General features: G+C 38.7%; 5 protein-coding genes across 8 annotated transcripts; 3 read left to right on the plus strand and 2 right to left on the minus strand.

Moving 5' to 3' along the window:
- Window positions 1-1,056: 1,056 nt before the first annotated feature.
- si:ch1073-456m8.1 (leucine-rich repeat flightless-interacting protein 1) lies at window positions 1,057-9,624 on the plus strand. Of its 2 annotated transcripts, none has more exons than XM_042406351.1 (6): window positions 1,057-1,394; window positions 1,699-1,773; window positions 5,030-5,065; window positions 5,322-5,483; window positions 5,668-5,751; window positions 6,787-9,624. In XM_042406351.1, exons 1-6 carry the CDS (start codon window positions 1,296-1,298, stop codon window positions 7,348-7,350), a joined length of 1,020 nt encoding a protein of 339 aa, XP_042262285.1. In that variant the 5' UTR covers window positions 1,057-1,295; the 3' UTR covers window positions 7,351-9,624. The 2 variants fall into 2 exon arrangements, with proteins under 2 accessions (XP_042262285.1, XP_042262284.1); XM_042406350.1 differs by having other exon boundaries at window positions 1,058-1,394; window positions 5,027-5,065.
- Window positions 9,625-10,452: 828 nt separating this feature from the next.
- Window positions 10,453-20,607, minus strand: avil (advillin). The gene is made up of 20 exons (XM_042407601.1): window positions 20,562-20,607; window positions 20,307-20,415; window positions 20,004-20,078; window positions 19,634-19,830; window positions 19,444-19,552; window positions 19,246-19,356; window positions 17,839-18,044; window positions 17,651-17,729; window positions 17,374-17,472; window positions 17,122-17,275; window positions 16,900-17,000; window positions 15,968-16,105; window positions 15,649-15,807; window positions 15,305-15,484; window positions 13,048-13,205; window positions 12,772-12,916; window positions 12,049-12,237; window positions 11,894-11,962; window positions 11,327-11,434; window positions 10,453-10,881 (listed from the first exon to the last, which is right to left on the minus strand). Exons 2-20 carry the CDS (start codon window positions 20,364-20,366, stop codon window positions 10,768-10,770), a joined length of 2,451 nt encoding a protein of 816 aa, XP_042263535.1. The 5' UTR covers window positions 20,367-20,415; window positions 20,562-20,607; the 3' UTR covers window positions 10,453-10,767.
- olfml3b (olfactomedin-like 3b) lies at window positions 16,373-31,016 on the plus strand. Its single transcript, XM_042407602.1, has 4 exons — window positions 16,373-16,414; window positions 25,197-25,501; window positions 26,516-26,801; window positions 27,968-31,016. Exons 2-4 carry the CDS (start codon window positions 25,403-25,405, stop codon window positions 28,750-28,752), a joined length of 1,170 nt encoding a protein of 389 aa, XP_042263536.1. The 5' UTR covers window positions 16,373-16,414; window positions 25,197-25,402; the 3' UTR covers window positions 28,753-31,016.
- A 689-nt stretch (window positions 31,017-31,705) lies between these two features.
- On the minus strand, window positions 31,706-36,003 carry cdk2 (cyclin-dependent kinase 2). Its single transcript, XM_042407303.1, has 7 exons — window positions 35,311-36,003; window positions 34,279-34,356; window positions 34,053-34,173; window positions 33,789-33,959; window positions 33,423-33,524; window positions 33,110-33,313; window positions 31,706-32,728 (listed from the first exon to the last, which is right to left on the minus strand). The coding sequence occupies exons 1-7, from the start codon at window positions 35,424-35,426 to the stop codon at window positions 32,624-32,626; spliced, it is 897 nt and encodes a 298-aa protein (XP_042263237.1). The 5' UTR covers window positions 35,427-36,003; the 3' UTR covers window positions 31,706-32,623.
- An 836-nt stretch (window positions 36,004-36,839) lies between these two features.
- Window positions 36,840-50,124, plus strand: pmela (premelanosome protein a). Of its 3 annotated transcripts, XM_042407736.1 has the most exons (13): window positions 36,849-36,881; window positions 41,710-42,687; window positions 43,836-43,931; window positions 44,030-44,176; window positions 44,426-44,560; window positions 45,492-45,653; window positions 45,764-46,048; window positions 46,154-46,996; window positions 47,098-47,268; window positions 47,375-47,477; window positions 48,179-48,384; window positions 48,467-48,557; window positions 49,542-50,124. In XM_042407736.1, the coding sequence occupies exons 2-13, from the start codon at window positions 42,627-42,629 to the stop codon at window positions 49,693-49,695; spliced, it is 2,454 nt and encodes an 817-aa protein (XP_042263670.1). In that variant the 5' UTR covers window positions 36,849-36,881; window positions 41,710-42,626; the 3' UTR covers window positions 49,696-50,124. The 3 variants fall into 3 exon arrangements, with proteins under 3 accessions (XP_042263672.1, XP_042263670.1, XP_042263669.1); XM_042407738.1 differs by lacking the exon at window positions 41,710-42,687 and having other exon boundaries at window positions 36,840-36,881; XM_042407735.1 differs by lacking the exon at window positions 36,849-36,881 and having other exon boundaries at window positions 40,623-42,687.
- The last annotated feature ends 1,168 nt before the right edge of the window (window positions 50,125-51,292 follow it).

A 51,292-nucleotide genomic window follows, 5' to 3' on the forward strand; every position in this document is an offset into this window, starting at 1 on the left:
TCCACAATAAATATGAACACTATAAATCTGTGAGTACTGGTGTTTTGCTTGTTTTAACCAAATGAATACCCCTTGCCTCATCAACCCCTTCCAAGCATGTAGGAGAACCTATGATGAAACTCATGAAAAATACGAAAGACCCTCTCTAGAGCCAGTGTTTGGTTTGTCTGTTCTGGGCTACTGTAGAAACACAGCGGTGCAACATGGTGGCCTCCAGAGGAGGAGGACCAAGCCCCCAGGATCAGCGCCAGGCTGTGAGGCCACTTTGACATAGCTGCCAAACTGTGTAATTACAACATCACGTGATGCTATTGGGCCCAAAAAGACTTTTTCCCATAGACTTACATTGTGAAAGAGACGTCTGTAAATCAGCGGATGCTTTTTTTTGAGCATCACAACCCCCACAAAATGACTCGTCTCACTATCAGAATTTGATCTGTTTGGTCTGATCACATTTCGAAAGTCTAGAAGAGATGCACAATGGAATTGTTTTATCCTCATTCAGGTTAGCCGGAGGGCTAAACTGGAAGTAAACCGGAAGTAAACCGGAAGTAAACCAACTCAGCCAGCGAAAGTCACTAGTGAGCTTGCTCAATGGGCCCAACAAATGCGGAAGCAATGCAGAGGAAGTTGAACTTTTTTGACTTCTCGTGCCACTGAGCAACTTTCATAGGAATGAATGGGGCCCTGCCTCCTCCAACACTGTATCCAGTTCTCTTTATACATCCATGCTCCATGGAAGAGGACCTGCTGCCTATGTAGATATAAAGGGCTCACTCTAAGGTAACAAAAACACAACAATTCTTATTTTTATGGGATTATACAATAATTAAAACATATTATATTCTATTTCTGCCAAGTCCATTCTGTTAGATACCACTAAATCTTACACACTGCACCTTTAAGTGCTTGGGGACCTTTTTTTAAGTTATTTAGGAGAACAATGAGTTAAAATAAGAACATAATTAAATATTTTTCATATCTAAACATCATAATAAATCTGTTTGGGGCCCTTTTAGTTGGGGGGCCCATGCAGTTACCCACCTTACCTGATGGTAAGTCCGCCTCTGGGCGTCAGCATGACTCCGGCTGATCTCTGACTCCTCCGTGTGGGCGGAGCGAGGGCGGCGTTAAAGACAGCTCGAGCCCCGCGGCAATCCGTGGATCCCGGCCTGGGCGTCGTCTGTACACATCACCGCAGCTGCGTAGGAAACAAGCACGAAAACAGCACTTCACCCAGGGAGCTCGGAGGTGGCTGTTATATAAACAAAAAACTTATATAAAACATTAAAAAAATGCATTCAGTCACCCTGGACGGCAGCGGCTCCCCGAAGAAACGATCGTTTTCTCGGGGAATGAGCGAGGATGAGTCTCTGCGCAGCATCATAAAGGAGGTGAGCAGACAGAAATCACGGTAGTGTTTGTTTACAGCTAATGCAACGGCTGTGTTAGCTTAGTTTGGTGTCTTATAAACGACTTAACTTCAGCTAAAATGTAGTAAGTGAGAAGTTAAGCCGTTGTGTTTCCTGTTAAGTGTGAACAGCGTCTCTCATGGACAGTGAAGAGTTGTTGTTGTTATCGGGCCTGTCTGTTAGCTTGATTTCACCTCCCCGTTGTTAGCTCGCTTCTTGTGTTTTCGTTCAGACTATTTGTGATGCTAGGATCCACCTGAGATATGTTGATGTCCTCTTTTATCAGTCTGACAGCTCATCCAGGCGCCTTACACGAAGCGACAGCCGGGCAGGCACCCTGAAGAAGAGGAGTGACAGTCAGGTAGGTGCCAGATAACAACCAGTCCATGGTGGTTCTGGTTATCTACAGTTCAGGGGCGGATTCAGTGATTTTTGGGCCCCAAGCAAACTCTGTCTTTTCTATAACTGGGGATGTTGGTATTGGCAGTGGGAGAAGAAGTACTCAAAACTGTTTTTCTAAAGCAAAACTATTAGCTATCAATAGTAAAACTATTAATACTGCACAGTAAAAGTACTTTAAAAGTCCTGCATTCAAAGTTTTACTTAAAAGTGAAGAGTAAAAGAGAGGTTTTATTAGCACAATGTACTTAAATTTATTTAAGTCTGTTCAAGGTGGAGCTTTCAATTCTATTTTATATAAGGAACCGGCTATGGTAATGTAACCGGTGTAGTCATTTACAGACTATTGACACGGGACGGGATTCTGTGCCAGTAGTCCACAGACTGCTGGTCCGGACTGGTTAGACTTCTGATACTACTGATAGTGGTTTGTTCTGTTGGTACAGAATGGGTTTCTGGAATTTATTGCTGGACCTCTAATAGACCAGTAACTGGACATTGTTTACAGTCACATCAGGCATTTTAGTGCTGTTAAACAGGACATTTTTACCACATTTTACTGTTTATTTCCCGAACTTTTACCAGATGGTTTTTGTGCATAAACCTAACCATTCTAGCCCAAACCACGGGACGGATTGGCAATCAACAATTTGAATTTGATCATGTGATCTTGTGCAATCAATACCAATGTGCATGCGTAGTAATCCCGTACCTACAATAAACGGACTATTGGCACAGAGGAATCCATTCCTTTAGCCATTTCCTTTATATAATGTTGGATAGTTTAATCAATAATGATGCATCATATTGTTATTGTTATATTTAGTGAGTAAAATCTGAATCTGCAACATAACCAGTAACATTTATCTGGCAGGTAAATGCAGTGGTACAATGTTTTCCCCTGAATTAGTATGAAGTATACAATTTTTTTAAGTGCCTTTGGGGCCTTTTGTAAGTTATTTCATGGTTACAATGACTTAGAATAGTAACATAATTCAATCTTTTTTATATCTAAACTCCGTTTAGCTGGAGGCCCCAGGCAGTTGCCTATCTTGCCTAATGGTAAAGTCCGCCCCTGTTCTAGTTGTCTCTCATGACTCAGTATGATGGCATTCAGGTGTTATGATAATACATGAGCAATGGTGGAAAGTACTACTCATGTACAATTTTGACATACTTTATGTCAGTATTTTCTTATTTTTTTATATTGCTGCTGCATTACATTTTGTACTTTTCAAAGCTATAGTTACTAGTTACTTTTCAGATTATGATTTTACATTACAAAACATTGCAAACCTTTGTGTCTAGTTGGACCCCCTTGGTATTTCAAATGCTATGAGTTAGCAGCTCCAACAAAGAGTTACTCCCAGTTAGATGAATTATTTACATAAGTGTTCAAGATCGACTTATCAGAATCATCTTTATGGGCCAAGTTTGTTTACACATTCAAGGAATTTGACTCCGGTTTAGTAGCTATCAGTGTACTGACATAGAAAAACAACACAACAATTTTCAGAAATATACAAAAGGAATGACTTTATACAGGTGAACTTATCCCATGTTTCACAAAAAAAGCAAGAATAAAGAAAAGTTCAAAATATACAATACAAGTACAAATTTGTTTAGCTGAACTTTGTGCGTCTTTCCTGCCCCATGAATCATCTCATGTCTCCTCACACTTATCTTGTGACCCTTTGGAGGGGCCCGGCCCATAGGTTGGGAACCACTGGACCTGATTAGACTAATCTACAATAAAATACTGCTTACACATTGTTACATACATATTAAAAGCCTAACAATGTCATATATAGTCATATATATCAGTCACAGGGAACATTTTGCAGTACTTTTGGTGCATTTTGCTGGTAAGTATTTTTAAGACTTTGAATGCAGAACTTTACTTCTAATAGACTGTTTGTTTGATTGGTATCTTTAAGTGAAGTATCTGACAACTTCCTCCACCATTATACTTAAGAGAAAACTCAGTTTCTGCCTTGGTGACTCATGTCACAAAGATAAGTTTTAGAGCCGGAAAATCCAAACTTGCATTAGGTCAACATGTCGGGACACAATGTGTCTCTGTCAGGATGTTTGGTCAGAAGGTTCAGATTGTATTTTTAAAAATATAATGCTATCTCTGGCACTGTTTTCAGTTACCACTACTAGAGTTAAAGTCTGTGGAAATTAATCTTAGTCAAGTCAAGGTTACAAGAAATTCTGTGAGCTGATTAGGAATTTCAGCTATATTGCTTCTGCTAATGTATTCATCATACTTTATCACATACTTTATTTTTGGAGCTGTTATCAAACATGGTGCCTCTGTAGTGTTTAAATAGGGTCACAAGTTTTGATAGCTGTGATTTCTGCGCACTGAAATCTGTGACCCCATTAACCACATGAAAAGAAACCTAACGAGGTGAGATGTCGCTGCTGTACAGACAGACTTATACACGACAGTTCCTGCTGCTACAGCTATCAAATACAAACCATGTGGGCACCATATTTGGTAACAGCTGCAATAAAAAATAAGCAGTATATGATAAAGTATGATAAAAATATTTGCAGGTGCAACATAGCTGAAACTTCAAACTGGGTCACAGAATTGGGTGCAACACCAGTAACCATTTTGAAGTTTTACTGTGAAAAATAAAACGTCACATTCTTTCTCAAAGCACTAATGATTTTCACAGTAGGAAAAGCACAGGTGTAACTAATGATATTAATGATAACTCTGTTGCATTTAGCTGTCCCAGTGAGCCAGCATTAACTATATGCAGCCATGATTCATGTTACTAATTACAGCTGTGCTGTTCCTGGTATGATATTAAAATGTCTGCCTTCCATCAGCATCTCAATAACATAAACAAAGTACCACAACATTAATTGCAGCAACAAAAATACATTTACGTATAATTTAACATATTTGGAAATGGCTATTGCACAATCCAGCACCACGACATACTGCCTGTATGAAGATTAAAATGATTTGTGAACATTTGTGAATCAACTCTAAAGTAATTTTGAGGCCATAATTTGTGGGCAATATGTTGTACAAAGGGTTTGTGTTATTGTTAGTGTGTGTGTGTGTGATGGGACCTCAGCAAAAGATCCTATATTGCGTTTTAGAGCATGTTTTTCATCATTTAATAATATATATTAATAATAATGAATAACTTGAGTATTATTTGCAAAATAATTTTTTTCCCTCTTTTCAGCAGTCTGACCAGGACCTCTTAATGGGACTCCCAGAAATGGTGACTATTTCTTATTGTTATTGTAGTTGTGATGAAGTTTATTACTATTTTTAAAGTCCACAGTCCTCTCAGGTCTAATGATAGATCTCTAACGCGAGAAACATTTCTTTACATATGGAGGAATTGTCGTGGTTCCAGATGAGGCCTCCCACTGATGGTTGCCTCTGAGAGCTTGCTAAACACTTGCACACCCACTAACTGGCATGTGTTCTTCTAATGTTGCCCACACTGATCTGTAACCGTGTTTGCGGTATAGCTGGAGCTGCAGGCCAGCTATGACGAGGTGGTGCAGGAGCTGCGTGGGCTGGAGGTCGAGCGAGAGGCTCTGTTGTTCCAGGTGGACGTCCTGCAGGACACACTGGAGGGTGTAGAGGAGCTGCTGGCCGAGGCCCAGAGGGAAGCTGGACAGGCTAGTTTGGTACGTGGAAGGCCTCTCCAGAGCTGAAACACCACATAAACACTTCACCTCAGTCACACAAAAGCATTTAGTATTCATTTTAGACTTTAAGCAGTCTTCATCGTCTTATGTGAAGTTTGTTTTTGTCAAAACTAACAATCTGCCGGTCCTCTCATGATGCCACTGTTTCATTCTGCTTTTATAGGAGTTGGAGCGAGAGAGGGAGGCCAAGAAGAAACTGGAGAGCATGGTGTGCTCCTTGATGCAAGAGGTGGAGAGATTAAAAGAGGTAATGTGACATGTGAAAGGAGAACATTAGATAAATCATCACAAAATGCTTCTTAAATGTAATTGACAGTGATATGAACTGTAAGGCACTGAAAGAAACACAGATGTTGCTGATAACATTAATGAGGGCTTTCTATTCAAGTGTCAAGTGAGAACATTATGTAACATTACAGAGGTGCAAAGGTTTTACATTTGTGTTACATGTGGAACCTGTTATGTAACAGTTTGTCAAGAGCATGATGGCTTGTTATTGAATGTGATTAATGGAGGTTTTGTTTTTTCCAGGACATCTAAGAGCCTTAATTTTTCTCTTCCCACTTATGCTTTTGTCACTATATTACTACCTATGGTGGACATAGTCATACAGTAAAGGCATAACATGCTTTTTTTTCATTTATATTCTGTTATAACGTTGGATGTCTATGTTAAGCATAGTCAAAGTTCCAAAACCTGAAGTATGTAAAAATGCTGCCTGAAAGTCAAAAGCCCAGAGTTCAGTCTGCTCTGAACGTTCTGTTTACATTACATCTACTCCCCCATCAGACTTCAGATTGCTCGCACATGCCCATAAACAGCCGTCCGTTCTGTAGCCTTTTTTGTTAATGTTGTTTCTTGGGCTGCTCTTCTTGTGCCCTTGCATACTTCACATGTATGGGTGTATTTGGGGAGTTAATATTTTGAGTAAAGAACAAGAAAAAAGCAAAATCCAACTACTACTGTTTGTTAATAAATATTTCAGTACAATAAAATTCAGTGTTATTTGAATTTCAACATTAAGTATTTAGTAGCTGCAGTAAAGACATTGAAAACAAAATGCTTCTTAAATATAGATGACAGTCATATGAATTGCAAGGCACTAAAAAAAAAGCCTGCTGAAATGTTCACGGAAACAAATTGTAAAATGAAGTATAATTGCAGTATATTAGCATGCATTTAGAATTAAAATTCATTTAAATACATTTTTAATGGAATTTCATTTTATTTGATCTGAATGTGCACTTCATTTGTTAACGGACAGCTAAATGTCTCTTTGCAGGAAAGGGATACCAAATCATCTGTTCCTGTGAACACCCATGAAAGTGTGGACGGGGAAACGAGACAGGGACGGCGAATGAAAAACGATGCCAAGGAAATGATTCAGGCTGCAACCAGAGACGAAAAGGACTCCTCCCCGTCTGAACTTCACAGCAGTGAAAGCAGCACAGCCGTGCCGTCATCTGAGGAAGCCAAACAGGATGAAGGGGCAGAGGATGAGGGGAGCGTCTTGGCGAAGCCACGAAGGATTGTCAGTAAGCCCCTGGGCCACGTGCCCTCCCTCGCACTGGACAACCCAGGCTCTGAAGACGGGGTCCTCCGGAGGCCTTACAAAGACAGCGATGAGGACGGACGGGATCCTTCTCCGGACAGGAACGACTCAGACAGCACAAGTGCCTACGAGGACGCATCTGCTGAGACTCCGGAGCGGGACCAGATCTTCCCAGGTGACGCAGACTCTCTGGAGCTGCCTGATGACTCAGCAGCTAAAGAGGGAAGTCTGACTAACAGCTGCGAGGGGGAACTCCAAGACCCCAAAAACCCTGAGCTCTGCGTTGTGTCTTAACTTCATTTGTTTTATCTACTAGGGCAAAAGGTCACATATAGTTATTGATTATTTGATAAAATTCAAGAGCTCTTTGATTTTCAGTTCAAACACCTTTGATATTTATGTCCTTAGAAAACTTTGAGGTCAACTATAACGTTCAGAGTTTTTAAAACACTGTAGTTTTACAACAAAAAAAAAAACTCAGGATCCAGGTGGTTTACTAGCTGCAATCCCACTCATGACTACTTTATATCATTTGCCAATAAGTAAATTTCTTTTTGATACGTCTTAACTTTTTTTTTTTTTTTTTTCTACGTGATGAGACATGGAAAATACTCCATGCTGCTTTAACTGTTTATCTGTTTGGTAATCTTTTAAGAAGGTTAGTTTGTTTACGTAACAGCTGCCAGGACACAAAGCAGAATTTACTTGTATACAAAATACATTGAGCTCCATAAGTATTTGGACAGAGACTGTTCCTGTCTCCAACTATAACTACATTACATTACTTTTTTTCTTTTCTTTTTTTTTCAAAAAGGGATGAGTGCAAGCTGTAATATGTTTGTCTCATATACCTGAAAGATAAGATCAATTTAAAATGATCTGCATTTAAAGATATGCAGTCTGGCTTTCGTCAGTTGCAGAGCTCACTGTAAAGAAGCTTTAGGTCATGTTTGACATTGATGATTGATTTTTGGAAGTTAATATCAGATATAAATGTTAATAGGGTCATAAGATAAGGATTTTTTAGAAAGGGAAAATGCTTCACTGATCTTCACAAGAACAGTTATTTTTTTATACTTCATATGCTCCTTTTTTTTTTTTTTTAATAATTTTGAGGATTTAGGACAATTGATTTGGCTGCATTTGCACTTTTTAAAATTCTTGTATTGTGGCATAAATTTGTCAGATTACATTAGAAACAACATTCCCTTAACAACCAAACCCGTCAGTGAGGAATAATCAGCTGACCAGCGGCAGGCTGTATTCTCTCTGCCTGCATGATACTACTGTATGTTTGCACATTTGCAGTGGATCTTGCTGAAATGAGTCTCTTTGGATGTCTTCGACTGCTGTACACACTTTATATTTAATCATAAGGAATTGCAATTTTTTATGTTTATTTTTTACAATGTTACAATTCATTTTTTTTATGCTTGAGGCAAGAATGGGCCCATCCACCTCCTTTATTATTGATAGTTTGCATGAGCACCTAAGAATGTATATTGATTTCCAAACTGCACATGAATTGATCTGTCATTCTTAGTACTTTTGCACACAGTACTTTCACGCATAATTCAAGTAATACTTTGATCTACATTATTTACTGCAAGAATTTGTTTTAAAGGGATTTTCAAAATCATTAGTTTCTGCAGATCATGCATTATTCTGTCATTCTTTTTTTTTTAAGGTGGAGCCTTTGCAAAATTAATTGCAATTATGAGGAAACACATTGTGTAACACTCATCTTTTTTATAAAATGTAAAGTCCCAAGAACTAATTTGTACATGAATGTTTGCAGTTGCTTCATTTAGCTGCATATCATCTTGTGGGTTTAAGCCTATATTTTGAATTTTGTATACTGTCTCATTTGTCTTTTGTATCTCTTTTCTCAGTCTGATCTCAACATAACGCTGGTTCTAATGCTAATACTTGATTATCTGTTGTGCTGTCTACCGTGATGCACAGAGCATCCGAGAATCAAACAGCTTAGATGACTGTTTGATGCTGTTTTTCCACAAAGTGAGTTGATAGGATGTTACTGTTACTGTTATACACAGGTGCTGGAGTGGTGGCATTATTGTTATCTTGAACAATCAGGTCATTCGCAACCAACACGTCTGACATTTCTGATTAAACATCCACAGTCAGTGGTTGTTTATGTTGTTGTTGTTGTTTTATTTTCCTCTTCATTTCCTTCCCTATCAAGGGATTTGGTTTGTTATGAGTCACTTAAGTTACATCACTCTTAAGTTCTTATGTTAAATTGATCAAACATCATGTTTAAAAGTTCATTTCACAATGTGTAGGGAAATTACTTCCCTGACACTGGCACAGTTTGACATTTTGAGCACACATCAATGATTTTTTTGATAAGTAATCAAATTGTTTTCACACAACAATGCAAAAAATGTTGCCTTGCTGTAATGTCTTTAATGGGTCCAAATATTTTTTGACTTGTCTTAAACTTTGAATTAAATGTTCAGATGTGACAGTAAATGACATAAATTTATACTTGTAACTGAAAATACATTACAGACATATCACAATAAAAGGAGTGAATAATGCTGATGTTGGTTGTTCGTTTGTGTTGACTTCTGTTTTATCCAGAATATGAGACATAAGCAGCTTTAATCACTGCAGGAATGTTGCATACAAAAATAAATTCCATCTAGTTGTTTTTAAAGATGGTGGTCTTTGGGAATGAACATCATAGCATTTTCTAAAACTTAAAGGCAGAGATGTGAATAGTTTTGGTGCTAAAAATCAAGATAAGAGAAACTTTAATGTAACTGAATTGGATGAATATAATTTACACTGAAAATAGCACTGCTTAAAGGCAACCTTCCTCCTCTATTCCTATGAATCATTTAAAACACTACAACAGTTAACATAAAAATCCAATGAAAATAGCACCGAATTTCCTCAGACATGTGAATTAATATTTAAACTGGCTATTTTCATTTTGTTCATTCACATATTTTTGGCCTGACATGTTGTTACATTACTTGTCCAACAGATGGCAAAGTAGCTCTTTATGTGAAGAGGAAATGTGAAGAGCTCCCTCTGGATCAGTTTTGTGTTCATGAGTGAGCTTAAAGTCACAGTGCTGGGTTTGGTAAGGTAAATGTATTTTACTGATTTACTTGGTTCTTAGTTAGATTAACTTTAGTTCAGTTTTTCACGCTCTGGCTGTTAACTCTATTGGGTATGTGTTGTTTCTAAATAGTTAAATTTTTTAGTTATATATGTCTTATTGGTCTTAAATATCATGAAGCCCTTTGTGTTCACTTCAGGACTGAAATGCAACCACACCACATAAACACACAGGAGAATAGGCAACACAGTTTTTATTTTTTCATTCTGAAAGCTCAAATAGTATTGTAACAAGAGCTCTTAATTAAACAGTGTCTATTGCACAACATCAGCACAGGTTAAAAAAAATTCAAGAATTGTATTACAGTGATTTGATGTGTGTAAACAAATGTATGAATCACAATAAAATCAGGGTATGAAAAGGCACATTATTAGAATTTACTCTTAAAATTTAAAAACTCTGAGTCCTATTTTCAAACAGGTTAACTACAGTAGGAGATTGCACTGAAGGGGAAAATCAGTAATTGGAGGGGAAGGGGAGCTGACACAAAGACACAACCTGCTGTTAGCTTTAAAAATGTAATAGCTTATTTTCAAATACAGACTCTGAAAGAAAAATCAAAACATCCCTTTTTCTTTCTTCAATTTCAACTGCTTCCACCGCGGCAGGCTTGCAAAGTCGTCTTTGGTGATCCCAAATACGTTGTTGAAGTCAGGGTCAGAGAGGTATTTCTGAAAAGCAGTTCACAAACTATAGTAGTGAGTGAAAACAAATGACTAACAATGCAGTTTCTTTCTTGAGGTGGTTAATAAAGCAATAAGCCACAAGAGGTCGTGGTTTACAGTGATTTTAGAACAGCTGAGGGGCATTGTTAGGCATGACACAGAGCGTTTCATAAGTACAACTATGCACTTCAAAGTCAAAATACTGGTACTATTAAGCAGCAAAGCATCATAGTTATACCTAACAAGAGGGTACACAAAATTGCGAGCTATTAATAATGAATGAATAGGGAGCAAATCAGGGACTAACTGCAAATCCAAGACTATATGATAGATAATTATAGGCTACCGACTTTAGGACTAGGGAGAAAATTTTTAAAAAACTCACTTTCTGTTAAAAGAGGAATATGTTTCACTCTATGAACACACACACACACACACACACACACACTACCTCTTTCTGGGTCGGGTCAACATCTTCAGGCAGCTCGTTGGCGTGCTTGTTGACCAAAGCTTCTGGTGGAAAAGGCTGAAAGCTTTTCTCGCTTTCAACACTGTTCTGCTAGAAAGTCACATTAAAGGAAAATAGATGGTTAGTCTGTATGTCATGATTTATCTACCACTTGCTGCTGTGGCATTGAAATGGCTCTAACAAACTGCTTTTCAATTTTGGTTTATAGTATGTAGCAGAGTGCAAGTTTTTGTCCCTTTTTTACACCTGTCTCAGAATATTTAGTCATAAATCCCATACCTATTCAAGGTTGACTAGCCAAAAAGTCCTTTGGCTAGCCAAGTTGAAATTGTAAATGTGGAAAAGTATGGCATACTACATAGTATTAGAGGCTTACAACATTTTTGCACCCCAAGTGTACCAATTCCTGAAAAGACCTTTGTATATAACAAACAAAATAATCTCTTGAACATGAAGATGAAGAACAGTTCATTTTATCTTGAACAAGAATGGTACCATTTTGGTATCTTTTGGCTAAGAGTATTAAGAAATGAATCAGACTGTACTTACCCGTACAACATTAACTGGTGATGTTACATCTCCCAACTCCCTCTTCAACTCCTCATAGCTCTTTCCATCCTAAAAGAAAGAAGTCAACATTTGTGTTTTTATTCATTAATGTAAATGTTGATACTCTATTTCAGCTCAAAAACCAAAACACTCACGCTCCATTTGGAGGGATCCCAGGCTGTGAACCACCCAGTGAAGGTGGGCGGCTCGAATCCTTGCTTGATCAAGACAATGGGGGTGTCCGGATCTCTGTCTCCTGGGTGTGTGCGCAGGTACTCTTGGCTTGTGACCACGGCTTCTTTGCGCTCTACCTCATTGGCCTCTTTACCAATCCAGAGAAACACCTGAGACCAAGAGATGGCAGGATTAGGAGAAGAAAGGTTTACCATTTACCAATAAACAGTTCAGTTTCCAAAGACTAAACATTTTAAACCTGCATTAATTGATTATTTGGGCCACTTAGGGGTGGTGCAACAAGCTGTAAAAAACAATGTGGGCATAGTTTCACATATAAAGTTGATATGGCAAACTTGTTTCTGGCCACCTGACAAGTGAAAATCTAATACTTACTCTCCTTTTAGCTCTGTTTCTGGTCTCCACTAACCCCTGAGGGAAATATTTGACTTTTTAGCTGCTAAATGTTTTGCTTCACTTTGTGTCTGCTCAGCAGATGTTTCTTGCTCAGCAGGTAGTATACAGTTGATTTATCACAGCTTTTTTGCTGAAAACACTGAAAAATTACATTATGAGAGTGGTGAGTGAACCAAAATAGTAACGTCGCGGGCCATAAAACCAAAACAATGAGCTGAAAGACATCAAAACATTTAGTAGAGAAGAGGGAATTCCAGGGTTGGGGGCTATGCCTTGTCAGCTCATACCTGGTCCCATGTGTCCAGCAGCATGACATCATCCTCAATGAGGTCGTCCTGCGTGAACTGAGTCACCTCGTTCACAATGAAACGGCCCGTCTTATTGGAGCATTCAAACAGGCGTGGCTGGTGGTCTAAAACCGTCTGCTGTAATCTGTGGACAGAACATACAAACAACTTGTAAAATGTTGGAGAACAAGTTTCCTCTATAAGTGATATATGACTGCTGTTACACTTTTGAAGCTCATTTGCCAATACTGTAAATAATATTTGTATCATCATTACCTTTTACTACTTGCATAGGGAGCTTTCCCTCCAAGCAACTCCCAGAATTCAGTGGGCTCCTGACCCTCTGCAACAATCTCCTCAGAGCCATTCTGTGAGTTCTGGCCAATCACAGAGCTGACCTGCTTTGCCATGGCTCTTTCATCTCCACTTGATCCCTGGTAACATTTTTAATATGTTGATCATTAGTATCTGTGACACTGTAGTGATTTGAGAAAGGAAATTATTTGTACAGCCTACAAGATGTTTGCAGGACCAAGCCCGTCTTTTATAATGCACAGTTGTACACTATATGGTCTAAAGTATTTGGACAACAAAACATTACAGCCAAATGTGTTTGTTGATCATCTCATTCCTAAACCATGACCATTGATATGCTGCTATAACAGCCCCCTCTTTTCTGGAGAGGCTTTCCAAAAGATTTCAGGACCTAGTTGCAGTGATTTGCTTCCATTCAACCACAAGTGAATTGGTGATATTGGCCACTTATTTTGGGTGTTAAGGTCCAGCTCGCATTTTGTGTTCCAGTTCAACCCAAAGGTGTTGGATGGGGTTGAGGTCAGGGCTCTGTGCAGACCAATTCCTCAACACCAAAGAGAAACCTTTTCTTTATGAACCTCACTTTGTGCATGGGGGCATTATCATATTGAAGCAGGAAAGGGTCTTTACATTTACATTTACATTTAGTCATTTGGCAGACGCTTTTATCCAAAGTGACTTACAAGTTAGGCAAGACAATCAAGTGTTAGAGGACAGTGACTCCGAAAGAGCCATGATAAAAATTCTCAAGTAGCTGACCGGACATCAGTGCAATGAGAAAGAATGCTAAACAGAAGTTTGTTTTTTTATATACAAAGTAAGAAACAACTGGAAGTATACAAGTGCATAAGAAATACCATAAGAAACAAGAAAGAAGTGCAACAATCAAAAAGGTTAAGGGGCTCAAGTGATGAAGTGTTCATGGAAGAGCTGAGTTTTCAGGCAATGGTATTAACGGTCATTCATTTGCAAAATGGAGCAATCAGGAGGGGACATACAGCCTGATGAGTGACTCACTGTAGGAGAGTGGTATTCCATTTGTCGCCTTGAAGGCAAGCATCACCTTGAACTTGAACTTGACGTGGGTTGCCACTGGGAGCCAGTGGAGGGAGACGAACAGAGGTGTGACATGAGTTTATTTAGGTTGGTTGAACACCAGACGGGCAGCCACATTCTGAATCCTCTGCAGAGGTTTACCAGTGCGTGCTAGTAAGCCAACTAGGAGCAAGTTGCAGTAGATGACCAGTGGTGAGATGACCAGCACTTGGACTAGGAGTTGTGCTGCATGCTCAGGCATGTATGGCTGAATCCTCCTGAGATTATACAAAGTAAATCTGCGTGACCAGTAGATGCGATGTGCGATGCTGCGATGTGTTCAGTGAAGGTTAGCTCGTCATCTCCCCAAAGCTTTTGCAGACTTGGATGATAATAACAGGGATGAACTGAGCTGTACAGTCAGGTTGTGATGAACAGCTGGATTCACAGGGAAGGCAAGAAGCTTAGTTTTGGACAGATTCAGCTGGAGGTGCCGTTCTGTAATCCAAGCAAAGATGTTGGCTAGACAGGACGAGATGCATGCTGGGACTGTGGTATTCTCTTGGGTGAAGGACAGGTACAGCTGGGTGTCATCAGTGTAGCAGTGGTATAAAAAGCCATGCGACCTGGTGATGTAGCCCAGCGAGGCGGTGTGCGGTGCAAAGAGAAATGGGCCAAGCACAGATCCTTGAGGAACACCAGTGGTTACCTGACATCACTTTGACACCTCTCCTCTCCATGACACCCTGTATGACCTCCCAGAGAGGCATGAGTCCAACCAGCTGAGGACACTCCCCATGATGCCAAGGCTGGAGAGAGTGGACAGGAGGATCTGGTGGTTTACTGTGTTGAAGGCAGCAGACCACTAACCACTCTTTAAGCCAGACTGGTTAGGATCAAGTATGTTGTTCAGTGAAAGAAAATTATAGACTTGGTTAAGTATAGCAAGTTCAAGTTTTCTGGATAAGAATGAGTGAAGAGAAACTGGTCTGTAGTTTCCTACTTTCGATGGATCAAGTACTGTCTTTTTGAGCAGTGGGGGAATCTGAGCCTGCTTAAAAGTGATGGGAAATGTGCTGGACATGAGTGACATGTTGATGATTTGTGTAAGTGTAAATGACGAGAGTTTGGGGAGATAGACTATAGGACGTGTGTATGTTGTATATTTCACCATCCTCCCTACCTTTCCACACCAAAGATAAAGTCCAGATTGGCTCTTGAGTAAAAACACATCATTGGAGTTCAGAGAGGTGGCCAGGGCTGGAACCTCAATGGCTTTTGTATTGGATGAATCAGAACCATGGACCTGGAACAACCTTATCGGTGGCTCTGGGTCAGAAGGCCCTTTTCTAGATGTTCCCCCCTAATAGAAAAGAAGGGAAATATTCCATACTGTTATAAATACTGAATACACCTGCCTGAAATAACACTTGGGCATAGCATATCCTCTTGTTAATAACCCTGTGAAAAGATAAATAAGGAGAGTGTTTCTAATGAAATTATTATAAACATTGTTAACAATCATACCTCAAAGATGACCATTTTGCCCTTGAAAATGGCCATTAAGTGTCTTGGTTCTTTGCCCATGGTAATTCTCACTTGAACTGGCTCATCACCATACTTCTGATCCAAGTGTACCGCCTGAAATGCTGAAGCTGCCAGTTCATCCTGTGTTGCATGGCGCCCCTAAAATAATAAGTGGTAAAATTACATTTTATCATATAATACAGTGAAAAATCCAAAGCAGGGACATGAAGGATAGAGGTCTTTGCAAGCCAAATAAACATAGTATTTTAGTGGACAATCCTATTATTATTATGTAGTACACTAGGTATTACATCCTCACCTGCCACATATAGAGCAGGTAACTCTTCCTGTTGTTGACCAAGTAGGTGTAGAGGATCAGGTAGCAGTCTCCTCCATAGAAGTAACCATACCATTGAGGGTCCACAGGGACAAGCTCCAAATTCTCAATTCTCCACACCTGGGTACATCATATTCATGTAATCATGTGTAACCTGAAACATTATTTTTTTACTTCCTGGTAATGTGCATGTTGTCACACTGTCATGGCTTACTGGGACACTCGAATAGAACAGTCATTGTTAATGTTATTAGTAACACCTGTGCTTTTTCTACAACAAGTCAAAATGTCTGCTGTGAAAAAAGGTCTATTGAGTGGTGCATGTTTCCAAACTAATTTGTAATTCATTCAATTACTACAAAGCTATTCCCTCACAGAAAACCAGGCCTCCAGGGTCCCGGAGGGTCTTGGGGCTGCTCACTTTGCCAGGTTGGTAATCCAGTTTGTTTGTTATCCTCAACTGTCCCTAGATAAGGTTAACTGCACTTTGAGCTGAATGCACAGTTAGAATGTTGACAGACATTTTAACAACTAGGCCCACTAGATGTTTAACATTTGTAACATCTAGCATCTTAGCATGCTAACATTAGCATATACTGTTTAACATGTTGCACTTTCCATGGTAACATGCTCACATTTAGCAAGTTAGTGTAACATTCTCCCTTTTAGAATATTCACATGCATGTTGTGTTAGCATTAATCTCAAAGTACAGCTGAAGATGACAGGTGTTCAGGCATTGTTTTTTTCTGTGCCAAATTTGAAAATCCATATTTTGAGATATTTCATTCTGGATCCATTTGTTTGACTTACAAAGCAACAAACAGACTGACTGACATTGCCAGACTGCTATGCGACTAATGTGGCAAAAAAAAAAAAAAAAAAAGTTAAATTCAGATTACATTGTCACAGATACCTCCACTTGACCTGTGCCATTGTCCACCATTCGCTCCTGTGCAGCAACTTCTGGCATCATGTGCATCAAAGTGGCATCAAATTTCTCCTGTGCGATATGAGCTAAAGCAGAATATGGTAAAATTAAGTTTTCATCAGAAGAAAAATCTATTTATTAGAAGGAAAGGTAATTTTTCTTTGCTACTTGATGTGTTTTTACAAGTCACCAAACAAAGACACATACCTACTTTCCCCTTTGTATGCACTTTACCCAGACCTTGAGTCTGGCCCTTTACAGTCCACCTCTGGAACAGCTGCTTGAAGAGAGCTGACTCTGCCCCGTCATTCACTGTCTCCACATTTGTAGTAATGGGGTAGTTTTTTGCTTTGATGAAGTCCTATAACAGCCAGTCAGATAAATAATAAGAAATAAACATATTGTGCAAGACCAATAAAACGCAACATATATGCAAAGGTCTTATGTAGTGTCACTTACCAAAGCTCTGGCCATGGCGGCCTGTCTCTCAGCTTTGTTTGCTTTCTTTCCCTTCCATACAAAGATCTTCGTCCCTCCCTGGTCCAGGAAGTAGCAGTCCTAAATACATTTGGAAAATAAGTAATTTCCTTCAAGGAAAATATTTATTGCTGATGCCAAGAATTTAAAACTTCTAGCTTTACAGGAATGGTGAAATGTATAACATCCTGTATACTAGATGCATCCATCATTTAGTCAACTTCCTGTTGGGGAAAGCTGATCCAGAAGAACAACTTACATCATGGTTGAGGAGATCCTGAACCAGTGGTCTGGTAGCAACTTCTGTGACCTTCATCTGACCTTCAGCATCTGACACACTGAAATGAGTACAACACATTTGCAGAACCAAACAACACTTGAGCTGGATGAATCCTCACCCACTGACTGCATGACACATTAGACAACATGGGTTCGGGAGCAACTCACTGGTAAAGTGTGAGTTTTCCCTTCTGTTCCTGGTCAGCAGTTTCATCGGGAGGTCCATCTGTCAGATTGGAGGTTCTGTCTCCAAGAACACCAGTCAGGATCTCCATGTTCTGAGGAGAGTTGCTCTCTGCTTCACCCTCGATCACTTTGATCTCTGCCCGACCTCCCCTCTCTCTGTCTCGGATGTCTTTGGCCAACAACATACCCTGAGAATCAGAGGTGCAGCACAGAACAACAGCACAATTCAGAATTCTCAGAATCCACACTAAAACCTTTCTGTGTGCATTGAATTTATTACCAGACTTGAAGGAAATGCAGCACAAATTTTAAAATGTATTTTAAAGTGGAATGTCGTTCCTGTTCAGTGCACCCTAATGCACAAGCAGATTTTGACAATAGTACCAGTGTATGCAGTTTTGACTTACTCAGTAAAACTTCTCACAAGCACACATCTAAAAACTGTAATTAACTGAGATTCAGTAGCGTAATTGTTATAAATTCTAGTATTATCTGCTTTTACTTTCAAACTTTATATGTTGGTTTGGTAGGAATCTCATTATAATAATAGGACATGCAGTTGGGATGAATATGTAAGCTAAATAATGACTAAATATGGCTAAATTAATAGGTTTGTGGTTGACAAATAATGAAAATGCTTACAAGGACCTATAAAAGGAGCTGAAAAGTGTCCATACTCACTGCATTGTTCTGCTCACAGAGTAGTTTTGAACTGTGTTTAACTGTGTGGTGGAATAACAAACCATTCAGAGCCTCCAGCCTTTTGCAGGAAGGAGGAAATCAGCTTCAACTGTGCACTCCGACAGCTTCCCATAAAGGTTTAATGCTGATTTTTAGGCCTGATGATGAGGGCCGCCACAAACAGCGTCCAACTCAGAGTTGTTTTAGGGTCTATCTAAAATGCACATGATGTACATACTGAAACAATACTGTTATTTAAAGTGCATTGGACTGTAAATGTTTTTGTGGAGACAGAAATGCAGATGGACAAACTTGACCTGCAAACAGGTATAACAGGGTCCAAACATTCAATGCAACTCAGAACTAAAGGCGCACTGACTGGGGGCAACAATTAAGATTGAACGAGTGTCCTCTCACATAACTTTTCAAGTCACATGATCATAAAACATCTTTAATATCAGAAAGTTCAAATAGTAATCAGTAGTAGTAGTAGTAAAAGTAAACTGGAAAATAAAGTTGCAAATTTATTCACTGGTAAGTTTTTCTTTAAACATACTTAACACATATACTGTATTATTGAAAAAGCAGTAGTAAAAGTAGAAATAAACCCTCATTGTTAAGAAGAGGAACAAGTTGTGCTTATGTTTCTTCTAGTTTTCTACTCAAGTATGTTTTTATATGAATTCCACACAGTCACACAAATCTTACTTTCAGCCTTTCCTGCCTGTTACTCTTCGGTCCGTTCCACTGAATGATGGTCTTGCCAATGTCCAACAAAAACACATCTCCAAGGTTAAAGCTCTTCCAGCTCATCTCCACCTGCAACAAGTTAAAACATAAAGCACTCTTTCTACATGACTTCCTCTATCCCATAATGTTATATAACCACTGTGAAGCATGGCTCACCTCCTTGGCAATCACTCTTTTCTTCCCTTTGACATGAAGCAGTCTCTTCACGTCATAGGTGTTGGTTTCAACATGCTTCATGCCCGATGCAACGCCACCTTTCTTATAGCTAAAACAACACAGGAGAATGGTGATGAGGATCTTTTACTGTCTATGAATTATGAGCTACTGTAACAACACTTTCACTCACATTACTCCTTGTTTGAAGTAGCCCCTGAAGGTGTCAGACTCGTGGTTCTGAACCTCACGGTGTTGGACCGGAGTGGAGCCCAAAAATTCATCAAGCTGTATTGTGTAAACAGCAGCTGCACCCTGTTCGTCCTGAGAGGACTTTGAGCCGATCCAGTAGTGGATATCATAACACAGAGAACTGCTCACCTTCTGGGTCTGAAGAGATACAGGAGTGGGGAAACAGTGGAAATAAGAAGAGCATGCTATCTGATATACGAAAAGAATGAAGACAAAGGCTTTGAATATAAAAGAATAGGGTTTAAATATACAAATAAGCAGCCCTGGCACGTAAAACCACAATGATTCATCAGTGACCTGCACAGACTTACAAAGAGAAGTACGTAGCAGTCACCCTCATAAAAGTTTCCATAAGATTTCTCAGGGACTTGCACCAGCTCCATTTTCTATTGGACAAAGAGAAGAAAGTGTCCATTTTACTTTTATGTCCACTAACATTTCAGAGCTAATAACCAGTATTCCTCAGTCTCAACTTTTTTTACATCATTGCTGCTCAACAAGTGTTGAAATCATTTTGCTTGGAGGAATAGAAGTTTTTTAAAACAGTGAAATCAAACTGTTGATTTGTCATTCCACAGTCACAGCCTGCAGCATCTACCGTAAAATCAAATTACCTCGATTCTCCAGATGATAATCCCCGGGCTTTGAGTCACTGCTCTAAATGTGTACTCCATGTTGCTCGGATGCACTTTCAGTGGCACTGTTGTTGCTTGGTTTCCTTCTCTTGGAAAATGAAAGTTTGTTGTGCATTGAATACAATATCCTTATAGTAAGAAATGCACAACAGCACAAATGTAGAAAATATTTTTCTCTTTTCTCTCGATAAACTGCACAAAATGAGACTTTATGAATTACAGAACAGAACATACCTGGTATTCTTGGTTACAGAGGTTCCTGTAAGCTTATATGATCTTCCAACAGCTGATTTTCAATCTGATAACAAAAGGCCCTCGATCCTCTTCCATTCACTGCTCCTAAAAGATTTGCCTGAGTTTGCATGTTTCAGGACCTTTCACAGTGTTCTGTCCAATCACTGAGGAAGACACAAAATCCTGTAGGCAAATGTGCCGAAAAAAGGATTGACTCATATTCAAATGATTACACACACAGTAACACTGATCATCTCCATCACATCCATTCATTTTCCTGCCTTCTTGGCCCTTTACCTCCACGTTCGCACCATATATGGTTATATGCACAGCGATGGGTAGATACACTGTATATAAATATCAACAGAAGTGTTTAGTAGTAGTAGTAGCAGCATTTTTAGTATTATTATATACAATGTGAATGCTATGAATAAGATAGTTATTCCACTTTCAAACACACACATACACTAAGCCTATCTGTGTCCGTCTATACTGTCTGTCACTGTTTGCACCCCTCAGTTACAGCTCTGACTGAGCTCTCACAAGAGACTGTGACTGAGACGGGCTCCTGGGGTTGGTTGGAGACATGTTGGAGACAGTAATGGTGAGCACAGACCCATCCAGGTTGAGCCCCCTCCTAAGTGGGTCTAGACACAGCTCCTGATATGTCTCCTTTCTGAGTGAAAATTACATACACTTTTTAAAATGTATGTAATTAAAAAAAAAAAAAAAAAGACACGCAGCCATTGAAGCTCCGGTTTAGCTTATTCCTAGAGGTCACTATACACCATTGTTCCCTCAACACAAATGTATTATACGAACACACAATCATTTATCACAGAATCCCTACAAACAAACATGTTCAAAAACAGCACATGAACTCTACACACACTGGTTTGTGACATACTAACATATCCACCTTGAATTAATAAGTCATTTAATAATGTACCAATGATGGTGAGTCAAAAATGTTACATTTTTGTTTATGACTAAATACATGCAAGACGAGTGACATTACCATCAGCCTCAGCTGTACTCCGTGTTTAGTACTAATTAGCTGATCATAGCAGAGTAACACACTAAACTAAGGTGATCATGGTAAACTAACGTCACCATGTTATCATCTATGTTTCACTGACTTGTTCTTTCTCAAAGTGTGGTTGAAAAGTCAATTATATAATAAAATTATTGGAGCTTAATGTGCTGACATTAGCATTTAGCTCAAAGCACCACTGTGCCTAAGTACAGCTTCATTGAGCTGCTATAGACTTTTAGTCTTGTTACTCACAGGCCTATCTGTCCTGGATGTTTCAGTTATTTCTATGCTACAAACCTGTCTAATTTAGATTTTTGTTTTGCTTTTGCTAAAGTGCCTTCATCCTTACTTTTATGGATTAAATATTAAAAAGCCATATGTAAAAAAACTTGACTATTCAAATCAGCACATTCTTATACAAACAAACCTTAACCAATGATGATGCAATGTGGGATAAAGGACAGTCATAAACATGTTCCAGGATTTGGAATGGCCATATTGTAAATAACCAACAGTACAATAGACCTTTAGTTGTGTAGAGTTAAACAGCATTAGTGTGTATGAAGATGAGATAGCCTCAGAGCCCACTGGCAGAATTACAAATGAGCTACTACCCTGTACAATGGAGTACTGTTAGCAGGAGGAAATGACTTTCTCAGTGGCAAACAAGCCACTTCATGAACACTGCAGTGTCATTGAAGATCCTCAAATCTTAAAAGTCATCAGTAGAAATGAAAGCATCCACATTCTCTGCTCTGTTTTCAGTGAAATAGCGCGCGCACACACACACACACACACACACACACACACACACACACACACACACACACACACACACACACACACACACACACACACACACACATATCTTTCTGGGCTTTGTGAGATCTCATGATGGTAAAGTGATGTGTATCAGTAACTTTTGAAACACAGAGAAGCTGTAAAATGAGCCTTTTCACAGACTCCAGGCTGAATTTTGTTGTCATGGTGAAGTGAAATTTGCTGGTCAAATCAAAATGTAAAAGTTTTTTTTTTTATCAGTTATTCTTCCACACACCAGAGATCAGAACAAAACACATAAAATACAGAGACTCTTCCATGCTTTGCGGTTCCTGGTTTGATTTCATCACAATGAGTGATACTAAAAGGATAAACTCCACCATAGTGTCTGTCATGATAGGGTGAATGCAGACATACTGCTGAGATACTGAAAATATGAAAAATGCAAAGCAATACCATTGTAGTTTGTATAGAATGAAAATAGAGTTTTGATTTGCAAAATCCATTTACCACATCCATTTACATTTACATAATAACATATGAGCACGAATGACAACAATGACTTCAATAGTTAAGCATCTGTAAACCATCTCAGTCTCATAGAATCTAAAAACTGCTTACTTCATCTCCACGATATTCTCTGAAAATTATGTCATGCTGTTCAAAGCCAAAATGAGAAGACACACATGTACACCTTAAAAAGACAAGACTACGATATTAATTATAGCATGAACACAGTTTGTCCCAGAGTGGGTTTAAACGTACACATACACAGTAATTAGTCTGTGCCGAGTTTTAGAGCTAACTGGAAAAACACAGTAAGCCAAACCTTGTTGAAAAAGAGGTGTGCAGTGATGTAATTACTCTTCTTGGCTTTCTGATATTTGAAGAGCAAGGTGGTTGCAATTACAGGGGAGACCAGAGACAGTTTTAACACTATTTCCTTTCCCCCCAGTAATTCACCATTCATCCAACCAACCACTGTTTTGGTTTTGCTGATGTCTGAGAGACATCTATCCTAGTATTACAGCTGTCGCAGTGCAGAGCAGCAGCTGGAAAAAATGGCAGACACACCTATAACACGACTAAAATATGTTTAACATATGAATCCAGCATAAACACTACCTTTTTCTACGACTTTGTCCATTACGTTTTAGGTTTACATGACTACTTAAAGTGCTTATCAAATTAACAGTTAAAATATTAAAATATATTTACAGTTTTTTTCTCAGTTGCCTTGCACATTTCTCAAAACATTTTTAAAGATCTCTGAAGATGCATTTCCCAAAACAGCTAATACAAGCAGCAAACACTACAGTTAACCTGCAAAAGGCCATAACTCACCCAAAACCTTTAAATTAACTTATTGCGTTAATGAATAAGTCATCGCCACCAAAATGACCCCTCCCTTTGACATTGTGCAAAACCAAGGTGGTCTCTGCACACTTCTGCTGCTATGTCATCACAAGCAGCATCTATTGAAGCAAGCAGAGACATTTGATTTGATCTTACACTTCACAGCTTCACTTTACCCCTCCCTTGCCCCGTCCAGTGTTCATCTGAGCAGGCGCCCCCGTTCACAAGTTGTATTAACTCTGTTGCCCTCAAGCTCTATCAATGTCTTTTACAGTCTATACTCATGACTTACAGCAATAAGCCAACTGGACAGCATATGTCATGGGTTGAGCTAAGATGTGAGAAACTGTCACTATCAATGCAATTCATGAAACATGGGCTCAGCAGATTTTGACAATTAGATGGACTATTCTTCATGTGATGACTTACACAATGAAAGAATTCTAACATATGTTTGAGAGTAAAACTACTCAACTGAGAAGAAACATAATCTATTTGATCACAAAGACATATACAACCAATAACTGTTCAAATTGTAGATATTTGTACTTAGTCATTTGCCTAAATGTGCTAAAACATTTGCAAATGGTAACAAAGAATAAGAAATACTCTCTCTATGTTGTGCACAAGAAGAATTTCACATATTGTTTTGACGACCTCTGCAACTGAGAAAAACTGTAAAAACAGGAGGTAAAATAATAAACAGAAGTAGAACAGTAATAATTAATATATATGTACATATTACAACAACAACAGCAATTATCATTACCATAACCGCTTTAACCATCATCATCTTAATAACTGTAATCCTTTAAGATTGAGTAATAGATTCGATGTGATTCTAATCCATCCATGTAATCAGTATAAGTTTCAGTATAATATTCAAGAACATCAGATGGTAGAATGGTTGATATCGTGCCCCTGTGAACTTTTCATGATAACTTAAACTCCCTCTCCACTCAGAGCTGTGTTTTGTTTGTTGTTGTTTTCATTTTGCAGAATTATGTATGTGCAGAGTTTGATACTAGAAGTAGTTTGTAGCCGGTCCTGGTCCTGTATGCAACTTGCACAAATGTGACGTGGAAACTCAAAACCTCCAGAGCACAAGAATGGACTTTACAGTGAAGCAGGAGACATCTTGTGTCCAGCGGTTAAACTTTGAAATGAAAAATCTTTGCACATTAAAAAATTCTGGATTTTTTTTATGAGGGAGATTATGTCAATTTAAGTTTAATCTGATTAAATTTTACTATCCATAGTTTCCCCCTTTCTACAGGACTACAGTCCCTCACTGACTCCTGACTCCCACTCACATTACGCCTCCTCCTACGTAACGTGTGGTCCTGTGCCACATTTATTTCCTGTGTCTTAAATTTTTTTAAAAATAGTTCCTGCCCCTTAAAGCCATACATACATTTAAACATCAGACTACTTATTTGTTTGTGTTTGTCTCTGTCAACCAGGTAAAGGCTAAACCAAGAGTGAGAAGGACTGGCTCATGTCTCTTTGAGACTGTATGCCTTCATCTTCACCAGATGTTTGTGGCTCCTCCCAAAGAGCTCAACGAAACATTCCAGCCCACCTCTGGGACTCTGCTGGCTCCTCTACACACTCTCACTGAACTCCAGTCAAACTTTTACAGGAGCTGAAGAGACTGAGCTGACACAAAATGAGAGGACTTGTTGTCTTGGTTACTTTGGCCTGCTTTGCCAGCGCTCAGCACCAAGCGCTGATTGACTACTTGGAGCGGAGGCTACTTGCTATAGAGGTAAGACTCACTTTACCTCCCTGCCGAGCCCTGGGCTCCAGAGTCCCTCTGAAAGGAAACTTTCAGGGACAGGACACAGGCAATGGAATACAGATGTGGCTAAATCCAGGATAAAATCCTGGAAAACTGAGCTCTCATAAATGTATAGGGGTCATGAGTGAGTGTTACTGAAGTAGAAATGCAGTTTAAAAGTTTCATCAGTCTTGATATGCACATATGATGTCAAAAACTGCAGCATAGAATTGCATTATTAAAAAAAAGTTGATAAGGCTATAGAGCTTATTTGTTAAATACTTTTCTATCTTGGTATCACAAAAGTACATTAATCATGACGAGCACAGTCACAGTTCCACCATGTTCCAGATCTCTCAGAGGATTTCCAGCCTGTGTGGAAACTTGTTTCTGTGATGTCACTTAATTTAAGGAACAGACCACCGCTAAATTACCAGTAATAGCGCGCCATGTGGATCTTGCCATTCAGTTATTCTATTTTAGTACTGCGGTTTTGTTTGTATCAAAAGCTGTATTACAACACATGATCTACTCTCTTTCATACCAGGTCTATAGTCCTTTTTACATAGATTATTACAATAAACACTATCTACATTCCTCAGCCTCTGTGTTGCTCTGGAAAATAGTGTCAGACTTCACTAATCACCTGTAGAGAAAGTCTCCACAGGGAGGTCAGAGGTCAGGGTGTGTGACAGAGCAGCACCCACTGTGTGTGAGCTGTAGTGTTTTTCTGAGGGACATTTGAGCAGGGTGGATTCTTGCCATGTGTGGGCTGAACCTGGTTGTTTCAAAGATGAGTTTCCTACTTATTATGCCCTTCTGTCCCAGTCTATTCACTGAACCTGAAAATAACATAAAATTATGGCCTTTTCATAGAATTCAGTGCTTTCTGGAAATGCATTTACATTCCCTGTATAACACATATTGTTCACATTATTAGATTAAAAACAAAGTGTAAAAATTGAGATATAACTGACCTTTGTCACCTTCTTTAAAAAACAGGACCGTATCTCTCTGTGGCATGAGCAGACCACTCGCTACGCCTCAGAGCTGCGGGAGCTGAAGCAGCAGATGGTTTCCCAGCTGGAGAACCTGGACAAAGAGAAAGAGATACTGCGAATTAATCTGGACAGTGTGGGGACTCGGGTGGACCGGGTTGAGCGTGAACTGGACTACTTGGAGACCCAGAACGGGGCTCAGCCATGTGTGGACGTGGACGACAAGTTGATAGAGCAACAGGTGACTCTGGTGAAGGAGAAGCAAAAGGCCAAATATTCAAAACTCTCAGGTGAGATACGGTGCTCTTAACGACTAACCTGTTTACCAGAATATACTGTGAGTATTGATGTACAACAACAAGGATGAACCTGAAAATTCTTACTCAATATGACCAACAACTAAAACACAAAGTATAACATTTATAATCATTTTAGATGGGGAAAAGCAAGCAACTCATCTTCAAGTTTGTGATGTTGAAACTATCAAATTCCTCATTATTGAGATTACAGATTATTTGTACATAGTTGATAACAAAATTGTAATAAATATTACAATATCAACTATGCACAAATAATCTACATAACATTTCCATTTGTGCTACAAGTCTCTCCATCAGAGAGTCAATGACTTTCATTTTTTTGTCTTATTTGTATTCAAATCGACTCATTTCTGAGAATAACAAGAACAATCATAACATGAAAATTCGAAAACGTGTGTTTTCAGACACCCTTCTCCCAACTGAGTCCTCTCATAATCTTAGTTTTAGAGAAATTAGAAAACATGCTGCTTGAGACTTGTCCATGAATCATGGAGATTTGCTCATACAGAGGACATCTAACCTACAACTGCACTGTACATCCAGGAGAGTTTATATTTTAGGATTAATATTTGGAAGTTAGAGATAGATGATACAAAGAAAACCTGAATAAAGTGGAGAAACATAATGAATAAAGCTGCTTCCACATTAAATGGTTTGATGAGTGTGAAAATGATGTGACTGTTATGCTTTGGGCTTTCAACACTTACTGTATGTGAGCTTTTGGACAGATGTCTTTATTATAGAGCCCTCTCCTCCATCATCATCAAAACATTTAATCAGACACAGATGTGGAGAAAAACTATTACACAGAGCATGAAAACTGATGTTGGCCAAATGCCCTACTAAGACACTTCATGTGGGTTTTTCATCAGATTTGTGACCCATTTTTATAAACCATGAACAAATAGGGCACAGACAAGAGAAACACATCATACAATCTGTCAGTAAACATGTCTCAAAGCTTTAGATTTCAGACTTTGGTCGATTCAGTCCGAAGTTACATAAATGAGGACTTAATTTGGACCTAAGGGACTTGACACTGATCACTGATCACTGACACTGACTTTAGACTTGACTTGTACCACATCTGATATATTTAAATGGTATCATGCAACACCTGTCACTCTTATTTTCAGACTGCAGAGACATGATCTCCAGCATAAAAGCCATGAAGATCTTGAAGCGAGTTGGTGGGCCAAAGGGCATGTGGACCAAAGACACCAGCAGGGCCTCTGGGAAGGTCTACATTTTTAATGGGACAGATGAAGACATGGTCTATGAGTTTGCCTCTGTGCAAGAGTTCAGCCGCTCGTTGGGCATGTCTCTGTCAAAGCAGCTGAAGCTGCCGTCCGCCTGGAAAGGAACAGGGCATGTTGTCTACAACAATCACGCGTATTATATTAATCAGGTTGAAGGGGTGACGGTGGTCAAATATGACATGAAGAACAACTCTGTGGCAGACAGCGCAGTGTTCCCAGTCCAGGACCATGTCCCGGTGTACGGACTGACCCCTGAGACAGCAATGGACTTGGCCGTGGACGAGGAAGGCCTGTGGGCCATTTATGCCACACGGCAGAACGAGAGGCACATCTCTCTGGCTAAAATGGACGCCAACTCACTGGACATTGAGCAGATGTGGGACACAAACTGTCCGAGAGAGAACGCAGAGGCGGCGTTCGTCATCTGCGGCACGCTGTATGTGGTGTACAACACCAAGCACCCCGGTCGTTCACGTGTCCAGTGTGTGTTCGACGTCAACGACATGGTGACCAATGAAGATGCACCACTGGTTTACTTTCCAAAACGTTACGGAGCTCACTCCAGTCTGAAGTACAACCCACAGGAGCAGCTGCTCTACGCTTGGGATGACGGCTACCAGATTCTGTACAAGCTTGTCATGAAAAAGAAACTAGAGGTTTGAGCTGAATAAAACACACCAACAGCCTCCCAAAACTTCCACAAACACACCCGATAACCCTTTAAGAACCATATCAGCGTTTGGCCAGTTGTAACTCTTTAAATACAAATCATGTATATTTTATATCACTGCTGATCATGTTTAAATATTCACTTTTTTAATGTGACTTTTGTTACTTTTTAGTCAGCTGCTGGTCTCCATTCATTTCCGTATGATATAAAAATCTACTAGCATGCTCTTGAAAATTGCTTAAGTTGTGTATTTTCCATCACGGAAAACATCGATTTATATTGTTACATGGTAAAGTAGCTAAAATCTAGACTGATTTGAAAGGTCTGTGCTGCATTACCTCACAACAATTACCAAATTACAGAGTTTGCCTTTGGATTTTCACACCATATGGACATAAATGGGAAGCAATGGCTACTTGAAAGGAAGGAAAGACACATTCAGAAATTGGAAACACTATTGCATGGTTTGGAAAATAGCCAGCAGTGATATTAAATATTATACAATGGGCTAAACATGAAAAATCACCGGAATGGTCCTTTAATTCTGAATCTCTAAAAGCATAAACAGATCCAAAAGTGCTGTCTTGTAGAAAAGGTATCTGTACACTTTCACACACTCACAGATGTGAACGCAGGAAATATTTTTCCAAAATACTTAGTTGATTAATGATATGATTTCTTCATCCAAGGAAAAGTTGTGTAATGGCTGCCACAACCGTATTGCTTATCAGATTGCACTGCACCTTCATCATCTTCACAAACATGTCTGTGTCTACTGGCAAGTGGACTCGAATAGATTTACTGTACTTACTTGTGAGCTCTTCTGCCACTCTCCTCTTAAATTTCTTTTTTTTTTCACGCTGCAAATACAGGAAAATAACGAAGATGATACATACTCACCTTAACTTCACTAGAGATGGTTTTGGATGATATAAGTACTTGTGACCTTTAATCTAGTGTTGTTTTTTTCATGAATGCTTGATTTACTGTTGGCACATCTGACTAAAGACCCTTTTCACATCATTTAACTTCTCGTACACACATATAACTAATAACTTGGCTTCACTCCACTCATGTAATCCACGACCAGGGCCCTGCTTTTGTGCACGCTGGCTCATTAATCAACTTACTGAAACCTAAAAGGAGCAGAGCCATCATTAATTTTATTAATAATACTTGTGCTATTCCTGCTATGATAAGTCAGAATGTCTACTGTGCAATAGGACTATAAATATTTGTTTTAAAATCAAATCGGCTGAGTTTTACTTTAACTGATCAGCTGTGAGAACGAGAGCAGCTGTTAGGTCTGATTATTATTTGCATAGTTGATCATTAGAGCTTATAAAGGACTTCCATGGCAGCTTTAAGGCTGAAAATGTTAGTTCAACTGGAGTTAAGAGCTTTTATTTGCTATAAACATATTACTGTGTGGGAACTTAAAGACAGAGGTAACAATATGAGTAGCATCCATTATAATTTAATCTAAACATAGGCTTTAATGCCACTGAGTTAATCCACATATCTAACATTTATTATATTGTTTAAAAAATTTAGAGGCAATGCTTAGTTTGAGGATGGCATGACTATGTTTTCTCCAGTTGTTCTTCAGATTTCTCTCACTATCAGAAAGCTCCTGTGTCGTCTCTTCTGATGTAACGACAGCAGTGTGTGAGCTTAGAGCAGCAGTTAATATAAATAGGATCTCTTCAATGATCAGCTAGCAGGCTAGTACTGTTACCTTCTCTCTGTCTGTCTTATCCAGCACTCCAGTGGTTAAAGTCAAGCACATACAGTATGTAATGCTGTTAAGTTTAGATGTTGTGTTTTTTTACTGTATAAAATCACCAAAATGAACAAAAAGCACCACTATTTCAATGATGTCTTTCATATAATGCTAGTGTTTAATTTAAGAAATGACATTTGTATTTTCTGCTTGTATTATGCACATTTCCTATCATTTACTCAGACTTCTGCCTTTGTTCACTATGAATAAAAAACGTTTTCACCTAACAGAGTCTGTCTTTTTCTATGAACTGTATAGAGGGACACAACCAGGACCATTAAAGCCACTGAGTAGCATTTGAACATCTCACTTGGTGTCACCTGGTGGAAGTATGAAAAAAGACACCGTGACAGAGAGAAAGGAACTCATAGCTTTACCTCTTTTCCTGATTTCACTCTTTGTTGCTTTAAGGTGAACTTCTTTATTGTCTGACTAATCAAAATAAAATGATGGATTGCCTTTCATTTGATAACAATTGATTGAGCCAGGTTAGTTTTTGTGTTCTGTGCTGAAATAAATGTGTTGAATACCTCAAATTGGTGAATTTGTACATGGTAAACATTAAGTATAAATCAGATATTACATAGAAATCTCAAAAATTTACTTGGGGGGGGGGGGGGGGGGGGGGGGGGGGGGGGTTGGAGGAATTTCAAATGAATGTGTGTGATTGTTCCTCACACCACAGGTCTAACATTTTGTCTTGAGAACTTGATAAACTTTTGTAGTTCCTATATTTATTAATATTATTATTATTTTAAGTTAAAATGAGACATATTAAACAGTTAATTCATCATTATCGTCTCTGCCATTTCATGACATATAAACACAAAGGGTTCTTTTCATTCTCTGGACCTAACAGGCCAAAACACACCTTTACTTTAAAAACTAACCATCAAACGTGGACCTGTGTATGTCGGTCCAGAGATTAATGAGGTGTATCAGTAATTTGATTAAACAATTCAAGACAGCAAACGACTCTGGTATTTGCTTTGTTTCATAAGGTATTTGGCACAGATGTCTGTCTCCAAACATAATTCACTAACATTCAAACTGTGCCTCCGCTGACCCGTCAAATGAACCGGCTGTAGTCGACACTTATGATCATTATCGTAATGATCTTAACAGCGGAGTACGTTTACTTTAGGGTACGTAAACAAAACAGTAACAGTTCTATAAACAAGTTTATTTTTTCAAACTGTATAAACAATATCCATAAAAACGGTTCATTAAGCGTGGATAAAATCTAGAGTAAGAAAGATGGAACAGCACATAAACTGTAAAAATTAGATCCAAACAGCGAACATTTTTATATCACAACTCTATGTACAAAGCTGAGTAATAAAAGAGTTTGGCGAGTGATCCTGACAGGAAACCTGAATGACTAATAGACATTTTGGTGTGTTACGCAGCTAAAGGTGCAGTTTTAAAACCCCTTCAAGAAAATTTGGACCCAAATTTGAATTTAAATGACAGAAAATCAACCTATAAGAACATTGTTGTAATCTTGTTCTTTTAGCACCGAATGTTTTACATCAGCTCGCTGTTTGTTGTGTGACAACTCGTGCCGACAGCCGTCACTCAACTTTCATTCAGCTGCTGCTTGTCTTCCAAAGCATGACTTTTGTTATTTGCACTACCCCACAAACTTATGAAATCATTCATTTCTAACAACTTGACTATTTAAATTTGGACATCCTGAAGCCAAAATACCGTTTAAATTCGGAAATCGAATGGCACAGAATGTGTCTATTTAACCTGCACTCCAGTCAGAGGTCTGCCCCGATCACAAATAACATTTACATCAAATATGGCAGTTGCACATAAATATACAAAATAATGATATTGAGGAATTACAGTTATATCTATTATCAATCATATCTATTACAACATTCATGGCTGAAATAAACAGCAAAACTCTTGGGACATCTATCTTCTAGAAGTTGGTTTTAAGTATTATCAAATATCAGTTAAAGGATCCGACATATCCTGTAGTGTCCACTTTGTTTGTCCGTTTCAGTCATTGACCTGAAGTGAGGTCCTTATTGCTTAGACGTTAAAATAGCCAGATATGTTGCATAACTCAGAGTCTCAGATGAGGAACTGGCATGGTGACATCACGGAAGAATCGATGTACAAGGGCATTTTTGGCAGATAACCTTTTGTTTGGGTCGTAATTCAGCATTTCCTGCAAGAGAAAAACAACAAAGTGGTCAATATATCTATACATTTCATATGCGTTCTATCTTTGGTGGGACATTTCAAAACATAAACATTAAAATCATTTAAAATCATGTGCATCTGGATACAGATTTTCATCAAAACAAACATATATATAGACATATATACCAAATTTGTTTCATTCAAGTAAGTGCAGAGGTTCATGAGAATGTTCAAAAATGTCTAAACTTGCAATGCTATGAAATCTATGAAAAATTATTGGATCCACAACAAAGCTAATCACTTGTTCTTCAGCCCAACTTTTTACCAACTTATATTTAAATATTTTTAATAATGAATGAATGAATGAATGAAAGTATAAAAAGGTAAGAATGATAAATGTTCTCACTCCGAGCAGTTCTCTTCCATCCTCATCGAGAAGAGGCACCACTTTGGATAAATCTTGCCGGGCCCACTTGGGAAAAGACGGTTTGTAGTCGGGCATGGACGTGACTCCTGGCCAGACGGTCTCGTCGGGTGTGCCCAGGGTGCGGAAGATTCGGAATAACTGATCTATCTCCGAGTCGCCGGGGAATAAGGCCCTCCTGGTGATCTGAGCAACAGTAGACAGTGACGTAAAACAGTTGTTTCCATCATCATGTGTGTGTTTAATTTACTGACTATGGAGTCGTTTTGTAAAATGATGAAACTGAGTGCAATACCATTTCAGCAAAGATACACCCCAGACTCCAGATGTCGACAGCTGTGGAGTAATATTTGCAGCCGAGGAGAATTTCCGGTGCTCTGTACCAAAGTGTTACCACCTGGAAAATATCAACAAGGAAACTTTTAATAAGAAAACACAATTTCTCAAAAAAACAAGCAGAATATCTAAAAATGTGCTGCAATGTTAAGAGATTCATTACTGCTCACTGAGTGCATCTAGTTTTTGAAAATTGTGATTCTTACAGGAACATAAAGGTTCATTTCCTAACTGGGCACAGTAATGAATATGTACTAAGTTATATAACCCTAACTTACTTAAAAGGCTTGTTGACGTGGATGAATCGGGCGGCTGTACACCTTACCTCATGCGTGTATGTGCGGACAGGCACCCCGAAGGCTCTTGCCAGGCCAAAGTCAGCCAGCTTGATCTCACCCTGGGCGTTGATGAGGAGGTTCTGGGGCTTCAGGTCTCGATGAAGAACCCTGTGAGAGTGGCAGAAGGCCAAGCCTTGCAGCAGCTGGAAAAGATAACTCTACAAACACAAGAAACACACACACACATTAACAAATATATTAATGAATATATCAGCTAAGAGAAGCCAACACTGATCTGGTCTGAAGTTTACCTTAACCAGAGGCAGTGGGATACCAGTAACTGGCGAAGAGTCCATGAACTTCTTCAGATCCTGATGAAGGAACTCAAAAACAAGGTAGAGTTTGTTCTCCGTGTGGATGACGTCCCGCAATCTGAAACATGTCAGCAGGTGAGACTGGCTTAGAAACTGACAGAGGAAAATAACATGTGACTCTTGCAGGCAGGATTTCGATAAAGTTATAAGACCGGCAACTTACTTGACAATATTTGGGTGACTGAGTTCTTTGAGAAGTGAAATCTCTCGGATGGCGGTGCTCGGTACACCCTCTGTTTCCCTGGATGAAAAACATGGAAAATTGACTTTGTTATAACAATAATTTCATTCTGTTAATTATTTTACAACATTTACATTATTAACTATGTTTTTAACGAGTGAAAACATTTCTTACGTTTTCACTACACTGTATCTTTTAAGTATCTGAACAGTTTGACAGCCAAACTGTCACACAACCACTTGACCTCCATTATAATAATCTAGCCACAGCTGTAAAGAGGGACTGTGGCACACATGAGCAGCCTCTCTTATCTTGGCACTGCATTAGCTAACAAACTAATCTGTGGTCTGAAACAAAGGCCAGAAAGGTCAGTCAGGTGTTACATTGTGCTTTTAGTGTGTTGTTTTTTTTTAATGATCGTTCAAACTCATGTAAAGCATATTTGAGTACCCCGAATAGTGCTCTATAAATAACATGTTTTATTATTATTATTAGAAAATACTGGCTAAAGTGAGTCACTGATGCCACCTGTTGAAGCCCAAAGATGTGTGTTTCTTGATACTGTATGGCAGCAGAGATATTCTAAAAAGCATTTCCTTTTTTGTGTACATTTTACAGAAAAATGCACTTCATCAACAACCAGGTGCACGTTTAAATATGGATTAAAGTGGCATTTTTCCACCTCCAGATTAGGAAACACTGATAACATATGGTTTGTAAGTTCATTTCTTATATACGAATCATAATTTGGTGTTGTAATAACTTCAAAGAATACAATAAAATCTAAATCTCGAATATAATGGTTTGTACGTCTAGAAAAAAGATGTGAGCAATGTCAAAATGGATGAAAGTTTCATTTTCCACCCAGGTGAGTCGTTTCTGAAGTGTTCAGTGTGGTCTGCCGGTAAAACATCCTGATGGAGCCATTTGTTGGTTTAACAGCTGCATTAATTAAATATAAAAGCGGTAACTGTTAGCTTCATTGACGTTAACAACACTCCTATGTTAACTTACGTGTCCAGTCTGATTTTCTTGAGAGCGACAGTTTCTCCGGTGACTTTGTTCTTGGCTTTGTACACCACTCCGTACGTCCCTTCTCCGATCTTCTCCACCTTCTGAAACGTATCCATTTGTACAAAACTACGGCCGCTTTGTCGCTTATTTAACTGGCTGGCTGGGCTCCGGTCTTTGTGTCGATGCTAACAACTGTCTCGGTGGCTCGGGAGACGAACGTTAACCGACATGTACTGAGCTGCTCCTCCCGGTTTTAGTTCAAACGGTCCCGGAAAGACTCCACAGCCTGAAGGGAGCGACCGTGTCGAGGCTAAACTTTCTCGGCTCAGAGACAGAAAACAGCTTAAGATCATTTGTTGACCCAGATACCGGTTATATCGATAAATACTAGGGTTAGCGTGGCGGAGGCTCCGCTGTGGGAAACACAACACAGCAGCGTTTCCCGCGTTACACCGGGAGCGTTCGTTTCTGTGTTCAAACACTCCCGACTACTGCAGGCGGGCGGTATTTTTTTTTGTAATCGCTTCTAGTCCTTATCGGTAAAACAGTTTTGTAGGAGACTGGCGTTAGAGTGTAAGTGAAATATTCCTTTTTTAATATGCTGTCAGTTGAGTTTAAATTGCTAGTTTTAACGGTAAATTTGTGGGTGCAGGTCGGGATGATCGATCTGCGGTGTCTCGGGATGAGAAACAAACTTCAATAAACGAGCCTCACAGGTCACGTGGTGTGACGACGACGATGACGTTTTACGTTACCAGCGTCGAGACGAAAGCGGTACCGAGCAATCTTTTATCCACAAATGTCGTTTTTCAAAAAAATTAAGATAATTTTCTCTGTTCCTTCATGACTTCACATATTGCTTGAACATTCTAAAATCTCCTCAAAACAAAAAAAGAGTAAAATGTTTTAAAATGCAATTACATTACAAATTACAATTGTAAATATATATATTTACATGCATACATACGTATATATTATATATAAACAAAAGTGCACACACACACACACACACACACACACACACACACACACACACACACACACACACACATATATATATATATGTATATGTATATTACTGTACTTTTGTTTTGTTTTGTTTTTTTACTTTACTGTTTTTACTGTTTGTCTATTTTGTATTTCCTGTTACAAGACTTTATACTAAGACATTAGAGTGATGGAATGGAATGTGTTATGATAAATAAAATTAAATAAAGAAAGTAAAGTTTCAATAAAAAAACAAAACAAAAAAACCCAACAAAAATCAAGAGTTTTGTTTCAATTTAATAAACTACAAGAACAAGCACAAACTGTACTGTACTACAAACATTTTTAAAAGTACATATAATATAATGTGCAGAAAAATAGGAATTCATTTCATGAATAGATTTTTAAGAAGCAGCATGTAGGCTTTAGTGCCATCTAGCGGTGAGGTTGCAGTTTGCAACCAACTGCATACTGCACGGCCGCTCTAGAGGGTTTGCCCGTTCTGGGCAAACATGGCGGTGCAACATGGCGGGCTCTGTAGAAGAGGACCCACTCCTATGTAGATATAAAGGGCTCATTCTAAGGTAACGAAAACACAACAATTCTTATTTTCATGCGATTAATACTTATGAATATTATATTCCATTTCTGCCAAGTCTGTTCCGCTAGGTGCTACTAAATTCTACACACTGTAGAGCTGCAACTAACAATTAATCTGGTGATTTTTTTTTTGATTAATTGCTTAGTTGTTTTGTCTATAGAATGTCAGAAAATTGTGAAAAAAGACATTAAGTTTACTACCACAGCAGACAAACAAACACATCAAATTCTTATTTGAGAAGCTGGAACCAGCTGGAACAGTTTTGGCATTTTCTGCTTAAAAATTCACTAAAACAATTATATGATTATCAAAATAATTGGCAAATAATTTTCTGTCGAGCAACTAAATGATTAATTGATTAATCATTGCAGCTCTAAACAAAATACAAGTCTTCTTCTTTACCAATATTTTCAAATACAAGATAAAATGTTCAATATGGCCTCTGAAAGGAAGTATTGTTCTCTTCATTTTAGTAACAACTGACAATAAAGATTTAAAACTGTACAGCGCTATATACAAAAAAAATCAAGTTGACACAAAATACAACACAAAAAATAAGTAACATAGTATAAAAAATGGTTTATTCAGCTTCATACATCAGTGTGGTCACACAATCACTGGACATCTACATAGCATATCAAGTTGTTTTTTAAAAGCTGAACAAGAGCTTTACAATACAAATACAAATAAAACATGATGTAAAGAATGGCCATTTTGTTTCATTTTCAAGTTTTTCATACACAAATAATCTAGTCTGGTATCATGTTGATAAATGTCAAATTAATGCAGAGGAGTGTTCCTCCATCATTTCACACACAACGTCCTGCAGGAGAGATGGACAACTGCTCCCTCTAATGGCAGCAAGTGTAGTTGTGTAATCTGTCACTGGTCTATAGATTCAGTATTCAAGAGATTGCAAGAAAGGCAACATTGAGGGCAGTGAAATTTGGCTTCTTCAAGCTCTAGTTCCAATAAGAATATATATTGAATATTTACATTTTTTTTAAAAAGGTGAGAGAGAGAGAGAGAGAGAGAGAGAGAGAGAGAGAGAGAGAGAGAGAAGACGACGATGAGAGAGAGATTAATTAAAATATATACAAATATACTACTACAGAGCTGCGGTTCCCAGCCTGTTTCTGTCATAACTTTCTGTCAAGCCAAAAAAATCTCATTAACTCTTGTTTCATTATTGTTCCTAAATGAATCATAGACCATTTTCACAGCAGACATTCTGACTTGTGAAAGAAGGAAAAGCACAAGTGGAACTAATGACATTAATTATGGCTCCCGTCCAGCAATTACTGCAATGCAGCAATTAATTATGTTACCGGTTACACCTGTATTTGATACAGCCTCTCCCCCCCCCCAGAGGCAAGATTATCCAGTCAGGGGGCCCTGGGAGCTGCTGGTCCTCTATTAATACTCTGCCCTCCAAACAAACGGAGGTCATTGCTGTCATACTGTACACATCTTAACTAATAAGCCACCAGAACACAGTTTTAATGTTCCTGCAGTTCTGTCGGGTCTGATAAGCGACCCATGTCATTATTTTCAGAACATCTGACTTTAAAAAAACAGTGAAAACACAAACAGGAGGAGGATCACATCTCTGCAACCTCTCATCAGGACTGCATTTGTGTGCACTGACTGATGACATCTCACTGATTATCCTGTGGGAGCAGTTACACCTTTATGATTCCTATAAATCTATTAGGGTCAGGGTTTCTCTTCTACATATATGGAGTTTGGTGGCATCAGCAAACTTTCAGCATAACTCCACCCAACTTTAACCTGTCAGTCAGTCTAATCTACCCGAATAAGTGAAAACAACTGTGTGGTCGGGCTGTGAAGAGGCTTTAAATGTCATTTATGGTCCAATATGACATTTTGACATGTTTCAGTAAGAAAAGCACAAGTGCAAATAAATGAATAATGGCTGAATTCAGTTTAGCCACTTCAGTTTCAGGGTGCTGGTTGTGTGCATGCGGGCTCACCGTCAAACATACTGAAGTACAATGGAAACATCGTTGATGTTATTAAAAACATCTATGCTTTTCCCACGATACAAATATACTACTACAGAGCTGGTTTATATTTCAGATTCAATGAAAATGAATCTGAAATATAAACCAGGATGAGGCATTTCTGTTACTGTATGAAGAAACTGCCTCTGTTGGTCTTTCTAGACATGGAAACATTCATACCAACGCTGCACATGATCAAAGCCCAGAGGCCTGACACGTCTCCACCCAACAGATTTATATGTGAAGTGACGTCTCAGGCCTTCACAAAGAAGTTATTTCATAGATATTATTATATATACAGTATGTGAGTTAAAGGCTATTGGCTATAGTTTTTATCCCATACATAGCTATATTGTCAGTGTGTACTGGTTTCTATGAGCATTATGTATATATATATATATATATACATTTATATATTTTATCTTGTTTAGGGTTGTAGGGGGCTGGAAACTTTCCCTATATCTCTTGGATATTAGTCCACATCAAAAAGTGCCTGATTTCTAGTTTTCCTTTCTCTTTAGGTTTCCCATTAAGCAAAACGGTTGGTGTCTGTGTTAATCAGGAAATCTAATGACCAATAAACAGAAGCAATTAGGGTCACTGCCAAAAAATGAGGAAAGTTCGATTCAGCCTTGGTTTTGTAGTCTGTAAATGCACTGAATGACTTTTATGCTTTTTTCATGAACTGATGTGACTGTCTGGTCTGATCACGTATTGAGCTTTCACAAACCAGATGTCCTTATTGATCTGGCTTTTTGTCAATTTTAAAACACAACAGTGCTTTTCTGTGAGTTAGTGCGTGAAAAGGGAAAGCTGGTGTGTGTGTGTGTGTGTGTGTGTGTGTGTGTGTGTGTGTGTGTGTGTGTGTGTGTGCGACTGCAGGTGGGGGAAGGGCTCAATGTTTGTGTGAGTTTATATCTAAGCTTCTCCTTTCTATGAATTCCCATTACTTTTCACACATTGTGCTTTTTGAGCAAAAAGTTCCAGGAATGATGAAACCAGAGGAACTAAAGTCAGGAACTATAATATTTTTAGGCAATTCTACAAGCTAAAAACTAGATTTATGTTTGCTTTATTAATATAATCAATAATTTAGACTTGCTGTGAACAAAACTACCAGATTCCTGAACTGTGAATCTGTGCAACATATTGTTAAATCCATCTGTAATTATTCCTGGAAAGGAAACAGTTGTGAATTTCCCATGTTTTCCATCACATCTCCTTTCTGAAATACAACTCTATAAATTCATTAACGCCAGAAATTCTCAGGCAGGAACAATGTTGTTAAAATACTATATACAGTGGAGACTAAAGAAGCTAATGGTTGACTATTTGTGGTATGTGAAGTCAGGTGCTCTGTGGGAAGGATTTATTTCCTCCTGAACTCCGCTGTGAGCACATGAGGGGTCACATGTAGTGCAGCCTGAGCAGTCTCATAGGCATGAGACATCATCTCTGGGAAAACCACCAACACTCTGATCCACTAACAGAAATCCTGATGAATCTACATTCAGAGTGAACATATTTTTTTATTTTCTAGTACAATATAATTACTCAATAATCTATATAAATTTATATGTATATGAAGTTATTATTTATTTTGTTTTAATTACTTTTAGCTCACAGTTTGCCAAAATGTAATGGTGATGCTTTATTTTACAGTCCTCGATGATATCGATTATATGAAAAAACAGAAAAAAAAGTGTGAAGTTGGTTTTTTATCATATTTGTGTTGTTTATTTGCAAAAATCCTTAGTAATTGACTACTGACAATTCTTTAACTGACAGAAAATACTTTTCATTGTGTAGTTTATGTCACACTACATATTAGCATATTAAATTGTATCTTAAAAACTCTATAATGAGCAGATTTCTCCTTTCCTACCAAATGACATAAACTTTCAAAGAAAGGAAGAATTTCTGGAAGAATTTTAGAAAATTAAGAACTACATATGAATCCAAATATAAACAGACTGAACCAACTTTCCCCCAATTTTCCTTATTTCCTTTTTTTTTGTACCAAATTGCACGAAAACGTTTTGCTAAATGACCTGAAAGTTGACCGATATATACTGAACCTCCAGATTACATAGAATATTTCCAGGAAATTAGAATAACATTAAGAGGCATGTAATAATAATGTGTTACCATAGTAACATACAGTACAGATGTAGCTGCATGTAAGAACAAAACAAAAAATGAAACGTAAAAATAAAAGAGAAAAATAAAAACTATCATGAACCCATCCACTAACTTTATATTTTGCCCTTTAAGAAAAAAAAATTCTTTCTTCAGAATCATCTCTATAGTGCACTTTTTTTTATTTATAATGTATTAACTGGTGAATAGTGCATTAGAGTGAACTTCCTAACCAACGACACTCAGTCCAGCTTCTTTTGAAGCAACTTCTTTCATACATGTGTAACATTTTAGACCAATACTATGAGTCTAACATCGCTCTCGTTTATTGTATGTGTATTGAGGGGTGTGTTGCCTTCTGGTTTTTATATTACAAATGAAAATGTTGCTTTTCTGTTTTCCAGCTTTGTAGAGCATAGTGTTCAGAATAACATGAATAATTAATTGCGATCTATCACCGATATCTTGTTTCAGGTTTTATTGATCTTATTTGCCTTGTGTTACCAGAAAATGCTACATTTGGGATGATTTTTTTCTTGGATCACATTCGACTAGATAGACTGAGTATAAACACACAAGAGGAAAATAAATGTGGAAACTGATTTATATTTAATGATGTGACACCTTCTGAGTGGAAATGTTTTTTAGTTACTTCCAGAATCAATCATCTCGGTCCTCTAAATGCATCCTGGTTCTCCTCTGAATTAAACTTTTGGACTATGAAGGAGGATCGGTCTCATCAACTGAGTCTGTGTGCTGCTGTCAGCACAGATTCTTAGAGCTGCTGAAGCCTGAGGTGGACAGCAGGATACGGAGGAATGGCTGAGCAAATAAAAGGATGCTATTGATTTGCCGTCCACACACTCATCTTGTGACGCCCATGCACACATAGCTGTAAGGTCATACGTCAGAAACAGGCATGACTTTGCTCACGGATCTCACCACTCGCCATCCTAAAGCAGGCACAACATTTACACTGTGCAGAAAACACACATTGATTTCCCAATAAAGAGAATATTATGCTGTGAGTGTCTGCTACTTTATCTTCATTTGAATTATTTATATTAACTTTCGCCATCAGTTAGGAACCTTTTTTTCTGCTTAAGTTACTGTAAAAGGGTTTAAAAGAGTTCTGCATTGGAAATATTGCATTTGTATTGTGTTTGTTTTTGTAGCATCAAAAAACTTTTTTGTCCATCACAAAGCAATGGAAATCTGTCTTTGATGTCGCTCACATACAGTACACATCCAGTAAAAACACTTTTGTTTTGTTTTTTTTGGGGGGGGGGGGATTTGATAAAAAAGGAGCAGCTATGAGTGATAACAACAATACACAACAAAAGTTAACAAAACAGTACTCACATCTGTTCTTCACCAAAGGGGGCGGTGCCGGTTTACATGATGTCAGAGGTGAGAGGAAAATTTATGGTAATTCAGGTCCGAGGCCCTCTTATAGAGAGTGAGGAGACATTTCTTAAGTCTCTCTGGGAGTTGTGTTGGGGTTCAGGACTGCCGGGTGAGGATCAGGGATCAGAGAACAGAGAAGGACGACAACCACTTACAGGATGAGGACTCTGACACTGCTGCTGCTGGTGGTTTTGGCTTTTATATCTGCCACTGCGGGAAGTGAGTACACCTGAAATTATAGATATTAAAATTTAGCCAGAGATGTGGTTTCATGTTTTTTTTTTCCCTTTGTGAAAGTTTACTAACTACAGGTGAATTCTCTCTAATAAGACAATGGTAGGTTAATGTCCTCAGTTCTTTTGCACTGAAAAAAGTCATTTATTATTATTATTTAATAGTATTTTGCTTACTTTCAAGGATTTTCAAGGAGTTTCTTTCCTCACGCGTCCCATTTTAAGATAATGACGCCTTAAACTAAGATACACTGCAAAAAGATTTCTCATTTGTTTAAGAAAAAGTCTGGATATGAGTCTAAACTATTAGTTAAGATGGATGTTTATATTGTTGTGTGTTGCTAAATCCAGCAATTTGAGTTGAGAGCTTTGTGAAAGTGATTAATTTGTGATTACTGTGACTAAAGCCAATCAACACATTCCTGCCTCCCATTAACCGCAAGTGTCTTTCTGAATCTGTGAAGTAGTGATTCTTTGTTTGAACTACAAATTGAACAGAAAATTGGTTAATCTATCATTTTACGCCTGTGTCATGGTAACACACTTCACATTCTGTTAAGGAGAGGGAAGATGTGTAAACTTTTACACACCAATTTCACGTCATTACAGCATTTTCTATGCCAATTTGCATTCATGAGGCTAAAGCACAAATATTGTGCAAGGTGTGTTAACTCTACTATTATTCATTATGTTCTTATTATGTGAGGGTATTTTAAGCAAAAGCATTTTAAAATGATCCCCCAGTCAGTTTCACACACTCACACAGCGTCTGGGATCCCTCATTCCTCTAGCTGGGATTACTGATGCTGCTGCTCAGCTGATAGTCACATGAAAGGGATTGAGGGGGATTGCAGATCGTGTGACTGCCACCGCCAAGAACCCCGACACACCTCAAGCTCCTCAACACCAAAAACACTGGGCCTGCTCTCATTTACATAAACATCTCTATCATTATGTTGAAATAGCTCAATTAAACACTTTTAAACAGGATTTTTAAAGACAGCTTCTAAAAAGTCACCATGTTTTGTTGCTTCACTGTTAACTCTCTTTTTGGTTGTTGAAGATACTCAGAAGAACAATATGAGCTGCAGGATGTCGTTTCTTTTCCTGAAGAGTTTGTAATCTTTCTTCCAGAAAATAGAAGTCAGTTCACTCGTTACCGCTCATGGAACTCACGGATGTATCCTGTGTGGAAAGATGGAGATGCAAGATTCAGAAACTGTTGGTCTGGTGAGGCTCTTTCTTTTCTTCTGTGCAAGATGTGTAACTCATTTTCTTTTCCAATCTATGTAATAAATATGTAAAATTGTCTGTGATGTTATTTTCAGGTGGTGAAGTAACCTTTGATCTTAAGAATGATGCACCAACACTGACTGGAGCGAGAGCAACCTTCAATATTAATCTCAATTTCCCACCAAACCAGACAGTGCTCGCTGATGGGCAGGTGGTCTGGGCACGTAACTGCACCATCGATGGTGAGTTAACTTTTCTGTTAATAGCACTGACTCTGTGAAGGAGGAGGCATCACATCTGACTTTTCATAAATGCACAAAACCCCAGGCAATAACAAGCAGCTATGAATGGATAATTGATCATTTTATCACAGATGTGTCTATAAAATTATCTTCACTCAAGCAATTTCACCTCTGATGCCTCATCTTAATATACAGTGTTACTAGTTATATTATCATGTTATATATATCTATGTTGGTCTTCTTTCTCAGGACAACAGTATCAGGAGGGTCAGGCTGTGTATCCAGATCAAGACACTCAGTCGACTGGAGTTTTTCCTGACGGCACACCGTTCACCAGGAGCCAGAACAAGAAACCTCACTACGTGTTTGTGTGGAAGACATGGGGTAAAGATATACCATTTTGAAATATGTCTGGTTGAAACCTGGGCTGCTCCATACTTGAGAATGATGTGAATGAATGCTGTGTTGTTGCATTGTGCTTCACTTGAAGTTACATTATCACAGAAAAACTCACAGAAAAATTAAACCACCCAAGAAGAGCCAAAGAACTGAGCATAAAAGAGCTGTGGAAGTATCAAGAGGAAGTTTTTCCTCCAGCCAGTGAAGTTAAAGTTTAACATTTGCCCCAGGCTGTATCACAAACAAAGACTTTTTAGTAATCTTCTTGTCTGTGGTGAAGATGATCTGTGATTACTTTATATTTGGCACGAAAAATCATTACTACCTTTAACACCTTAGGACACTCACAAGACACACTGTTACTGGAAATACATTTTTAATGTATTAATGGTTTTAATTGTGCTGTTAACTCTAACCTTGTGAGTCGTTTTATTAGCACAATGGCCTCAGTTTACTATTTTTTATTTTAGATCATCAGGATGGATAAAACCTGTCCAAAGGGAATAATTACCCCGGGGCCTCAGACCCTCAGGGGACCCTGAGGCCCCATATACATGTTTCTCAATTGGTCTGTGGTAATTTAATTAACTGCTAATTTGTTTGGGCCTTTAGGTCGATCCTGCATAAGTACTTGTCCTGTCTGGCTATAGGGCCCTCTGTCAAGATTTACATGATGCTTATTCCTAATTGAATAGTTTTCAACCAAATTACCACAAATTGGTCGTCAATAGTCAATTTGCTACGTAGAAGCCAACCAACATGTTCCTCTTTCTAATTAGAAAAACAGAAATTACACTTTATTCTATTACAGCTTCTCAGCAAATTATGATCACAATCTTGTGTATGAAAGTAACATCTGTATCTCCAAATTTATAACCACTCAACTCTAAATAATCACGTTGTTGCTGTATTTAAGGGCGTTACTGGCAAGTGGCAGATGGACCATCCTCCTCACTCACCATTGGTACAGACAACATCCCCCTGGGCTCCTACAACATGGAGGTTGTCATCTATCACTGCCGTGGTAAAGACAGATTCATCCCCCTTGGCTACGCCTCCACAGTCTTCTCCATCACAGGTGACCCATCAAATGATTTATAAGCTCTAAATTACACCATCTAATTACAATATTTGCATTATTTAACAAGCCTCATTATAACATCTGTACATCTTCTGTTCCATCATCAGACCAAGTCCCTTTCACTGTATCACTCAGTCAAGTCAATGACATAAACCAGGACGACACAAACTTCATCCAGAACCGAGCCATCGCTTTTAGCGTCAACCTCCATGATCCCAGCCAGTACCTCAGTACCTCCGATATCAGCTTCAGCTGGGACTTTGGTGACAACACGGGAACTCTGATCTCCAGGGAGCGCACTGTCACACACACATACCTTGCAGTTGGGACCTTCAAACCTCAGGTGGTTCTGATGGCGAGTATCCCCAATGGCTGCGGAAACCCCACTGCTGGTAGGAGTTTAAACAAATTATTCTTTTTGATCTTTTATACATCTTTTCTGTTTAATGTCATTGTTGAATGATGTTTTGCTCAGTTATTTTACACTTTCCTTTCAGTGGTCCCTGTTGATGCCTCTGCTGCCCCAGTTGTAGTTGTGATGGCCTCCACCCCTGCAGCTGTCCCAGCAGCACCAGCTGAGGGAGGAGATGCGATTGCTCTGGATGTGCCTGCCTCTGACACCACTCCACTCGCTGCCTCTGTGCAGCCAGCTGAGGCCGCCGTAAACACAGATGACGGAGAAGCAGTTGTTGATACAGACACAGAGGTGGTGGAGGTTGCCTCAGTAGCACCTGCAGGAGTTGATGCAGCTGTTGTTCCAGCAGAACAAGATCCCGCCAACACTGTCGCTCCTGCAGCAGAAGTAGATGCTGCTGTAGAGGAGACAGATGCCGCTGCAGGAGAGGTGGCCACCGCTGCCCCTGTCGCACCTGCAGCCGAAGAGGCGGCAGATGCTGACACAGCTGCTGCAGATGAAACTGCAGTGGTTGCAGATGCAGCTGAAGAAAATGTGCCTGTGATTGACGCTGCTGCTGCTTCAGCTGCCCCTGTTGCTGAAGGAGAAGAAACTGCAGTTGACGGAGGAGCCACGGTCCTTCCAGAGGTCGCTGACACTGTTACTGTTGCTCCTGTGGCAGAAGTAGCTGAGGAGCAAGAAACTGCTGTTGTGGCTGCTGATGTTGAAGTTGATGCTGCTGCTGATGTTGAAGCTGCTGCTGCTGCTGATGTTGCTGCAGAGGTTGTCCAAGCTGAAACAGAGGCCCCTGCTGATAACGCTGTAGCTCCTGCTGCCACTGAGAGCACAACTGTAGAAGAGGCAGCACCAGCCGAAGCTGCAGTTGCTACCGAGACAGAAACACTAGAAACAGAGAATGAGGTTGCAGCTACTGAGGTTCCTGCAGGTCAGTATTTTCTGTGAACTCAAATAATTACACACTATGAATGAATGAATGAAAGAATCAAAAAAAAAAACTTGTCGTCTTGTGATCATTTATTTTTCAAGAGCAACCAGCCGGTGATGAGACAGTTCCAGCTGAAGGTGAAGTTCAAGCAGAAGTGGAAACAGATACGGCACAGGTTGCTCTTGTTGTGGCTAAGAGACAAGCACCAGAGCTGACAGCTGACTGCATGGTCTACCGTTATGGCTCCCTCGCCACCTCTGTAGATGTTGTCCGTAAGTCAACACGGTTTTGTTATCATGGAATTTTGTCTGCAGTTCATTATAGTTTGATAGAAACAGTGTGATTTAATGGCTCTTGCTCTCTCTTTCAACCCTGCAGAGGGTATTGAAAGTGTAGAGATTGTACAGGTGTCCAATGTTGTGTCGATGGCGACAGAGCTGAATCAGAATGCTGTGGATGTCACCATTAGCTGTCAAGGAAGGTGAGTAGTAACATTCATCAAGTAATTAGACAAACAAGTTGAAAGGTACGATTGTGGTTGTTAATATAACTCAGTCTGGAAGTACACAACTCATATAATCTGCATTCAATCTTTACTCGAATCACTAAAAATTTTCATGAGGTTGCACTGTAACTATCTGAAAAATGCAGGAATTTCTGTCAAATTGCTGGACTAAAACTTGGAACACACATTATACAAGCTATTGTTGATCTGTTAAAAACCAAGTTTTATCTTGGTTTGTTGGACTATTGACACAAAAACAGTAGAGTAAGATAGATGCAACCGATTTTTGATTTCTTTTGTTTTCAACCCATGAAGTTGTCATCTCTGTCTCTCTTATTATCATAATTAACCTGGTACACAGATACAAAAAACAGCATATCAATGCAAATGCCACATTATGAGGAACACCTGCATGTTAACAGTAAAAAACTCCAAAATGGAAATAAAGAGCCTTTGACTTAATATATAAAGCACACAAACAAGGTCACAAGGTTCATTTGGGTGTAGAGATTTGGACTCGTCCAGCTGTTCATATTAACTAATAACATCACTTTGTAATCTTCTAGTTAGTCTAAATAGAAACCGTGTCATGTAATTGTGTGTTATGTTTAGTACAAAAAAATACATATCCACTTACAATTATTCTCCTTGTCATGATTGTTCTCTCCTTGCTTCAGTCTGCCAAGTGAGGTCTGCACAGTCATTTCGGATGCAGACTGCATCACGCCAGTTGAAACGGTCTGTAATGCAGCTTCACCTTCTCCAGACTGTCAAATCATCCTCCGTCAGTTCTTCAATGACTCTGGAGTGTTTTGCATGAATGTCTCTCTGACCAATGATGTCAGTCTTGCTGTGGCAAGTGCTAGAGTCAGTGTAACATTAGGTGGGTGAAAGAAACATTTATTACATTTATTATTATCTGTATGTTATTTTGTTCTCATTTGCATGATGTGCTTCAATTGCAGCCTCCGGAGGTTCCCCAGCTGGAACTGCCGCTACAGTGCTGGGTGTTATGGTTCTTGCCTGCGTCGTCTGTTGTATCGGTTTGATGTACAGGTGAGTGCCTGATTTACGACATTTTAAAAGGCCAAAAACAACTGAAAGCAAAATTATGAAAACCACTGAAAATTGTGATGAAAGTAAGCATAAATGAAATAAAGTTGCTAGCAGAATGTGCCACTATTATGGTTAACCCTTCATCGTGCAAAATAGTTTCTTTGACTGGCATGTCATATGTTTCCTTTACACATTTCTTTTACCATTATCCCTAAGCATCAGTATTTTCTCCTTCATATTTTGACCTCTGAAGTCCTTTAAGCACAGCTGTAAATAATATTATTGATGGTGGCTCTGTTCCATTTTAGTGTGTCATTAAGCCATGTAAGTGCCAGTGAGCCAGCATGAACGATATCCAAAAAGATTTAATTTAAGTTTAATCAGTGGCACATAATGTACATATGCAGTATTAGGAAGAGTAAGGGCCCACTGATTGATCCCTGTGGAACACCCCAAATGACCTGATCAGAAAAATACAAAAAATATACATATATATATACATACATTTATTGGCAACCTCTTTACAAATCTTACCTTCCCAAAGTCCAAACCAATGCTAGCTCAGCTAACGGTGCCACGAAAGATGGTGCAAGACACAAACAAAAAAAATATCTTAATAAAACCTGGGATATGGGAAACATGTTTATTCAGTTTCTTGTCAAGAGTTAAGATAATTACCGTACAAAGTATACAAATTGTACGCTAAATATGAAGCCACAACCAGGAGACATTAGATTAGCTTAGCACAAAGACTGGATACTGGAAAACAGCTAGTCTAGCTGTGTCCAAAGTTTGAAAATCTGCCTTCCAGTACCTCTAAATATCACCCTAACCCTAACCCTTTCTCTCTTGATTTTTGGCCTTTAATTAATGCCATATAAACTCATACAAGTTTTAAGGAGAAATTTTTGTATTCAATTTAGTGTCATGAATTCATGAGTGAAATCTTGTCACTTTTCTCACTTGTTTCATGTTTTTAAACAGACGATTCAAGCAGTACCAGCCACTAAGAGAAGACCATGCCGACATTAATGGCGGAAGCTCGGCAGTAACATCAGTGCCTTTGTTGTTGTGGAACTTGCTGAGCCGACAGTCACCAGGAGAAAGCCGTCCACTGCTTCAGGGGAGGATTGTGTGAACATCATCATCAGCTCATGCACTCTACAACAATATCCACTAACATATCGGCTTTTTACACATAATACTCTAACTGTATATTGTAACTCCCAGTCAATGTATTAAACCAGAACCAATTATGTGAACCAAGTTATGTGAACCAGCCCTGTGTACAACAACATATATAGAAATAGAAAGGATTCAGGTGTGTAATAAAAATGTTGAAACATTTTTAGAGAAAAGTGATATTTATTTTGACCTACAGTATTTTGTATTAATTGTCACTAATAGTTTATAGAAGCCATAACTTATTCTGTTATTTGTGGCCTACTTATACCAAACCGATTGGCAAATTAACGTTAACTGATTTAAGTTCAATTTACTTACAATGTAATTTAAATCACATACATCACAGAACATTATTGTGTTTGTTACCCTAAAATAAATAAAATGGAACTTTATCATCATCATGTGTTTCTTTTTCCACATATATTTCATTTTCATGTGAAATTCACTTCATGTCCTCAACAGTTGCCCAGTGGCCAAAGAATACTGAAGTTTTCAATACATCACAAAATTACAATGAGCCACAGATTAGTTTGAGGTGCAGATTACATTTAAACAAAACACCAGTACAGTACATAACATTCAGAAATTATGTCCTACACACAGGTGTGGAGGAGGTATTCAGATGCTTTACTTTAAGTTAAAGTAGAGCAACTCTGCAATATAAAAATGTCCCATTACAAGTAATAGTCCTGCAATGAAAATATAATTTAATAGGTACTACGTAAGTATTATTAGCAAAATGTACTTTAAGTATCATGTAAAAGTATTCATAATGCAGAAAAATGCTTTCATATACAGTATAAAATGATTGCATTAATTAATGCATTACTGTAGCAGTAGTTGGTCAGGTGGAGCTAATTTTAAATATTTTATATGCTGCTGGGTAGTTTCATCTCTAACACTGCATCATGTTTTATAAACTTCTCATGTTTTTTTTCAGAATCGGAAAAAATCTGAATCTGTAAATTAACTAGTGACTTAAAATCAGAATCTGTAAATTAACTGGTGACTGAAGTCAAGTAAAAAGATTTTCTGCCTAAATGTAGTGGAGTAGTGTATTCAAGTATTGATTGGCATGACATGTAAATATTCAAGTACAAGTATCTCATATTTGTAGAATACTTCTGTAAATGTATTTAGTTATATTCCACCCCTGTACAGAATACACAGTATAACTACAGGAGACCATAACTTTATAAAATATGTATGACTATATCATGAACAATTCTGATGAGGCAGCAGAGACGTGGTCAGGAAGTGGTGTGGCTATAGGACAGACTGTAGCTGTGTGTGCTGCAGGAATATTACCATCATGTTCTGCTTTCTGCTCAATTAAAATGCTTGATGTTGCAGGTTGTCTTCATACACTGAGCCGGTGAAGAGCTGCTGGTGGTAACATGTGCATTGTATGACACACTGCAGTGCAGGAAAAGAGGCTGACGTCACTGCAGCAAAAATCTTTAATGGAAGAAGCTATGGCGTGGCCTACATGGCAAGAACAAAGATGCGGAGTGATGGGGAAGTAAAGGAATAGGTGGTTCTTGATAAAA

Source organism: Thunnus maccoyii, chromosome 3 (genome assembly GCF_910596095.1).
Source record: "Thunnus maccoyii chromosome 3, fThuMac1.1, whole genome shotgun sequence".
NCBI lineage: Eukaryota > Metazoa > Chordata > Actinopteri > Scombriformes > Scombridae > Thunnus > Thunnus maccoyii.

Coding starts and splice junctions, on each gene's coding strand:
- si:ch1073-456m8.1 (XM_042406350.1), top strand. CDS start 1,296: ATGCATTCAGTCACCCTGGACGGCAGCGGCTCCCCGAAGAAACGATCG. Junction 5,066..5,321: donor TAATGGGACTCCCAGAAATG/GTGACTATTTCT, acceptor TTTGCGGTATAG/CTGGAGCTGCAGGCCAGCTA. Junction 5,752..6,786: donor AGGTGGAGAGATTAAAAGAG/GTAATGTGACAT, acceptor GTCTCTTTGCAG/GAAAGGGATACCAAATCATC.
- avil (XM_042407601.1), bottom strand. CDS start 20,366: ATGGAGTACACATTTAGAGCAGTGACTCAAAGCCCGGGGATTATCATC. Junction 17,473..17,650: donor AGGATCTCCTCAACCATGAT/GTAAGTTGTTCT, acceptor AAATGTATTTAG/GACTGCTACTTCCTGGACCA. Junction 11,435..11,893: donor CACCAGTTAATGTTGTACGG/GTAAGTACAGTC, acceptor GTGACTTTCTAG/CAGAACAGTGTTGAAAGCGA.
- olfml3b (XM_042407602.1), top strand. CDS start 25,403: ATGAGAGGACTTGTTGTCTTGGTTACTTTGGCCTGCTTTGCCAGCGCT. Junction 25,502..26,515: donor GGAGGCTACTTGCTATAGAG/GTAAGACTCACT, acceptor TTTAAAAAACAG/GACCGTATCTCTCTGTGGCA. Junction 26,802..27,967: donor CAAATATTCAAAACTCTCAG/GTGAGATACGGT, acceptor TCTTATTTTCAG/ACTGCAGAGACATGATCTCC.
- cdk2 (XM_042407303.1), bottom strand. CDS start 35,426: ATGGATACGTTTCAGAAGGTGGAGAAGATCGGAGAAGGGACGTACGGA. Junction 33,525..33,788: donor TCCGCACATACACGCATGAG/GTAAGGTGTACA, acceptor GATATTTTCCAG/GTGGTAACACTTTGGTACAG. Junction 33,314..33,422: donor GGTGTATCTTTGCTGAAATG/GTATTGCACTCA, acceptor ACTGTTGCTCAG/ATCACCAGGAGGGCCTTATT.
- pmela (XM_042407736.1), top strand. CDS start 42,627: ATGAGGACTCTGACACTGCTGCTGCTGGTGGTTTTGGCTTTTATATCT. Junction 44,561..45,491: donor GTTTGTGTGGAAGACATGGG/GTAAAGATATAC, acceptor GCTGTATTTAAG/GGCGTTACTGGCAAGTGGCA. Junction 46,997..47,097: donor AGCTACTGAGGTTCCTGCAG/GTCAGTATTTTC, acceptor TTATTTTTCAAG/AGCAACCAGCCGGTGATGAG.